This window comes from Phocoena phocoena, chromosome 20 (genome assembly GCF_963924675.1).
Source record: "Phocoena phocoena chromosome 20, mPhoPho1.1, whole genome shotgun sequence".
NCBI lineage: Eukaryota > Metazoa > Chordata > Mammalia > Artiodactyla > Phocoenidae > Phocoena > Phocoena phocoena.
In genome coordinates this window covers 14,143,792-14,215,880 of record NC_089238.1, presented here as the reverse complement: position 1 = coordinate 14,215,880, position 72,089 = coordinate 14,143,792, and the positions used below count along the sequence as shown (strand labels likewise).

The following is a 72,089-nucleotide window of genomic DNA, read 5'->3' as shown; positions in this document are numbered from 1 at the left end:
CCTTATATATTCAGCTTTGCACAGATGTGCATGTGCATCTTTCGATTTCTTCTAAGTGCTGGGTCAGAGGTTATGTATAAGTATTTGCAGTCCACAAAAGATGAATCACTTTCCATTTCCACCAAAAAATTTATGAAAGTGCCTATTTCCTGTTGCTGTCAAAATGTATTTCTTCATTCAGCAGATATTTATGGAGCCCTTTATCTGTGCCAGGTGCTGTTCTAAGCCCTAGGAAAGCATCAGTGAACAAAACGGTCCAAATTTTCTGTCCTCAAGGAGTTTACATTCTAGTCTGGGAAAGTGACCAGTGAACGTGTAAATGAAGTATATAGTGTTCCAGATAAAGGTAAGATCTGTAGAGAAAAATGAAGGTTGAAAATAAGATAGTGAGTGACAAGGGAGTTGTGATTTTAAATAGAATGGTTAGGAAAAGCCTTCCTAAGAAGAAAATATTTGATCAAAAACAAAAGGAAGAAGCAGTGACATTTGAAGATATTTGGATAAAGAGCATTATAAGCAGAGAAAACAGCTAAACATAAATGCCATAAGTTAGATACAAGCCTGGTGTATCCAAGGAGCAGTAAATAGGCCAGCATGACAAAGTAGAGAGTAGTAGATGAGGTGAAAGAGCTAATGAGAGGACAAATTATGTAAGGCCTTGGAGAATATTTTAAGAAGTTTGGTTAGTCTTAGCAAGATGTAAAAGCAATAGTGGGTTTTGAACAGAAGAGTGACATGATCTTATATTTAAAAGACATCATTTGGGGTGCTGAGTAGAGAGTAGGGTGTAGGGGGACAAAAAAGGAAGCAGGGAAACTAGCCAATGGGCTGTTGGAATAATCCAGGTAAGAGATAATGGTGACTCGGTCTAGGGTGACAGCAGTGGTAGTTAGGAGAAATAGTTGGATTCTAGATATATTTTGAAGATAGAGCTAAATGGATCTGGTAATAGATTTGATGTGGGATATGAGAGAAAGAGAGGAACCTAGGCCAACCCAAATATTGCAGCCCAAGAAACTAGAAGACCAGAATTGTCATTTACTAAGATAAAACTATAGAATGAGCAAGTTTTGGTGCGTAGATCAAGAGTTTGGTCTTTGCTCTGCTAAACCACTGAGATCAGTGACATAAGAGGAGAATTCTAAGGAAATCTATTAGGATAAAACTAAATATAGTAACAGGTTGTTTTGGGTTTAATGGTGACACCCCAGAGATATGTCCACATCCTAACCCCCAGGACCTGTGAATGTGACCTTATTTGGAAAAAAGGGTCTTTACAGATGTAATTAAGTTAAGGATCGCTAGCTGAGATTATCCCAATTATCTGGTTGTGACCTAAATCCACTTACAATAGACAGAAGATAGAAGAAGGCTGTGTGAGGGCAGAGGCAGAGACTGAAGTTATGCAGCAACAAGCTAAGAACACCTGAGTCTAGTTCTGATTGTTGCTTTGTGTTTTGGGAGTGTCTTGATTTTTCTTGCCTTTTCATATGCCTTGAAATTTGTTGTTGTTGTTGAAAGCCAGACATTTTGTTTAGGACAGTAGTGTGCAGAAAAGGATTAACGTAGCAGACCTGAGACTTCTTATCCTTAGAAAGACCTGCTTGAAGTTTGGCCCTTGGCTTGCAACTAGAACTTGGATTTTGAGAAGATTCCCATTATCCTCACTGATAAGAATGGCTTACTGTGCCTAAAGTGTTTGTGCAAACAATGTAATTTATGCTAAATACCTGCTTTCCTTCTGAGAGTCTGAAATTCTGGTATGTGCCAGGCAGACTGCCTATGTGACCAGGCTCCAATAAAAACCCTAGGTACTGAATTTCTAATGAGCTTCCCTGGTTGGTGCTATTTCACATGTATTAATGGCCTGGGTAACTCTACTGGGAAAGGATCCTTGGAAGCATGTGGCTGGTTTTTCCTGGACTTTGCCCAATGCACCTTTTCTTTTATGCTGATTTTGCTTTGTATGTTTTGCTATGAGTTCTCCCAGTGAATCACTGAACCTCGGAGGGAGGGTTGATCTTGGGGTCCTGCAACACCATAGTAACTGAGGAAAATAGTTTTTATCCCTGAATGGGGGCATACATTTACTTCTGCAAAGCCTTTAGTGTGGAGTTTTGAGTTAATCCAGTTAGGAGTTTTAACAACTCAGCAAGGTAAGAGAGTCATACAATTTGATTGCATTTATGTAAATTTCAAAGATAGATAAGTGACAAACAAGATATTATTACATTAACAATCAGGATAGTGGTCAGCTGGGGTCTGAGGGGTCAGAAATGATCATATAGGGTGGGCGTTTCTTCTTGAGGTACCCACAGTTGTCATGGTACGAACGTGGGTTGGAAAAGAATTTCCAGACACAAGGCAGAATGAAAAGAAGATAGAATTTATTAGAGGGAAGGATCGCTGCCAGAACAGCGGGCCGACTTCCTGATAGCCAGGGAGACCCTGAGCAAGGGTTACTGGTCTGTTTTTATAGCCAGGGAACAAAGGAACCTGCGAGTCATCTGCTGATTGGGCAAGGTATGTATACTTTCAGTGTGCAGAGCGTGAGAAGAACGGGACAAATATCTTTCCTTATATGGGACGGGAAAGGGACAGGGCATGCTTGGGATGGCTGCTTGGGAGGGCTCTGGGACATTGTAATGGTCGCAATGTGACAGTGATAAGAGTCCTGTAACTCTTTGTTACGGCAACGTTGGCCCTTTGAGTTTATATTGTTCTTTGTCCTTGGAGCACCACAACAATGTACTGTTTCTTCAGTTGTATGGCGTTACACTGAACTTACACATTCTATGCAGTATTCTTCAGGTGTTTTCTATTTCACAATAAAAAAAATTAAAGAAAAAATATTTAAAGGTTACCTGATAATTTTGAAAATACTGAAAAACTTACTCCTCCATCAGAAAGTTTAGATATACATCTAAATGACAAGCACATGGGAAAGGACGCAAATGAGAAAAGCTGGCAAGTATTAACTTCAGCAAAAAGAATGGCTCAGACATGAATACCATTTACACAATACGAATGTAACCATGAACATTAATTTAAACCACTTTAAGGGGAATTGGAATAAGGTATTTGTCCGCTGATGTGAAGGATATTATACCTGGGTTCAAGGAGGAGCTCCAGTGGCTTCACAGACAGGGGACACCCCTCTCCCTCTCCCGAGGGGTGCCCCATAGATCCTCCCCTTTATCCTACCCTCAAGCCGGGGCTTGTGGGATAAGAGGTTTCCACCCGGCCAGGCCGAGGCGCAAGACCTTTCTGCCACATCATATGTGTCACATGCCCAGGCGGCGAGCTTGCAAAGAAAAGAATTACACGCTCCTTCCAGAGGTAGTTTCCACGGCTCTGGACTACATTTCCCAGGGGCCATCGCGTTCACGGCTACTTCCCGTCGAAAGACCGAGTTGGCTTATGGTCCAAGTTCTCAGAGAGGGCCATTTGTTTGCGGAGGAACAGCAGCGTGAACTCAGCAGTTGAGACTCGCGTTCTAAACGCGGCCTGGAATTCGTTGACGCTTGCCAAAGATAGAGAGGTGTGAGGACAATGGTCTTTGCCGAGCGAAGTGATAGGGTCCAATACCGAGGCCTGTGAATGGAGACCACTAGGCTCTGGGCTCTTAAAGGTTGTCCCGGCTCCAGTCATTTCCCAGTGTCCGCTGTATCCGAGGCAAAGTTCTGTCCGCACACCGGCCCTTTCAGGACCATAGCAGGGGTCGTGCGCGAGTCCCTGAGGAACATCCACAGCTTGAGGGAACCGCAAAGTCGAGTGAGTCTAAGACCCGGAAGCGGAATGACCCCTGAGAGGCCGAGGCCGCCGCTGTGGGGGAGGGCAGTGAGGGGCTAACATTTTCGGAGACTGAGGCTTTACCAGCCAGCGGGTGTGAGAAGGAAGACGGTGGGGAGTTGAGTATGTGTGTCCGCGCGCGCTAGCGATCGCGACAGGGAACCTTGGATGCTTGTGTGAAATTGATACAGAAGCAAGGTGTGGGAGTGATCGCACGGGAACCGTAGAGGTGTGTGTGTGTGTGTGTGTGTGTGTGTGTGTGTGTGGACGGTGCGCTGGTGACCGTAGGTGATTGTAATTTAGGTGTGACTGTGCATGTATATGATTGTGACTGCGTCACCCTGTGCGTGACCGTATGTAAATATGGTAGCTTCAACTATGGGGCCAGAGACAAAGAATTGAGCGTTGCGTTTAGTAACATTCACAGTCATTCGTGAATGTGTGGAGAGCAGTTTCTGTGGGGCTATTAGTTGGATTGGAGTAGGGTAACGTAGAATGAGGGGAGAGGAATGGGAGACAGTGTAGACCACATATTCGAAGAGTTTTTCTGTAAATATGAAAATGGAACAGCAGCTGGTGTGGGAGAAGTAACCTATCGGTATGCTGGTGGGAATGAGCCATGAGAGAAGGAAAAGAAGTACAGGTAAGTGTGAGTAAGCCAGACTCATCTGTGTGGTGTGTACTGAAATTGCAAGAATAAAAGAAGGGTAGTAGCGTTGCAGCGAGTGAGCCAGGAGCTCAAGTTTTGAAAAAACAAGGGGAAGGAAATATACAGTGTTTGGTAGATGTCAGCAACAGTGAGGTGGTGGTGAGTTATATATGATCTCTTGGCATGAAATTCAAAGGTAGAGCTTTTGTGGAGGACAAAGGGAGAAGGGTCTGAGAGTAATAAGAGCAAGGGGGACACCTGCCCCACTTCCAGACCCAGTGGCAAGAGGCTGTAGGGAGGAAAAACAAAAACGTAGAGAGGGCTGCGAGAGTCCTCTGGAGAAAGCCAGGTTTCTGTTAGATCCAAAGGTGAAGGGAGTGTTCAGGGAGGTGGTTGAGGATAAAAGAGGGGTCTATGACTGAATTCCAGAGGGCATATTGGAAAGTGTCAGGAGTTGAGGAGGGGTGAGAAAATGGGACATCCAACAGATGGGGAGTAGAGTGTCTGAAAAGAGAGATGATCAAGGAGCCTAGGGCTTTTTATGATGCACATAAACATGGATGCAGGGGATACTGATGCTTATTCTGGTTGGATTCACGGCAGTGTTGGAGAGGTAGTGCTGGGCTAGAAAGGGGGACTTTTTTTACATCTTTACTGGAGTATAATTGCTTTACAATGGTGTCTTAGTTTCTGCTTTATAACAAAGTGAATCAGTTATACATATGTTGCCATATCGCCTCCCTCTTGCATTTCCCTCCCTGCCACCCTCCCTATCCCACCCATCAAGGTGGTCACAAAGCACCGAGCTGATCTCCCTTTGTTATGCGGCTGCTTCCCACTAGCTATCTACCTTACATTTGGTAGTGTATATATGTCCATGCCACTCTCTCGCTCTGTCACAGCTTACCCTTCCCCGTCTGCATATCCTCAAGTCCATTCTCTAGTAGGTCTGTGTCTTTATTCCCGTCTTACCCCTAGGTTCTTCATGACATTTTTTTTTCTTAGATTCCATATATACGTGTTAGCATACGGTATTTGTCTTTCTCTTTCTGACTTACTTCACTCTGTATGACAGACTGTAGGTCCATCCACCTCACTACAAATAACTCATTTTCGTTTCTTTTTATGGCTGAGTAATATTCCATTGTATATATGTGCTACATCTTCTTTATCCATTCATCCGATGATGGACACTTAGGTTGTTTCCATCTCCTGGCTATTGTAAATAGAGCTGCAATGAACATTTTGGTACATGACTCTTTTTTTTTAATAGATCTTTATTGGAGTATAATTGCTTTACAATACTGTGTTGGTTTCTGTTGTACACGAAAGTGAATCAGCCATATGCTTACATATGTCCCCATATCCCCTCTCTCTTGAGCCTCCCTCCCATGCTCCCTAACCCACCCCTCTAGGTCATCGCAAAGCACCGAGCTGATCTCCCTGTGCTATGCGGCTGCTTCCCACTAGCTATTTATTTTACATTTGGTAGTGTATATATGTCCATGCCACTCCCTCACTTCGTCCCAGCTTACCCTTCCCCCACCCCGTGTCCTCAAATCCATTCTCTATGTCTATGTCTTTATTCCTGCCCTGCAACTAGGTTCATCAGTACCATTTTTTTTAGGTTCCATATATATGTGTCAACATACAGTATTCGTTTTCTCTTTCTGACTTACTTTACTCTGTATGACAGACTCTAGGTCCATCCACCTCACTACAAATAACTCAATTTCATTTCTTTTTATGGCTGAGTAATATTGCATTGTATATATGTGCCACATCTTCTTTATCCATTCATCTGTTGATGGACATTTATGTTGGTTCCATGTCCTGGCTATTGTAAATAGTGCTGCAAGGAACATTGTGGTACGTGACTCTTTTTGAATTATGGTTTTCTCAGGGTATATGCCCAGTAGTGAGATTGCTGGGTCGTATGGTAGTTCTATTTTTAGTTTCTTAAGGAACCTCCATACTGTTTTCCATAGTTGCTGTGTCAGTTTACATTCCTACCAACAGTACAGGAGGGTTCCCTTTTCACCACACCCTTTCCAGCATTTATTGTTTCTAGATTTTTTCATAATGGCCGTGCCAACCAGCATGAGGTGATACCTCATTGTAGTTTTGATTTGCATTTCTCTAATAATTAGTGATGTTGGGCATCTTTCATGTGCCTCTTAGCCATCTGTATGTCTTCCTTGGTGAAATGTCTATTTAGGTCTTCCGCCCTTTTTTTTTTTGCGGTACGCAGGCCTCTCACTGTTGTGGCCTCTCCCATTGCGGAGCACAGGCTCAGGACGCGCATCCACGGCATGTGGGATCTTCCCAGACCAGGGCACGAACCTGTGTCCCCTGTATCCGCAGGGGAACTCAACCGCTACGCCACCAGGGAAGCCCCTGCCCATTTTTTAATTGGACTGTTTGTCTTTTGATGTTGAGCTCCGTGAGCTGTTTTTATATTTTGGAGATTAATCCTTTGTCCTTTGTTTCATTTGCAAATATTTCCTCCCATTCTGAGGGTTGTCTTAAGTCTTGTTTATGGTTTCCTTTGTGGTGCAAAAGCTTTTAAGTTTAATTAACTGCCATTTGTTTGCTTTTATTTCCATTACTCTAGGAGGTGGGTTAAAAAAGATCTTGCTGTGGTCTATGTCAGAGTGTTTTTCCTTTGTTTTCCTCTAAGAGTTTTATACTGTGTGGTCTTAACCAGATTCTTAACCACTGTGCCACCAGGGAAGTCCTATGTGATCTTTATCATGCAATGATAGTGATACCATGTGGTAAAATAAATTAGACTGTAGCAATAATCAATACATTGGCACCTCCTCGGTGGAAAGTACAAATAGAAGGAAATGAAAATTTGCTTAATAATTTACTTGCTTTCAATTTCTATTTTAAATGACTGTCTCCATATCATTATTCCTAATACCGGGAGCTCTTTCTTTTCTTTCAGCATTGCACCTAATTCCTATTAAAATATGTTTTTCTTTGCCCTTTAAGAAGGCAGTTGTTAACAATAAATATTCTATTAGCTACGTGCTGCACATTCTTCTAAGAGTAATTAATCACTTCAATAATCCATGAGGTACAAAGTGTTAGTATCCCCATTTTTTTTCAAGAGTTTTGCTTGTTGCATTATTTGTCTTTTTTTTAATCTTTATTGGAGTATAATTGCTTTACAATGGTGTGTTGGTTTCTGCTTTATAACAAAGTGAATCAGTTATACATATACATATGTTCCTATATCTCTTCCCTCTTGCGTCTCCCTCCCTCCCACCCTCCCTATCCCACCCCTCCAGGCGGTCACAAAGCACCTAGCTGATCTCCCTGTGCTATGCGGCTGCTTCCCACTAGCTATCTACCTTACGTTTGGTAGTGTATATATGTCCATGCCTCTCCCTCGCTTTGTCACAGCTTACCCTTCCCCCTTCCCATATCCTCAAGTCCATTCTCTAGTAGGTCTGTGTCTTTATTCCTGTCTTACCCCAAGGTTCTTCATGACATTTTTTTATTCTTAGATTCCATATATATGTGTTAGCATACGGTATTTGTCTTTCTCTTTCTGACTTACTTCACTCTGTGTGACAGACTCTAGGTCTATCCACCTCATTACAAATAGCTCAATTTCGTTTCTTTTTATGGCTGAGTAATATTCCACTGTATATATGTGCCACATCTTCTTTATCCATTCATCCGATCATGGGCACTTAGGTTGTCTCCATCTCCGGGCTATTGTAAATAGAGCTGCAATGAACATTTTGGTACATGACTCTTTTTGAATTATGGTTTTCTCAGGGTATATGCCCAGTAGTGGGATTGCTGGGTCATATGGTAGTTCTATTTGTAGTTTTTTAAGGAACCTCCATACTGTTCTCCATAGTGGCTATACCAATTCACATTCCCACCAGCAGTGCAGGAGTGTTCCCTTTTCTCCACACCCTCTCCAGCATTTCTTGTTTCTAGATTTTTTGATGATGGCCATTCTGACTGGTGTGAGATGATATCTCATTGTAGTTTTGATTTGCATTTCTGTAATGATTAATGATTTTGAGCATTCTTTCATGTATTGGCAGTCTATTTCTTCTTTGGTGTAATGTCTATTTAGGTCTTCTGTCCATTTTTGGATTGGGTTGTTTGTTTTTTTGTTATTGAGCTGCATGAGCTGCTTGTAAGTTTTAGAGATTAATCCTTTGTCAGTTGTTTCATTTGCAAATATTTTCTCCGATTCTGAGGGTTGTCTTTTGGTCTTGTTTATGGTTTCCTTTGCTGTGCAAAAGCTTTGAAGTTTCATTAGGTCTCATTTGTTTATTTGTTTTTATTTCCATTTCTCTAGGAGGTGGGTCAAAAAGGATCTTGCTGTGATTTATGTCATACAGTGTTCTGCCTATGTTTTCCTCTGAGAGTTTGACAGTGTCTGGCCTTACATTTAGGTCTTTAATCCATTTTGAGCTTATTTTTGTGTATGGTGTTAGGGAGTGTTCTAATCTCATACTTTTACATGTACCTGTCCAGTTTTCCCAGCACCACTTATTGAAGAGGCTGTCCTTTCTCCACTGTACATTCCTGGCTCCTTTATCAAAGATAAGGTGACCATATGTGCGTGGATTTATCTCTGGGCTTTCTATCCTGTTCCAGTGATCTATCTTTCTGTTTTTATGCCAGTACCATACTATCTCGATTACTGTAGCTTTGTAATATAGTCTGAAGTCAGGGAGCCTGATTCCTCCAGCTCCATTTTTCATTCTCAAGATTGCTTTGGCTATTGAGGGTCTTTTGTGTTTCCATACAAATTGTGAAATTTTTTGTTCTAGTTCTGTGAAAAATGCCAGTGGTAGTTTGATAGGGATTGCATTGAATCTGTAGATTGCTTTGGGTAGTAGAGTCATTTTCACAATGTTGATTCTTCCAATCCAACAACATGGTATATCTCTCCATCTATTTGTATCATCTTTAATTTTTTTCATCAGTGTCTTATAATTTTCTGCATACAGGTCTTTTGTCTCCTTAGGTAGGTTTATTCCTAGATATTTTATTCTTTTTGTTGCAATGGTAAATGGGAGTGTTTTCTTGATTTCACTTTCAGATTTTTCATCATTAGTATATAGGAATGCCAGAGATTTCTGTGCATTAATTTTGCATCCTGCTACTTTACCAAATTCATTGATTAGCTCTAGTAGTTTTCTGGTAGCATCTTTAGGATTCTCTATGTATAGTATCATGTCATCTGCAAACAGTGACAGCTTTATTTCTTCTTTTCCGATTTGGATTCCTTTTATTTCCTTTTCTTCTCTGATTGCCATGGCTAAAACTTCCAAAACTATGTTTAATAAGAGTGGTGAGAGTGGGCAACCTTGTTTTGTTCCTGATCTTCGTGGAAATGCTTTCAGTTTTTCACCATTGAGGACAATGTTGGCTGTGGGTTTGTCATATATGGCCTTTATTATGTTGAGGAAAGTTCCCTCTATGCCTACTCTCTGCAGGGTTTTTATCATAAATGGGTGTTGATTTTGTTGAAAGCTTTCTCTGCATCTGTTGAGATGATCATATGGTTTTTCTCCTTCAATTTGTTAATATGGTTTATCACATTGATTGATTTGCGTATATTGAAGAATCCTTGCATTTCTGGAATAAACCCCACTTAATCATGGCGTATGATCCTTTTAATGTGCTGTTGGATTCTGTTTGCTAGTATTTTGTTGAGGATTTTTGCATCTATGTTCATCAGTGATATTGGCGTGTACTTTTCTTTCTTTGTGACATCCTTGTCTGGTTTTGGTACCAAGGTGATGGTGGTCTTGTAGAATGAGTTTAGCAGTGTTCCTCCCTCTGCTATATTTTGGAGGAGTGTGAGAAGGATAAGTGTTAGCTCTTCTCTAAATGTTTGATAGAATTCACCTGTGAAGCCATCTGGTCCTGGGCTTTTGTTTGTTGGAAGATTTTTAATCACAGTTTCAATTTCAGTGCTTGTGATTGGTCTGTTCATATTTTCTATTTCTTCGTGATTCAGTCTTGGCAGGTTTGCATTTCTAAGAATTTGTTCATTTCTGCCAGGTTGTCCATTTTATTGGCATAAAGTTGCTTGTAGTAATCTCTCATGATCTTTTGTATTTTTGAAATGTCAGTTGTTACTTCTCCTTTTTCATTTCTAATTCTGTTGATTTGAGTCTTCTCCCTCTTTTTCTTGATGAGTCTGGCTAATGGTTTTTCAATTTTGTTCATCTTCTCAAAGAACCGGCTTTTAGTTTTATTGATCTTTGTTATCGTTCCCTTCATTTCTTTTTCATTTATTTCTGATCTGATCTTTATGATTTCTTTCCTTCTGCTAACTTTGGGGGTTTTTTTTGTTCTTCTTTCTCTAGTTGCTTTAGGTGCAAGGTTAGGTTGTTTATTCGAGATGTTTCCTGTTTCTTAAGGTAGGATTGTATTGATGTAAACTTCCCTCTTAGAACTGCTTTTGCTGCATCCCATAGGTTTTGGGTCATCGTGTCTCCATTGTCATTTGTTTCTGGGTATTTTTTGATTTCCTCTTTGATTTCTTCAGTTTTCACTTCGTTATTAAGTAGTGTATTGTTTAGCCTCCATGTGTTTGTATTTTTTACAGATCTTTTCCTGTAATTGATATCTAGTCTCATAGCATTGTGGTCAGAAAAGATACTTAATACAATTTCAATTTTCTTAAATTTACCAAGGACTGATTTGTGACCCAAGATATGATCTATCCTGGAGAATGTTCCATGAGCACTTGAGAAAAATGTGTATTCTATTGTTTTTGGATGGAATGTCCTATAAATATCAATTAAGTCCATCTTGTTTAATGTATCATTTAAAGCTTGTGTTTCCTTATTTATTTTCATTTTGGATGACGTGTCCATTGGTGAAAGTGGGGTGTTAAAGTCCCCTACTGGGCTTCCCTGGTGGCGCAGTGGTTGAGAGTCCGCCTGCCAATGCAGGGGACGCGGGTTCGTGCCCCGGTCCGGGAAGATCCCACATGCCGCGGAGCGGCTGGGCCCGTGAGCCATGGCCGCTGGGCCTGCGCGTCCGGAGCCTGTGCTCCGCGGCGGGAGAGGCCACAGCATTGAGAGGCCCGCGTAACGCAAAAAAAAAAAAAAAGTCCCCTACTATGAATGTGTTACTGTCGATTTCCCCTTTTATGGCTGGTAGTATTTGCCTTATGTAGTGAGGTGCTCCTATGTTGGATGCATAAATATTTACAATTGTTATATCTTCTTCTTGGGTTGATCCCTTGATCATTATGTAGTGTCCTTCTTTGTCTCTTCTAATAGTCTTTATTTTAAAGTCTATTTTGTCTGATATGAGAATTGCTACTCCAGCTTTCTTGTGTTTTCCATTTGCATGGAATATCTTTTTCCATCCCCTTACTTTCAGTCTGTATGTGTCTCTAGGTCTCAAGTGGGTCTCTTGTAGACAGCGTATATATGTGTCTTGTTTTTGTATCCATTCAACCAATCTGTGTCTTTTGGTGGGAGCATTTAGTCCATTTACATTAAAGGTAATTATCGATATGTATATTTCTACTCCCATTTTCTTAATTGTCTTGGGTTCATTATTATAGGTCTTTTCCCTCTCTTGTGTTTCTTGCCTAGAGAAGTTCCTTTAGCATTTGTTGTAAAAGCTGGTTTGGTGGTGCTGAACTCTCTCAGCTTTTGCTTGTCTGTAAAGGTTTTAATTTCTCCATCAAATCTGAATGAGATCCTTGTTGGGTAGAGTAATCTTGGTTGCAGGTTTTTCTCCTTCATCACTTTAAATATGTCCTGCCACTCCCTTCTGGCTTGCAGAGTTTCTGCTGAAAGATCAGCTGTTAAGCTTATGGGGATTCCTTTGTGTGTTATTTGTTGTTTTTCTCTTGCTGCTTTTAATATGTTTTCTTTGTATTTAATTTTTGACAGTTTGATTAATATGTGTCTTGGCATATTTATCCTGGGATTTATCCTGTATGGGACTCTCTATGCTTCCTGGACTTAACTATTTCCTTTCCTATATTAGGGAAGTTTTCAACTATAATCTCTTCAAATATTTTCTCAGTCCCTTTCTTTTTCTCTTCTTCTTCTGGATCCCCTATAATTTGAATGTTGGTGCATTTAATGTTGTCCCAGAGGTCTCTGAGACTTTCCTCAGTTCTTTTCATTCTTTTTTCTTTATTCCGCTCTGCAGTCGTTATTTCCACTATTTTATCTTCCAGGTCACTTATCCGTTCTTCTGCCTCAGTTATTCTGCTACTGATCCCATCTAGAGTATTTTTCATTTCATTTATTGTGTTGTTCATCATTGTTTGTTTCATCTTTAGTTCTTCTAGGTCCTTGTTAAATGTGTCTTGCATTTTGTCTATTCTATTTCCAAGCTTTTGGATCATCTTTACTATCATTATTCTGAATTCTTTTTCAGGTAGATTGCCTATTTCCTTTTCATTTATTAGGTCTGGTGGGTTTTTATCTTGCTCCTTCATCTGCTGTATGTTTTTCTGTCTTCTCATTTTGCTTCTTACTATGTTTGGGGTCTCCTTTTTGCAGGCTGCAGGTTCGTAGTTCCCGTTGTTTTTGGTGTCTGTCCCCAGTGGCTAAAGCTGGTTCAGTGGGTTGTGTAGGCTTCCTGGTGGAGGGGACTAGTGCCTGTGTTCTGGTGGGTGAGGCTGGATCTTGTCTTTCTGGTGGGCAAGTCCACGTTTGGTGGTGTGTTTTGGGGTGTCTGTGGACTTACTATGATTTTAGGCAGCCTCTCTGCTAATGGGTGTGGTTGTGTTCCTGTCTTGCTAGTTGTTTGGCATAGGGTGTCCAGCACTGTAGCTTGCTGGTCATTGAGTGAAGCTGGGTGCTAGTGTTGAGATGGAGATCTCTGGGAGATTTTCGCCATTTGATATTATGTGGAGCTAGGTGTTCTCTTGTGGACCAGTGTCCTGAAGTTCGCTCTCCCACCTCAGAGGCTCAGAACTGACTCCTGGCTGCAGCACCAAGAACCTTTCATTCACATGGCTCAGAATAAAAGGGAGAAAAAGTAGAAAGAAAGAAAAAAAGAAAGAAGGTAAAATAAAATAAGATAAAGTTATTAAAATAAAAAATAATTATTTAGAAAAAAAAATTTTTTAAGTAAAAAAAAAAAAGGACAGATAGAACCTTAGGACAAATGGTGAAAGCAAAGCTATAGAGACAAAATCTCACACAGAAGCATACACATACACACTCACAAAAAGAGGAAAAGGGGAAAAAATCATAAATCTTTCTCTCAAAGTCCACCTCCTCAATTTGGGATGATTCGTTGTCTATTCATGTATTGCACAGATGCAGGGTACATCAAGTTGATTGTGGAGATTTAATCCGCTGCTTCTGAGGCTGCTGGGAGAGATTTCCCTTTCTCTTCTTTGTTCTCACAGCTCCCGGGGCTCAGCTTTGGATTTGGCCCCGCCTCTGCGTGTAGGTCGCCTGAGGGCGTCTGTTCTTTGCTCAGACAGGACGGGGTTAAAGGAGCAGCTGATTCGGGGGCTCTGGCACACTCAGGCCTGGGGGAGGGAGGGGTACAGATGTGGGGTGAGCCTGTGGCGTCAGAGGCCGGCGTTATGTTGCACCAGCCTGAGAAACGCCATGCGTTCTCCCGGGGAAGTTGTCCCTGGATCCCGGGACCTTGCAGTGGCGGGCTGCACAGGCTCCCCGGAAGCGGGGTGTGGATAGTGACCTGTGCTCACACACAGGCTTCTTGGTGGCGGCAGCAGCAGCAGCCTTAGCGTCTTATGCCCATCTCTGGGGTCGGCGCTTTTAGCCGCGGCTCATGTCCGTCTCTGGAGCTCCTTTAAGCAGCACTCTTAATCCCCTCTCCACGCGCACCAGGAAACAAAGAGGGAAGAAAAAGTCTCTTGCCTCATCGGCACGTCCAGACTTTTCCCCGGACTCCCTCCCGGCTAGCCGTGGTGCACTAACCCCCTGCAGGCTGTGTTCACACCGCCAACCCCAGTCCTCTCCCTGCACTCCAACCAAAGCCCGAGCCTCAGCTCTCAGCCCCGCCCACCTCGGCGGGTGAGCAGACAAGCCTCTCGGGCTGGTGAGTGCCGGTCGGCACCGATCCTCTGTGCGGGAATCTCTCCGCTTTGCCCTCCGCACCCCTGTTTCTGCGCTCTCCTCCGCGGCTCCGAAGCTCCCCCCTCCGCCCCCCGCAGTCTCCGCCAGCGATGGGGCTTCCTAGTGTGTGGAAACCTTTCCTCCTTCATGGCTCCCTCCCACTCGTGCAGGTCCTGTCCCTATTCTTTTGTCTCTGTTTATTCTTTTTTCTTTTGCCCTACCCAGGTACGTGGGGGAGTTTCTTGCCTTTGGGGAGGTCTGAGGTCTTCTGCCAGCGTTCAGTAGGTGTTCTGTAGGAGTTGTTACATGTGTATATGTATTTCTGGTGTATATGTGGGGAGGAAGGTGATCTCCGCGTCTTACTCTTCCACCATCTTCCCAGGAGTCTCGAAAGGTGGACTTTTGAGAATTCCCTCTGAAAGAAGGAAGCTGAGGATGGAACATTTAAGAGTGGTTGGGGTAGGCAGAATAATGCCCCTGCAAGGATGTCTGGACACCTGTGAATGTGTTACCTTACAAGGCAAAAGGAACTTTGCAAATGGGATTAAGTTAAGGACCTCGAAGTGAGATTATCCTAGATTATCCAGTTGGGCCCAAACTAATCACCTGGGTCCTTAAAGTCAGTAAATCTTTTCCAGCTGAGTTTAGAGTCAGAGAGAGATGTGATCACAGAACAGTGGTCAGAGAGATGCAAATTTGCTGGTTAGATAAAGGAAGGTAGCTTTGAGCCAAGGAGTGTTGGTGGCCTCTAGGAACTGGATAATGTAAGGAAATTAATTCTCCCCTAGAGCAGAAAGGAACACAGCCTTGCCGACACCTTGCTCTTAGCCCAGTGAGAACCATGTCAGAATTTTACCTAACAGTAAGATAATAAAGTTGTATTGTTTTAAGCCACTGCATTTATAACTTGTTACTCAGTAGTAGGAAACTAATATAGTGGTATAGTTTTTTAGCCTCAGTTCTGTGGAAGGGTTTTGAACCGTGTGACATGAGGGGAACTCAATCCCTATTGATAAAATTTAGAACTTTAGGTAAAGCTCGTAGGCTCCCTCTTGTAATTTACAGTTTTACTGCATTGTGATATTTTTTTAACATTGGAATTTAATGAATTTTTCTTCATGATCTAACATATGGTCAGCCTATAGTTATTTGTTTTGCACTTAGTTTATCTTGGATTGAGAGAAATGTGTTAAAATTCTCTATTATTAATGAAATTTTATCTTGTACAACCTGTAACTTCTGCTTCATGAAACTTCTTGCTGTTAGTTGATATATAGATATTCATAATTGTTATATGTTTACTGAGAATAGTAGACTTTAGTATTTTAGCATTCTCAAGATCACGGCCCTTGCTTATTTGTTTGTTTGCATTTTGTCTTGTATATATTTCTCCATAATTTGTAAAATAACCCTTTTTTGAAGTTTATCATATATACAGACAAGTGTATACATGATGATACAAACAACCAATACAATCAAAATTGTACACCTTGAGTTACCACAAAGGGAACACCCATGTAATAAGCACCCAGATCAAGAAATAAACCATTGTCTGCATTCCAGAAGTCCCTCTTGTGCTCCTGTTCAGTCAGTAGCTTCCCCAAAGTAACCACCATACATCAGTTTCATCTGTTTTTGAACTTATGTGTAAGTGGAGTCATATAGTATATAACCTTTTGGCTTCTTTTGTGCAACATTGTGTTTATGAGATTCATCCGTATTGTATGTAAATATAGCTTACTGTTTGCATTGTTAAATGCACTAGTATTCCAGTGCATGAATATACCAACTATATTTGTCCATTCAACAGTTGTCATACAGTTGATAGACATTTAGAACTCTTTATGTCCCTTGTACCAGAAGGACAGCTTGGCTGCATGTCAGATCTTTGACTCTCTCATTTGTTTTTCCACAAGTATATTGTAGGAGCTACCTCACTATTTGGGGCCACTGAATTTAGCAGTCTAATGACAACTGAATTTCCTTTTTCTTATAGGTGACTTGATATTTTTATCTTGATTCCCCATGGATTTTAGTCTAATAATTTTATTAGGAAATGTTTTGCTACAGACAATTTGAGTCATTTTCTCCAGCAGTATAGTGTGTATTTTCATTATGCATATTCATGCATTATTTCAGAAAATTATTCTTGAATGTTAAAAATGTAGTTTTTAATATTCTCTTCTTGATCTGGATTTCATCTCTAGAGGCTCTGCTTAGTTGCAAGTTGGATCACTTTTTTTAAAATTAATTTTATTGAAGTATAGTTGATTTACAATGTGTTAATTTCTGCTGTACAGCAAAATGACTCAGTTATAATATATATATATACTTTTTCATATTCTTTTCCATTATGGTTTATCACAAGATATTTTTTAACACCTTTATTGGAGTATAATTGCTTTACAATGTTGTGTTAGTTTCTGCTGTATAACAAAGTGAATCCACTATATGTATACATATATCCACATATCCCCTCCCTCTTGCGTCTCCCTCCCACCCTCCCTATCCCACCCCTCTAGGTGGTCACAAAGCACTGAGCTGATCTCCCTGTGCGATGCAGCTGCTTCCCACTAGCTATCTATTTTACATTTGGTAGTATCATGGGATATTGAATGTAGTTCCCTGTGCAATGCAGTAGGTCCTTGTTTATCCACCCGATATATAGTAGTTTGCATCTGCTAATCTCAAACTCCCAATTCTATCTTCTCTCACCCCCGCCCCATTGGCAACCACAAGTCTGTTCTCTATGTCTGTGAGTCTGTTTCTGTTTTGTAGATATGTTCATTTGTGTCATATTTTAGATCCCACATATAAGTGATATCATGTGGTATTTGTCTTTCTCTTTCTGACTTACTTCACTTGGTGTGATAATCTCTAGGTCCATCCATGTTGCTGCAAATGGCATTATTTCATTTTTTTTAATGGCTGAGTAGTATTCCATTGTATATATTTACCACATCTTCTTTATCCATTCATCTGTTGATGGACATTTAGGTTGTTTTCATGTCTTGGCTATTGTAAATAGTGTTGCTGTGAACATAGGGGTGCATGTATCTTTTCAAATTATAGTTTTGTCTGGGCATATGCCCAGGAGTGGGGGTTGCAGGATCATATGGCAACTCTATTTTTAGTTTTTTGAGGAACCTCCATTCTACTTTCCATAGTGCCTGCACCAAGTTACGTTCCTACCAACAGTGTAAGAGGGTTCCTTTTTCTCCACACCCTCTCCAGCATTTATGATTTGTGGATTTTAATGATGGCCATTCTGACTGGTGTGAGGTGATACCTCATTGTAGTTTTGATTTGCATTTCTATAATAATTAGCGATGATGAGCATCTTTTCATGTGCCTATTAGCCATCTGTATGTCTTCTCTGGAGAAATGTCTATTTAGGTCTTCTGCCCATTTTTTGATTGGGTTGGTTTGTTGTTGTTATTGAATTGTATGAGCAGTTTGTATATTTTGGAAATTAAGCCCTTGTTGGTCGCGTCATTTGCAAATATTTTCTCCCAATCTGTAGGTTGTCTTTTCGTTTTGAGTATGGTTTCCTTTGCTGTGCAAAAGCTGATACGTTTGATTGGGTCCCGTATGTTTATTTTTGCTTTTATTTCTACTGACTTGGGAGACTGACCTAAGAAAACATTGATATGATTTATGTCAGAGAATGTTTTTCCTATGTTCTCTTCTAGGAGTTTTATGGTGTCTTGTCTTATATTTAAGTCTTTAAGCCATTTTGGATTTACTTTTGTGTATGATGTGAAGGTGTGTTTTAACTTCATTGATTTACATGTGGCTGTCCAGCAAGTTGGACCACTTCTGACTTTCATTTTTTTCTTATAATAATTATCATCTCTTTGTTTCATTTTGTTCCATTTGCTAACTTTTAAATTTTTTAAAATTTATTTTATTTATTTATTTTTGGCTGCATTGGGTCTTCGTTGCTGTGCGCAGGCTTTCCCTAGTTGCGGAGAGCAGGGCTACTCTTTGTTGCAGTGCATGGGCTTCTCATTGCGGTGGCTTCTCTTGTTGCAGAGCACGGGCTCTAGAGTGCAGACTTAGTAATTGTGGCACATGGACTCAGTAGTCGTGGTTTACGGGCTCTAGAGCACAGGCTCAGTAGTTGTGGCACAGGGGCTTAGTTGCTCCACGGCACGTGGGCTCTTCCCGGACCAGGGCTCGAATCCGTGTCCCCTGCATTAGAAGGTGGATTCTTAACCACTGAGCCACCAGGGAAGCCCCATTTTCTAACTTTTGTATTTTTTGTTCCATGCTGTACTTTCTGTAGTATTTGTCATATGTTGTGCTCTTTGTAATTATTCTTCATTTCTAAAGTGGTTTTGCCTATGAAGTGGTTCTCTTTCATTCTTGAATTGGACTAACTTTCATATGTGGTCTGCCTATCACTTCCTCCCCTTTCCTGAGATCATTGTATGATTTGTGCATGTAGTCTTGCTTCTGAGCTATGATTGTATCATAACTTTTAAAAATCATAACTTTTAAAAATTCATATTGGAATGTTGGGTAATAATTTTAATCTTCTCTTAAATTTTTAGTGAGTTTTCTTTATACATGGGGAATTTGGACACTCTTTTCAAACTTTTATCTAACATTATCTTTGGACATGTTGTTTCTAATTGTGTTTTTGGAGGGTGATTTTTTTTTTTTTTCGGTATACCTGTCACTGGCACTTTCCTATGAAAAGGTGAACAGGGCAAAGGTAGTTTTTTAGGTTCTTATGCTCAAGAGTTCCTTCCTCTGTTACTACAATAGAAGACAGTTTCTTTTAAAGATAACCTCTCTGAATATCCAGGCCTTCTTTGTTGTTCAGAACCTAACCTGGTTCAGGAAGACCCCTACTATCAGCTCTGAGAGCCACAGTATCTTCTTTTCTGCAATTAAAGAATACAGTCAAGCTCCCAATTCATTCAATGAGGCTAGTATTACCCTGATACCAAAACCAAACAAAGCTTATCTCATAAAAATATGATACAAAAATCAACAGGGCTTCCCTGATGGCGCAGTGGTTGAGAGTCTGCCTGCCGATGCAGGGGACACTGGTTCGTGCCCTGGTCCGGGAAGATCCCACATGCCATGGAGCGGCTGGGCCCATGAGCCATGGCCGCTGAGCCTGCACGTCCGGAGGCTGTGCTCCGCAATGGGAGAGGCCGCAACAGTGAGAAGACCGCGTACCGCAAAAAAAAAAAAAAAAAAAAAAAAAACCTCAACAAAATCCAGCAACATATGAAATGAATTATGCAACCTGTCCGAGTGGAGTGTGTCCCAGGAATGCAAGGTTATCTGAACGTCCAAAAATCAATTAATGTAATGCATTATATCAATAGAATAAAAAACATAAATTACATGATCATTTTAATAGACACCAAAAAAGCATTTGACAAAAGCCAGTACCCTTTCATTATAAAAACACTATAAACTAGGAATAAAAGGGAATTTCCTCAATCTCATATAGGTTATCTATAAAAATCCTACAACTATTAATGGTGAATGTCTGAATGCTTTTGCCCTAAGATCAGTAATAAGACAAGAATGTCTGCCTTTGCCACTTTTATTCAATATTGTACTGGAAGTTTTAGCCAGGGCAATTAGACAAGAAAAAGAAAAAGCATCTGGGTTGGAAAACAAGTAAAACCATCTCTATCTGCAGGTAACATGCTCTTTTATATAGAAAATCCTAAGGAATACATACCCCAAAACACTGTTAGAACTAATAAATAAGTTTAACAAAGTTTCAGGATAAAAGATCAATAAATAAAATCAATTGTATATTATACACTTGGAGTGAACAATCCAAAAATGAAATTAAGAAAGCAGTTCCATTCACAGTAGCACCAAAACAAATAAAATGTTTAGGAATAAATTTAACAACTGAAGGTGAAACTCATACTCTGAAAATGACAAAACAGGTATTAAGCAAACACTTGTACATAAATAATCATAGCAGCGTTATTTATAATAGCCAAAAGGTGGAAACAATCCAAATGTCCATTAACAGATAAAAGGGTAAACAAAATGTTGTCTGTCCATACAGTGGAATATTATTCAGCCAGTATTTCAGGAGTGAAATACTGATACATGCTACAATTTGGATGAACCTTGAAAACTTTATACTAAATGTTTTCACAATTTTGACAACCAGTCACAATAAGTTCACATACTATATTATTCCATTCCTATGAAAATCCAGAACAGGAAATCTGTAGAGACAGAAAGTAGATTAGTGGTTACTTAGGGTTGAGAGAGAGGTGGAGGGAGAGTGTAGGGGGTTGAGGGGACAAGGAGTAATAGCTAAAGGATACAGGATTTCCTTTTGAGGTGATGAAAATATTCTAAAATTAAGTTGTGGTGGTTGCACATGTTAATTTGCTAAAAAAAATTGCTCACTTTAAATGCATTAATGTAGAGTATATGAACTATGTATCAGTAAAACTGCTTAAAAAATAAAAGAATACGGCCTATGTGTTTTGCCACCTTAAATCTCCCTGACATCTCTATGCCTCCTTTTACCACCTCCACCATCAATCACCTTTTCATAGCATTCCTGCTCACATACGCTCATTGAGGGTGTAGTCTACTCCTCATAGGAATGAATGTTTCTTATGTCTTCTTTGGAGAAGTGTCTATTTAGAGCTGCTGCCCATTTTTTGATTGGGTTGTTTGTTCTTTTGATATTGAGCTGTATGAGTTGTTCGTGTATTTTGGGGATTAATCTCTTTTTGGTTGCATTGTTTGCAAATATTTTTCCCATTCTGTAGGTTATCTTTTCATTTTGTTTATGGTTGCCCTTAGTTTTGTGGTATGAGTGCTTTAGATAAAAATGAGTCAGTAAGTATTATACACTTTGTGGGACATAGAGGAGATAGATGAAAGGCCACTGTCATACAGGGAAGTACACAGGAGGGCCCTGGGCAAATGCACTGGGCTCCCAGATTGGAGAGTTTCCCTGGGGATGTCTAACTTTGGGTCCTTATTGTTAAAGGGGTTATTCAGAGCAAGTCAGAATGGCCTTATCTCATATCCCGAATATCCTGATCCGTGTCATGATTTAGCATTACTGATTGGACTGAAACTTCATCCTGCTGTTTGAGTCTCTTGGGTTTTGGATAGGGCCAGAATTTCTGCAGATTCCCTCTAACCTTCCTTCAAGGAATAAAATGGTATTCTTACTCCATTTGAAAGATCTGAGGAAAGCCTGACTTCTCATTATTCCTTCCCTCTAGCTCTGCTTTCTCAAGACTGCTTCACCGGGAGAGGAATCTAGAAGACTGAACGACTCTTGGAATTTTAAGATATGGCCCATGTGAGTTGGAATTTCTTCTCTCCAAAAATATAACCATTTATATCACATCATGTCAATATTTTTATTCCTTATCCTTAAACTGCTTACCTGAGTCACTATTCAACGTGGTAAGTGATAGTTGTGAAACAGTCCAGTGCCTTCCCTAGATGTCCCTCTTCTCTCCAACATGGCATTCAATACTTCCTGTGACCTAATACTTTGACAGAGTACTGAAGGAAAAGATATTGTTTAAAGGAAATAGTAGAGACTTTTAAAAATCAAAACTGTGGCTCAACAAGGTGGAATTGTGTGACTAAAAGGGACCCACTACGTGAAAGCTTTTATTTACTCTATATAATGGGGTGTTTCAATTAAGAAAGATGGGAGTTGGTGTTAGCTGGTATTCATTTTAGTAGTGGCACTTTGTCATGCTTTTAGATAGAGAATATAAGAGGAGGTTGAGTTCAGAGAGATCTGGGATTTTGCCAGGAAATCAATGAGAGAATAATATCATTAACAAGACATGTGCTGATAATCAGCTGACAGCCTAGAGATTTTATACATTCTCCACAGAAAATGGTATTCAGTTAGAGAGTGTATCTCTTAAGAATCCTTTCAACTTCAACTAATAGAAAATTCAAGTAAAAGAAGCTGAAAGAAAACTATTCTCACATAGTAAATCTGGAGTTGATTATTCCAGGCTGTTATAGCCTCTTGGTGGTATCAAGAAAGAACTCATATGATATCTGTTATTCTGGGCTGCCATCCTGTTGTTTTGATGTTTGTTACAGGAAGGCCATAACAATGTTGTGACTGAGCAACAGGAGATTTTTTTTTTTTTTTTTTCGGTATGCCGGCCTCTCACTGTTGTGGCCTCTCCCGTTGCGGAGCACAGGCTCCGGACACGCAGGCTCAGCAGCCATGGCTCACGGGCGCAGCTGCTCCGCAGCATGTGGGATCTTCCCGGACCAGGGCATGAACCTGTGTCCCCTGCATCGGCAGGCGGACTCTCAACCACTGCGCCACCAGGGAAGCCCAACAGGAGATTTTAAGAGCATATAGGCACTTGGCTTCAGGGACACTAAATTCCATATCATTTCCCCCCACGCTACAGGCAGCCAACTCCAGTTTTTTGCTGAATGTATGGACCTCTTCCTGCAGTTCCCTTTTCCATCTTTTCCCATCCATCTAAAAGATTTCTTTTAACTTCACTGTTGATGTTTGGGTTTGTCATTTCAGCAGTTGATGATGTTCAGGGATGTAGCTGTAGACTTCTCTCAGGAGGAGTGGGAGTGCCTGAACTTGGAACAGAGAGCTTTGTACAGAGACGTGATGTTGGAGAACTACAGCAACATGGTCTCACTGGGTAAGATTCAGAATTTGACCCGAGAAATTCCTGATTCCTACATTGTGAACTTTTGGATTGCCTTTCAAGTGTCTAGGGGGATTTCTGACCTACTTCTGGGAAAATGGTTTGTGTTTTATAAATTTGGCAATAGTCATCATCATTGGGAAACTCCATCTTCCCCATCCTTTATGCATTTTTCTTGCCCTTTCTAATAACTAAGGGACTTACGGAACCCTTACCATGTGGTAATTTCCTATTTCTTATTTTCTGATCAGGACTTTGCCTTTATCAGCCAGATGTGTTCTCTTTACTGGAGAAGGGGAAAGAGCCCTGGATGGTTTTGAAGGATGAGACAGGAGGACCTTGCCCAGGTGAGTGAGGGCTGAGCAGGCGCAAGGAGGCCATCATTGCAGATAACACCCAGCTGTTTAGTAAGTCAGTAACATCTCTATAGTACTGGTCTAGAATTTCCTCCTCAGAGGCCAAAAGCCTGTGGATAAAGGCCTGAGACCTAGAAATAAAAGTAACGTTTTCAACATGAATTTCCAACTGAACCTTCTCTTCAACTCCAAATACCACTCCATTTCAGTGCTCTCATTTTTCCTTCATGTTACAAAAATGTAAATGCCATTCTTTTTCTCCAGTGGTCAGTTTATCTATGGTTTGGATTAAGTTTCTTCCCATTTCTTTTTTTCCATTTCTATATTTGTAAATTTCATCACTCTAAAAAAACATTTTTGACCCTGTTTTTCATTTTACCTGCTATCTCTTGAATTTTTCTTATTTTGCCTAGTTTCTCCTTGCTTCTGCATTTATTTCATTAATTAACTCTTTCTTTTAAGGAACATTTATTGATTTTATAATTTCATTTTAGGTTAAGAAGGGTTAACAAAGAGTCTGTAATCAATTAAGAAACTTGGTATTCTTTCCTATGACTGGAACATTTTCATAAATTTCTGCAGAGTAGGCTTTACATTAAGAGAAGGCCTAATAGGCTACTTTTTTATGGTTTCTTGCTACAGTGAAGAGGAAATGGCAGGAGAGAGGTTAGGGCTATTGGAAGACAATGAGGAGAGAGTACAGTGTCATAAAAGACAAGTCCTGGCTGTCAAAAGGAAGCGAGGGGTATATTTGGCAACTAGATGGTAATTGATGGATTTTCTGTTATGGGCAGGAGTCAGTTTGAAATAACTTACTCTTGGAGCTTCTTTTTTATTGGAAATATCAAGGAAAGAAAATAAATTTTATTTCCTTATTGGAATCATGTTTCTAAATTCCAGAACCTATATTGATGTTTTAAAATTGTTCTTTTTCCAAGCTATCGATACATGGAAAAACTTGAATGAATCTCAAGGATGTTATGCTGAATGAAAAATGCCAATCTCAAAAGTGTAATTGACCTATAACATTCACATACTATATGAATTCATTTATACAAAATTCTGGAAATCACAGAGTTAGAGATTGAGAACATGTTAGTGGTTGCCAGGGGTTAGGAATGGGCAGGGAGCAGTGGTGGTGGTGGTTATGACTATAAAGAGATAGCATGAGAGGGAACATCTCTGTGGTGATGGACTATTTCTGTATCTTGATTCTTGTGGTGATTACAGGAATCCACATATGTGATGAAATGACATAAAACTGTACACATATATTGTGCCAATATTTATTTCATGATTTTTATATTGTAGTATAATTATGTAAGATGTATTCATTGGGCAAAACTGGGCAGAGGGTACACAAGACTCTGGAGTATCTTTGCAAATTCTTGTGAATAATTATTTCAAAATAAATGCTTTTAAAACTTACTTTGTTCTATAAGGTATATACAGTTTTCTCTTATATTTTTATTCCCTAAACACTACCACATATGTTTTTAATTTTAGTTTATTTTCACATATTATAATTATACTATTATATATTAAGGTTGTTCTGCATTTCTTGTTACTGAAGTTACCACTCTTGGTACACGTCAGTTATTCCTGGGATTTTTCTGCATTAGATGATACTTATATTTCAGGTATGAGATTCCTTAGCCAAAGGGTTCAAAGTTAGAAAATCATGTGCCCAACTAATTTAAGATACTTCATTGAAAAAAGTTATTTTAAATCATACAAAATTAAATGAATACTGTAAATAACCTGTGCTATTTATTTATAACCCATAACTGTTTCATCCATGTTTCAGTAGAGGACCATGACATGTTCTCCCTAATTGCAGTTCTGCCTATTCTTTCTTATATCAACCATTCCAATAATTCATTCTCCTATTTCTTGGTTCTGTTTTGTTAAAAGGGAGTGGGAATTTAGGCAGTCTAACTGTAGATGCTTTATTTTTCCCAATCTTTAAAAAAATTTTTTTATTGAGCTGTAATTGACATATAACGTTATATTGGTTTCAGGTATACAACATAACGATTTGATATTTGTATACACTGTGAAATGACCACTACAATAAGTCTAGAGATCCTCTATCCCCATACAAAGTTACAAAATATGCCATATAATATTATTGACTATAACCACCATGCTTTGCATTGTATCCTCATGACTACTTTATGTTATGACTGCTGGTTTGTACTTCTTGACCCTCTTCACCCATTTCGCCCAACCCCTCACCCCTTTGGCAACCACCATTCTGTTCTCTGTGTCTATGAGATTTATTTTGCTGGTAGGTTTTTGATTACTGATTCAATTTCCTTACTACTAGTAATCAGTCTATTCTGATTTGTATTTCTTCATGGTTCAGTCTTGGAAGATTGTATGTTTCTAAGAATTTATCCATTTCTTCTTGGTTGTCCAATTTGTTGGTGAATATTTGTTCATAATAGTCCCTTATGGTCATCTGTATTTCTTTGTCATCAGTTTTAACTTCTCTTTCATTTGATTTATTTGAGCCCTATCTCCTTTTTTCTTAGTGAATCTAGCTAAAGGTTTGTCAATTTTATTTTTTTAAAGAACCAACTCTCAATTTCATTGATCTTTTCTAGTATCTTTTTTTTTTTTTGGCTGCACTACATGGCTTGCAGGATCTCAGTTCCCCAACCAGGATTTGAACCTGGACCACAGCAGTGAAAGCCCAGAATCCTAACCACTAGGCCACCAAGGAACTCCCTCTAATATCTCTTTAGTCTCTATTAGTGAGTCTAGTCTCACTATTAGTCTCTTAGTCTTTATTAGTAATTAGTCTCTATTAGTCTCTTTACTGATCTTTTATTTCCTTCTACTACCTTTGGGCTTAGTTTGTTGTTCTTCTTTTTCTAGTTCCTTTAGGTGTAAGGTCAGATTGTTCATTTGAGATATTTTTGTTTCTTGAGGTAGGCCTGTATCACTATGAACTTCCTTCTTAGAACTGCTTTTGCTGTAAGACATCGATTTTGGTATGTTTTCATTTGTCTCAAGGTATCTTTTGTTTTCTTCTTTGATTTCTTCATTGACCTATTGGTTGTTCAGGAGCATGTTATTTAATCTCCAAATATTTGTGATTTTTCCAGTTTTCTTTTTGGGATTTGTTTCCCATTTTATACTGTTGTGGTCGGAAAAGATGGCTGATACGATTTCAGTCTTCTTAAATTTATTGAGACTTGTGGCATACTATATGATCTATCCTGGAGAATGTTCCATGTACACTTGAAAAAAATGGATACTCTGCTGCTTTTGGAAGGAATGTTCTATATATATCTATTAAGTTAATATGGTCTAATGTGTCATTTAAGGTGCATGTTTCCATATTGATTTTCTGTCTGGATGATTTATCCATTGATGTGAGTGGGAGATTACAGTCCCCTACTATTATTGTATTGCTGTCAATTTCTCCCTTTAGGTCTGATAATATTTGATTTATATATTTTGGTGCTCCAGTGTTTGTTGCATAGATATCTACAAGTGTTAAATCTTCTTGTTGTATTGACCTCTTTATCATTATGCAATGCCCATGTTTGTGTTATATTATAGTCTTTGTTTTAAAATCTTTTATGTCTGAAATAAGTATAGCTCCCCCAGCTTTTTTGTTGTTGTTTCCATTTGCATGAACACTCTTTCCATCTCCTCACTTTTAGTGTGTGTGTATCCTTACACCTGAAGTGAGTCTCTCGTAGGCAGCAGATAGATGGGTCTTCTTTTTTATCCATTCAGCCACTATATGTCTTTTGAATGAAGAATTTAATTCATTTATATTTAAAATAATTATAGATAGGATATACTTACTGCCATTTTGTTAATTATTTTCTGGCTGTTTTGTGGTTCCTCTTCTCTTGCTCTCTTCCCTTGTGATTTGATGAATTTCTTTAGTGTTTTTTTTTTCCAGATTCCATTCTCATCTTTTCTGTATTATAGAATTTTGCTTTGTAGTTGCCATGAGGCTCACAAATATCAGCATATATGTGTGTGCGTGTGTGTGTGTGTGTGTATGTATATGTACACTCTACTTTAAGTTGATAGCAAGTTAACTTGAATGCATCCTAAGACTCTACATTTTTACTCCTCTCCTCCCACATTTTGTTTCTGATTTCATATTTTACATCTTTTCATTTTGTGTATCCCTTTACTAATTATTGTAGTTATAGTTATTTTTATTACTTTTGTCTTTTAACTTTTATGTTAGCTTTATAAGTGATTAGTCCACTACCTTTACTAGATATTACCTTCACCACTGAGGTTTTTTTTCATATGTTATAGTGTCCTAACTAGTGCCCTTTTCCCAGCTTAAAAAAGTCCTTTTAATATTTCTCGTAAGGCTGGTGTAGTTGTAGTGATCTCCTTTAGCCTTTGCTTGTCTGGTAAACTCTTTATCTCTCCTTCAATTCTGAATAATAACATTGCCAGGTAGAGTATTCTTGACTGTAAGTTTTTTGCTTTTAGCACTTTGAATATCTCATGCCACTCCCTTCTGGCCTGCAAAGTTTCTGCTGAAAAATCTGCTCATTGTCTTATGGGGTTCCCTCGTGTGTAACAAGTTGTTTTCTCTTGCTGCTTTTAAAGTTCTCTCATTATCTTTAATTTTTGACATTTCAATTATATTGCATCTTGGTGTGGATGTCTTTTGGTTTATCTTGTTTGGAACTCTCTGGGGTTCCTGGATCTAGATGTCTGCTTCCTTCCCCAGGTTATGGAAGTTTTCAACCTTATTTTTCAGAATAAGTTTTCTTTCTCTCTTCTCCTGGGACTCCTATAATGTGAATGTTGTTCTGCTTGATGTTGTCCCATAGGCCTGTCAAGCTATCTTCAGTTTTAAAAACTTTTTTTTTTTGCTCTCTGTTTTGGTGAGTTTCACTACCCTGTCTTCTAATCACCAGTCCTTTCTTCTGTTTTATTGAGTCTGCTGTTGAACACCTCTAGTGTATTTTTCAGTTCAGTATTCTTCAACTCTGTTACTTCTGTTTGGTACTTTTTTATATTTCCATCTTTGTTAAAGTTCTCTCAGTGTTCATTCTTCTCCCAAGGTCAGATGCTCCTCAGCATTTTTATGACCATTACTTTGAACTCTTTATCAGATAAATTACTTATCTTCATTTGATTAAGATATTTTTCCTGGGATTTTATTTTGCTTTTTCATTTGGAACATATTTCTTTTTCCCTCATTTTGCTTGACTCTTTATTTTTGCTTCTATGTATTAAGTGAAACAGCTACCTCTCCCAGTCTTGAAGAGTGGTTATAGGAAGACTGGGACTGTGTTTCAGTCTGCTGTCTTTGCAGTACCCTGGGGGTAATAGCCTGCCAAGAGCTCTCTGATTTTTTTCAGTCCCATGATTTTTTCACCCCGGCCCTCAGAGCCAGGTATTCAAGGGATGTTCCCTTGGATGTGGACTTGGGTATGTGGACGTCCCCCATGTTGACTCGACTTGTGTTGGATTGGGCTGCAGAGAGCACCAGGCTGGGGCAAGACTGCCCAATGGGTTGGGTATGGCTGTGGGGACACACAAGTCTGGGACAATCCCAGTCACCAGCTTGGGTGGGACTGTGGGGAGCACATCCCACTGGTGCTTGCAAAGTAGAGGGAGAGTGTAAAGTGGCACCCGCCAGCACCTCCATCCCTGGAGACAGTTACAGCAGGTCCCAGCAGATACTTTAATATTAGCAAAAGGATCTCCATATATGGTCTAGGCACTTTGCAACTTCTGCTTTTTCCCTGGGTCTTGGGGTGAGTAAATCTGTGCACAAGCCCTTTAAGAGCAGAATCCCCATTTCCTATAACCCTTTGGTTTTCTTGGACATAAGCCCCTTTGGTTTTCAAAGCCAAGCATTTTGAAGGTTCATCTCTCTAGTGTAGGTCCCAAGGTTTGGGGTGTCTAATGTGGGGCTTGAACCCTTTGCTCCTCCTAGGGAACTCTGTATTTGTGAGATCCCCCCAACTGTGAGTTGCCACACCAGGGGTGGGGTTTTTGGAAAGACTACTTCTCTACCTCTCCTGCCTGTCTCAGTGTGGCCCTTTGATCTTTTGCTCTGCAAGAGCTTTTCAGTTAAGTGTCAGGTCTTTTTCAAAAGGTATCTGTATTTAACTAGATTTGATGTGTCTGTGGGAGGAGGTTGAGTTCAGGATCTTCCCATGTTTTCATTTTGAGCTGCCCTCCTATTTTTTTCCAGTCTTTATGATTGAGTCTCTAAACTACTAACATAAAATTTGTAGCCTTCTTGAATGAGTTTTTGTAGAGCATTCAGCTTAGTTTTCATAAAAACAGACAACCTTTCTCTCATATTTCTTTACATATGTTATTTAAAATATATAAATAAAATATCAGGAACAGTTGGTATAAACAGGTTTGGAAGCAAACAGCTGATTCATGGTAAGCACATGGGCATCCTAGAGGTAGCTACTACTTGAATGCTTTTGTATATTGTGGACATTAATCCTTGTGTTTTCTTAAGGATTGGAGGGCGTTGGTTCATATGGAGGTCAGGAACAAAATAAGTTTCAGTGTAGCCTCACTAAAAATGGGTCATTTTTAATTAAAACCTTCTAATAATTTAATAGGATAAAGGCTATTGATTTCTAGTGAGGACAAATATTTCCCCTGAGTTGTTTACTGATTTGCTACTCATATTTATTCAATAACTTTCTGCTCTGTGCTTGATTTATCCGTATCACTTGTTGGCTTAATACTTTTAATTTTTAGTGTGATTGGGCATTAACATAAAGAAAACACTAATACACTAGTGCCTAGTTAGAGTGACTAAAATTATATTTGTTTTCTTTAGGATTTTAGTTTTCTTTTGGTCCTAAAATTTTTCTTTTACAACTTAATCGAAGTATAATTGGGGAATAATAAACTCCACATATTTGAAGTTACAATTTGATCTGTTTTGACATGTGTGTGTATCCATGAAATTATCACTATAATCAAGACAACAAACACTTCAGTCATTGCCAAATTTCCTTGTGTCCCTTTGTTATCCATCCCTTCTTCCACCTCCATCCCAAAGAAATCACTAACTTGCTCTCTGCAACTCTAGATTAGTTTATATGTTCTAGAATTTTATATAAATTGACTTATACAGTGTATACTTTTTTGGCCTTGTTTCTTTTGCTAGCATAATTTTCAGATTCATCTATGTTGTTGTGTTTATCAATAGTTTATTTTTTGTTTCTCTGTAGTATTCCATTCATGGGTATGCTGTAATTTATTTATTCATACACCTGTTCATGGACATTGTTTTTAAGATTCTCAGCCATTATCTTTTCAAATATTGCTGCTTCTTCCATTCTTCTCTGTGTAAGTTTCCATTTACACTTGTGTTTAATCTCCTAACTGAATCTTCTATGTCATAATGCTTCTCTTATGACTTTTCCAGTCTTTTTCTCATAGAATTTTTCTTTTGACCTATATTGGTTTCTTGTTCTCTGATAAAATGATTAATTTTATGTTTTAGCTACTTGAGCATAGTTATTTTTAAACTCTGTCTCATAACTCCAATATCTAGAATCCTTATAGATGTATTTCTGCTTATCTATTGTTTCTATAGTTTCTATATTCATGTTGTCTGGTTATTTCTTTAATTTTGTGCCAGACACTGTTTGCAAAATGTGAAACTAATCACTAGGATATCTTCCTTTATAGAGAATTTCTGTTCGCTTTTACCAAGTTCTGAAGCATTTTTGTTGTTATCTCAATCCGTTGCCCTCCTTGGTCACTGGGATAAATTGAAACTGAGCTGTAGTTCCTGTGTAGGTCTACCTCTGTTTTACCCACATTCCTAGGTTATGGTCCTTCAGTTATAACTCAACATGAGAGATGTTTAGGACACCCCCTGTAGACAGACCCTAGATACCAATCTCCGTTACTTTAGTCTTGAGAACATGTCATATGTTCTGTCAGTCTCTAAGCCAAATGCTAATACCAGTACAAATTCTTTTTTTCTTTTATTGGCGTATAATTGCTTTACAATGTTCTGTTTCTGCTGTAGAACAAAATGAATCAGCTATGTGTATATGTATATCCCCTCCCTCTTGAGCCTCCCTCCCAACCCCCCCAGTACAATTTCAATAGTAGAAATTGGATAAGCCCTTCAGCATATTCAAGTAGTAGCAGTTGTAGTATTTTCTTTTTTGTTCTTCTAAAATATTTTACCAATAAATGTGATATCCCATGGAGATTTGGTAAAGGTCACTTGAGAAAGGGCTTGAAAGCATAAAATCGAATGGATGAGCAATACTATAAACTCAAGAAATAAAACAAAAACACCTTGGTTGGGATCATCTGACAAAATATGACTTGACTAATAGGCACAGTGGAGAAAATGAGCAGGGCAAAGTATTTAAATGTGCATAGGCAAATGGAAGAATGAGTAAGTACGTATGATTCCATTTCTCTGAGCTAGCATGGATATGCTTTTGTTTCCTCTTATCTGTACAGAAAGTAATGTAGAATTATGTGTACTCATTTCAGTAGAGATGAAAGGGATTAGACAATGAGGTGTATTACATTGCTATCACATGATGCCAATTGTGCTTCCTGATCCCTGATTTTTTTAATATTATCCTTTACTCCCTCCTATAACTGCCCCCCCTTTGCTTTTTTTTTTTGACAAGTAGTGTATTGTTTTTTTTTACAGAATTTTTTTTAATACCTAACATGTGCTAAGTGTTGATTTACCATACTGGGTAAAACAGTCTTAAGTCTTTAAATTGATATCCCATGATTAGGGTAGTACCTGCACTTATTTTTTTGTTGTTGTTGAACTCCTCAGATGAAATTGACCTGAACAAAACTTTATATATATATATATATTTTTTATTTATTTATTATTTATTTTTGGCTGTGTTGGGTCTTCGTTGCTGCACGTGGGCTTTCTCTAGTTGTGGCGAGCAGGGGCTACCCTTTGTTGTGGTGCGTGGGCTTCTCATTGCAGTGGTTTCTCTTGTGCAGCACGGGCTCTAGCCTCATGAGCTTCAGTAGTTGTGGCATGTGGGCTTAGTAGTTGTGGCACATGGGCTTAATTGCACCACAGCATGTGGGATCTTTCCGGAACAGGGCTCAAACCCATGTCCCCTGCATTGGCAGGTGGATTCTTAACCACTGCACCACCAGGGAAGTCCCTGAGCAAAACTTTATATATTTAATCACCTGCCTCAGCTTTTTTAGTTCGTTAAAATTTCTGTTTATTTCTTGCCCTTTTTTCATATTGCCCAGAATTTGTTAAGCCATTCACATTTCATATGCTCTATTTATTTTATTTTATTTTATTTTATTTATGTTTTGTGGCTGCATTGGGGCTTTGTTGCCGCGCATGGGCTTTCTGTAGTTGTGGCGAGTGGGGGCTGCTCTTTGTTGTGGTGCACGGCTTCTTATTGTGGTGGCTTCTCTTGTTGCAGAGCATGGGCTTTAGGCTCATGGGCTTCAGTAGTTGCAGCACTTGGGCTCAGTAGTTGCAGCATGCGGGCCCTAGAGCACATGGGCTTCAGTAGTTATGGCACGTGGGCTCAGTAGTTTTGGCTCGTGGGCTCTAGAGCACAGGCTGAGTAGTTGTGGTACATGGGCTTAGTTGCTCCTCAGCATGTGGGATCTTCCCCAACCAGGGATCAAACTCATGTCCCCTGCATTGGCAGGTGTATTCTTAACCACTGTGCCACCAGGGAAGTCCCTGGTCTATTTATTTTAGGATTTATTTCTTATATCTACCTTGGAAATTTTAGTTCTTTTTGAACAGTAAAACAGTATGAATTTGTTTTCTTATTTTTCAGACATGCAATCCAGGTGTAAGACCAAGACATCACCAAAAAATGACATTTTTGACAGAGGATTGCCTCAGTGGGAAATAATGGAAATTTGTAAAAAACATAGCCTTGAATGTTTATGTTTTAAAGGTGATTGGGAAAGCAAAGGTCAGTTTGAAACACAACAGGAAAACCAGGAAGAATGTTTTAAGCAGATTATACTCACCTGTGAAAAAATGCCCACATTTAACCAGCACACAACTTTTAATCTACTTCAGAGACTTAATACAGTAAAGAAACTGAATGAATTTAAAGGGTGTAGGAAGGCATTTTGTTCTGACGCAGACTATATTCAACATCAGTTAATTCACACTGGTGGAAAATTTTGTGACGATAAGGAATGTGAGAAGACCTTTTTTCCTGATTCAGAACTTACTCAATATCAGACAGTTTACACTGCTAAGAAAACATATGAATGTAAAGAATGTGGGAAGGCTTTTAGTTTGCGTTCAAGTCTTACTGGTCATAGGAGAATTCATACTGGTGAAAAACCTTTTAAATGTAAGGAATGTGGGAAGGCCTTTAGATTTCATTCACAACTTAGTGTCCATAAGCGTATTCATACTGGTGAGAAATCTTACGAATGTAAGGAATGTGGCAAGGCTTTTAGTTGTGGCTCAGACCTTACTCGACATCAGAGAATTCATACTGGTGAAAAACCCTATGAATGTAATGACTGTAGGAAGGCCTTTAGTCAGCGATCACATCTTACTAAACATCAGAGAATTCACACTGGTGAAAAGCCTTATGAATGTAAGGAGTGTGGGAAAACTTTTACTCGTGGCTCACACCTAACTCAGCATCAGAGAATTCATACTGGTGAGAAATCTCATGAATGTAAAGAATGTGGAAAAGCCTTTATTCGTGGTTCAAATCTTGCTCGACATCAGAACGTTCATGTTGGTAAGAAACCCTATGAATGTGAGAAATGTGGGAAAGCCTATGTCTGGAGTTCACACCTTGCTCGACATCAGCGAATTCATACTGGTAAGAAACCTTTTGAATGTAAGCAATGTGGGAAGACTTTTATATGGGCCTCATACCTTGCTCAACATGAGAAAATTCATAATGAGAGAAAACCGTATGAATGTAAGGAATGTGGAAAGACTTTTATTCATGGTTCAGAGTTTAATCGACATCAGAAAATTCATACTGGTGAGAGAAACTATGAATGTAAGGAATGTGGAAAGACCTTTTTTCGTGGTTCAGAACTTAATCGACATCAGAAAATCCATACTGGAAAGAGATCATATGAATGTGAAGAGTGTGGAAAAGCCTTTCTCTGGGGTTCACAACTTACACGACATCAGAGAATACACACTGGTGAGGAACCTTACGTATGTAAAGAATGTGGGAAATCTTTTATCTGGGGTTCACAACTAACACGACATAGGAAAATTCATACTGATGCAGAACCCTATAAATGTAAGGAAAGTGGCCAGATCTTTAGTCACCATTCTTATTTTGCTGAACAGAAAATTCACAGTGGTGAGAATCTTTATCAATGGAAATATTATGGGAACACCATTAGTCATGACTCATACTTTGCTCAACACCAGAGTATTTACACTTTTGAGAAATCCTATGGACGTAAAGATTTTGAGAGGGCATTTTCTCCAGGCTCTCACTTTATTTCACTCTTGTGAAATCTTGTGATATAAAAATGTAGGAAAAGTCTTTATTCATGACTTATTAATTGATCTCAGTTAATTCCTTCTTTTGAGAAAGCCCGTAGTGTAAATAATATTGGAAGACCTTTTGACAGAGCACGAAACACACTCAACAGCAAAGAACTCCTAATGCAATCTATATTAATGGAGGAAAGCTTTACTGATTGGTTATCAATTATAGAATATCGGGTAAAGTCCTACAAGTAAGATGATAGTGTGAATCCCTTCTGAATCATTCTGAAAAGATTCTCCACGTCATTAATATTGTGCTGCATAGAAGTGAAGTCTAACTCATCTAGGGAAACTTTCCATTATTACTTAAGTCTTGTTGCACTTCCACAAAATCACACCAAAGGTGAATTTGTGTTTTGTAATTAATCTGGAAAAGCCTTAAGCTGTGTCATACAATTTATTTGGTATGTCTTAGTTTCAGTACCTCTTACCTCCTAATTTTTTGGAAAGTAACTTAATTCTGTGTTTGCTTACTTATCAGATTGTAAGGGTTAAATGAGTTTGAGGATTTAAATGATTTAATGACCATCATTAATAATAGTATTAGACCATTTCTATGAGAGGAAGACCTTAAGAGATTATAGACAAATATGCCATCTGTATGTATGTCTTACTGAACAGCAGAATGTTAATTCTGAAGGAAAACTGGTAAAATCGAATGAAGCAAAGAAAGCTTTGATTCAGTATTAATTTCATTTGCTACATAAAAAACTCATACTATAAAGAAAGCCTTATGGTTTTCATGAAAGTGGGGTTGTTGAGTGCTCAGCATTTTTTAAGGCATTTGGAAGGGATTTGTTTCTAACAAATTTCTAAAGCCAAATGGCATAATCCATTTTATCACCACAATTAAATTTTGGAAATTAGAAAATAGCCAAATGAATTCTGATCTCTTGGAAGCTTAGTGCTACATATATAAACAATTCTCAGATTAATGAGTAAATCAAAAGTGAAATTACAGGCAATTTGGATGTGAATGATAATGAGACTCCTATAAATCAGATCCTATGAATGTGGCCATAGCACTTCTCAATGGAAATTGCTCTGTGTATAAAACCAAGAAGATTGAAGGCAGTTTGTTTCTTGTCACCACTGTATCTCCAGCTTTTAGAACACTGCCTGTCATATTATGGGGTCCACATATTTATCAAGTTAGATAATGATTACTCAAACAAGCTAGAATAAGAGCAAATGCCTCCAAGTGAACTGATGGAAAGGTTTAATGAAAATAATGCAAAAATCATGGAATAAAGAACAATACTGAAGGATTTTTATTTTAAATCAAAATGTTTCTTTGAAGAAAACTATTATTTACTAGACTTTGACAATGCCTCCACATTATAAGAAAGGAGAAATGTGATACAACCATATGTTTAGATGAATTTTTAAAGGTCGTGTAAATATATATAAACTATTAGATACAAATTTTTAAATATAGAAAGTAAAGTTCATTTTCTAGGAGAACATTATCTTAAATGATTAAAATTTGAGAGTAAATAAAAAGGGCTAATTGGAAGAAAACTTTTTTTAAAAAAAACAGAGGATCAGATAATTGTATAGGGTACCCCCTGAAGGAACAGAAAATCCTATGGAAAAATTGTTCACTCATGCTAAAAGACTAAATAACATAATTCTGATAATAAAATTAAATGTAGCCCTTGAACAACATATTCCAGAATAATTTCATTCATGAACATACATGAAAAAAAAATATGAGAGTCAAATGATACTTACTCAGAGTGTTTAACCTCTGATCTGGATGGGTGGTAATTCTACAGTTTAAACAACAGCAAAATATGATGAAAATGTAATCTTCTCAGTTGAGTACTTAATAAGTTTATTCTATGTGCATTTTCTTCATACCTTTTAGTATTACATGAATTAAGGAATAGTGAATATATGTACGTATATTTAGCGTGTTTATAATTCAGTTATTTAACAGTAGTTAAACAGTATTAGGGGGGCTTCCCTGGTGGTGCAGTGGTTAAGAATCCGCCTGCCAATGCAGGGGGCACAGGTTCGAGCCCTGGTCCAGGAAGATCCCACATGCCGCAAAGCACCTAAGCCCATGCACTGCAACTACTGAGCCTGCGCTCTAGAGCCCGCGAGCCACAACTACTGAAGCCTGCAAGCCTCGAGCCCATGCTCTGCAACAAGAGAAGCCACCGCAGTGAGAAGTCCACACACTGGAATGAAGAGCAGCCCCTGCTCGACGCAACTAGAGGAAGCCCGTGCACAGCAACGAAGACCCAGCACAGCCAAAAATAAATAAATAAATTTATTTTAGAAAAGAAACAGTATTAGGGAACAGTACTTCCATCCGAATTATTGTCTTCTATGGAATTTCACAACTCATGGGGAAAATGAAAATTTTTTTATATTGCTTTATTATTAATAAACAAGCTATTTCATTCATGCTGACTAAACTTTTTTTAAGGTGACCAGTACACTGAGAAAAATAACATTTAGAACTTTCTGGACATCCATATAAAGATAAGTATGAGACATTCTGTTTTCCTTTGGCCCAGACTGCCTTGTTGAGTGTATTATCTACTGCTCCTGTCTCCTTCATGGTGAATTTCTCGATCTCCTTGAATGCCTGAGGTACATGCTACTTGAGCTCCACTCCACTAATATGTTTGTGAATATTGATAATGTCTTCTCTAGCCTATCTTATAGATGAAAGAAAGCCCTTAGTTTTTCGCTAACCACCTTTCTTCTCAGGACCCATTTTACTACAACCATGTTGGAAAAGAACTTGTTATAATTAATCTTAGTGCATCTGGATAAAATGTAGGGGATAGAAGTAGATTAATTCCTGGCAGTATAAAGCAGGGTAAATTCCCAGCAAATCAAGAGATCTAAATATCAAAAAGGGGGGAGAAAAGAGAAACTTACAAGTACTATGAGAAAACATGAGTGGATTCCTTTATAACCTTGGAATTGAGATATCAATAACTATGAATCAAAAATCCAGTAGAAATAAGGAGGAAGAAGTCAGTTTTCTGTAGGACTAAAGCAGTATTCACAAAGATACAGGAAAATTACAAACTGGAGATATTTGCAACTATATCACAAACTAATAACCATAAAGAGCCTAAAAGTTGAGATGAGAATATAAGTAACACTACATTGAGATACCACTTCATACCAATCAGATGGACAGAAATCCAACAAGGTATTAAAATATTCTATTGGCAAGACTGGAAAAACAAGGACTCTCACATTGCTGCTGAAAATGTAAAACAGTACAACTCTTATATGAGGGAATTGAGCATTGCCCATGTGTAATCTCTGCATATCCCATAAGACCCAGACCCTTGCTTCTATCCTAAAGATACATTGGTAAAATTATAAAGTGTGGTATGCACAAAAATTTTTTAAATACTATATATAAGTGCAGCAGACTGGAAACAATCCAGATGCCCAGCATAAACTGGTTTAATTAGTGTATTTATGTAACAGTGGAATATCGTGCAGCTGTATACTTCTATAGAGTGATCTTCATGATAGGTTAAATGAAAAAATAGGTAAGTGGAAAATAATATGTATATTATGCTAACATTTGTGAAAGGAATAGAGGAATACTATATATACCTATACTTTCAAAAAGAAATAAAGTGAAACAACAGTTGGGAGAGAGCAAGGATGGAAGGTAGTTATCTTTGGTTGAACCTTGTTTTATATTTTTACTTTGGATCCATGGAGATACTTTACGTATTGACTTTTATTTTTAAAAAGAAGGCAAAGGGGAAATAGCAATCCTAATATCAAAACCAGTGAATTTGATTCACCATCAGCTTATTACATAACAATGTAAAGAAGAATAATTTCAAATGATGTTAAAATATTTTGACACAGTAGTAGGAGAGCTATATCTCAAGGACAAAGAAATACAATGAAATCTGTGCTTGCTTTACTAGCCTTTTGTTAAAGGTAATATTGATATTATTGTAGGTGAGTCCAAAATTAAGTACATAACTTAATTTCATGAGGATTCAATTTTTGCAAAATAAAAAATAAAGAAGTAAAATGCCTATAGTCTTTCATGTGAATTTGAAGTGTGCATTTCCTACCTCTCCAATGAAGGAGTCTAAAAACATTAGTGACATGGAAGCAGTGAGCACCATGTTTTCATGTATACAATCTGTGGTTCCTAAATTCTGTTTTCTATAAAAGGAAGCAAGGGGGGCTTCCCTGGTGGCGCAGTGGTTGAGAGTCCGCCTGCCGATGCAGGGGACGCTGGTTCGTGTCCCGGTCCGGGAAGATCCCACATGCCGCGGAGCGGCTGGGACCGTGAGCCGTGGCCGCTGGGCCTGCGCGTCCGGAGCCCGTGCTCCGCAACGGGAGAGGCCACAACAGTGAGAGGCCCGCGTACCACAAAAAAAAAAAAAAAAAAGGAAGCAAGGGCTCCTTGGAGAAATGGCATATGAACAGGTCAAGGGTAGGAGATGTATATATGATTATTCTGACATATCTTTTATGCCTAAAAGCAAGAAAGCTGTCAAAGACTGTAGAATCTTGTCAACCTGAAGGAACTGACCAAAGGTAGGATAATCTGAACACGTAAAAGCTATTGCAGTGGACTGAAACAGTGATTGTAGGTAAAGCTTCAAAATTCAAAATGAAAAAATTTTTGATAGAACCTTTTATGGAGCTTGCCAGAGTACCAGCTTATTCTGAAAATTTGATAAGTAAAGGAATAAAAGTAAGCATTTATCATTTTTACACACGCACACACGTACACACTACAAATCAGTGAAGAAAATATAGAGCTACTATAGTTCTCCTTTTTCAAGTCTTGAGACTATAATCGATATTTAATATTTCCTTCAGATACTTATTTCATGTTCCCTTTGCTAACAGCATCGCAGATTATGTCCCCTCCATCCCTTTTTTTGTCCATGATTTTATTATAAAATTTTCAAACATACAGAAAAGCTGAAAGAATATTACAGTAGACAGCATATGCCCACTGCCTGGACTCTACCATTAACATTGTACTTTCAGCTGGGAGTTATTGTTGGGTTGACAACTTTGTTCCTGAAGGTCTGAGCTATTCATCCTCTCTCTTTGGAGTTGCTATTGTAATCCATTAATTTTTACCAGTGAACATGGAAGTACTAGAAACACCACAGAGTTTTTCTCTGGGTTCCAAACATACTTTTTCCTGCCTCCTTTTTGATAATCAGGATGATTTTCTGTGGATGTCATTCTTTGACATCTTTCCCTTGCTTTTTTGTCACTGTTATAAGAGCCTCAAATGGCAAAATGGCAGATTCAGTTATAAGGTCATTGGAGTCATTCTGCCCCCTAGCAGAAGGTTCCTTTGGAACTAAGAATTCAGAAATAGCAAAGCCCAAAATAGGAATGGAAAGCAAAAATATTAGTGGTTGGGTATGAACACTAGTTACTGGGCCTGCTGAGATGTAATAATGAAAGGACCTGCTCCATTCTTTGTTTCCTAGACCTATCTATTCTGTTTTTTTGAGAAACAGCAACATCCTGAACAGTACTCCAACCTAAACAAGGGTTTTTTCCTGCCAGATGGCACAATAATTACGTTTACAATTATTCTGCCATTCTATTACGACAGACTACTTTGGGTTGATGGGATCCATGGTAAGACAGGTAAATCTCATTGTTATGTCACCACTACCTTATTTATTTTGCTTTAAAATTATGTATTCATCTAGAACCACTGTTACATGGGATTATGATGGTGAATAATACATTCAGTAAGTCCCTCAATGGTGGATAGTAATAGAAAATCCTTAATTAATCACCTGTTTCTCCCCCATCCCCTATGGCTATCATGTCCCCCTCCATTATGAAAGTGTTCCAGTGTAGTCAGTATATCACCAAAAGGGTGACTGCCCTTTTCTAGAGAAACAGTGACATGTGTTTAAACTTTTGCAGGTTGGGCACTCAGCAGTGGCAATATCCAGATTAGTCTTGTTGAAAGGAAGTCAATGTTCCTATGTATAACCTCCATCCCTGCCATTCATTACAACTGAGAGAATGGTAGTGGAGCTGGGTAAAGAGGTTGACTGACATTCTGTCTACTTCTCTGGAGTCTTCTCTAAAATGGATGCACTTTGGTGAGCATTCACATAGCACACAGATATCTTCATACTCTGCTCATGAAGAAATAATAAAGCTGCAGAAGTCTATGGCTCGGCCAACGTAACATGCTTAAGTTTTCTTCCTTAGTCAACGGATCATGTTGCCCATGGGGCTATAGATGTTATCTGTGGGAGAAGTAGCAATGAGAATAGATGCCATATGGGAGTCTGGGCCAATTACTTGTGAAACTGTATCTTCAAAAATTAATGATGGACCTCTGCACGCATCCCAGATGTCTTGAAAGAACAAATAATACCAACCTCATGGTGAAAAGTTTGACACGTATGGTCATGTATTGTCCTCTGGTTAGCCAGGCAGTATCTCTTAGGGTAAAATTAGGCATCTGGAAGAGGTCTTGTGTTTGCTTCAAAATTCTAGGGTTCTTTTCTTGGTTCTCCTATTAAGGAAAGAAAGAAAATTAAAATTTTAAAGTACACATTTACAATAGCATTAAAAATAATTGGGGCTTCCCTGGTGGCGCAGTGGTTGAGAGTCCACCTGCCGATGCAAGGGACACGGGTTCGTGCTCCGGTCTGGGAAGATCCCACATGCCGCGGAGCGGCTGGGGCCATGAGCCATGACCGCTGAGCCTGCGCATCTGGAGCCACAACAGTGAGAGGCCTGCATACCGCAAAACAAACAAACAAACAAACAATAACTGATAGGAATAAGTATAACAAAAGACCTCTACAGAAAACAATGAAAGCATATTAAGAGAACATTTCAAAGACTTGGATAAAATGAGCTCTTTACCCCAGTAATATGTTAAAGAATCAATGTTGTAAAGTTGCCTGTTCTCAAAATTGACCTAGAGATTTAAGCAAATCCAACTTAAAAACTGACAACAGGAATTTTTCAAAACTTAACCAGTTGATTTTAAAATTTATATGGGAATGCAAAGGGTCATGAATAAGAAAGACACTATTAAAGAATAAGAACAACAGGGAAGGACATTCTATCACATATTAAGAAATAAATGTATAGATAGTAATACAGTATGGTATCATGCATATGGATATATAGACCAATGGAACCAAACAAGGATGTCAGAAATAGATCCATTCTTATAGGACCACTTAATTAGTTATAAAGGTGGCAATACAGAGCTCTGGGGAATGAACACCTCTTCAATAACTTGTTCTAGAACAATTGAGTATCCATATAAGAATGCAATCAAGCAGTCATGGAATAATATATGGAAATGAATTCCAGATGGACTGATGATTTAAAAGCAAAAGACAAAACTTTTAGAACACAACATCTGAGAATGTTTCATAACAACAGAGTACAGTATATTTCCTAAACAAAACATTTTAAATTTAACCAAAAAGGAAAAGTCTGATGTGTTCACATTAATTTTATTAATCCTGTTAATCAACAGTCACCATTAAAAGACTGAACAGTTGACTGCTTCTGACCAAGATGGAAAAATTGGCCAGATTTACTTGAACAGCTGAAATAACTAAAAGGGTGCACAAGGTAGGTGAAACAATAGTTTTCAAGACATTGAACATTTTTAAATATTCAATTCCAATGAAGGATGATGATCCCTGAGAGAAGAAATGAGATGACCCCTATGATTGCACAGTTTATTGCTGAGAGGGGTAACCAAGGTGGAGCCCAGTGATCTCTCAGTGTTGAAATGGGATGAGGAGTCCAAAGAAGCCAATGTCGTTGGAATTTACAGGGCAGAACATCAAAAAGGTGAGAATTACACAAAGATTTCCAGAGATCTGCAGAGAATTTCCCTTAAGTACTCATCAATACACTTATGTGAAAAAACTACCTTAAGCCAGGGAAAAATCACCACCTGAAAGAATTGGAGGGAACTTACACAGAGCTCATAGAGGTGTAGGAATAATTCCTGCTCTCAAAAGCCAAAGTGGAAAATCTGAGACTTCACATAGCATCAAGTAGAGTACTCAGAGGATTTTACTTCAGTTTTGGGGAAATTTTGCCATAGACTAAGCCCTACTCTGAGACCACCTGAGAAAGCTTAAAAGTATACCTCAAAAGGATCAAACTTTCCAAATAATGGCATCTCAAACAAAGATAAAAAGTATTTATACGTATACAAAAATATGCAGCACCTAACAGGGCAAAATTTTTGTCTGGTATCCAGTAAAAAAGTATTAGGCATCCAACATCCATTAATGAGAAGAACTCAGCTAAGAGGAAAAGAAGGAATTTCCTTGAGCAATAAAGAGTATCTGAAAAGCCAACAGCTAACATCATACTTAATGGTGAAAGACCTACTACCAGGAACAACAGAAAGATGTCTGGTCTCAACACTTATACTAAGCATTGTATTAGAGGCTCTGGCCAGTGCAGGGGGAGGGGGGAAGTATCCAGATTGAAAGGGAAGAAATAAAACTACATTAACATGTGAATGTCTATATGAAAAAAATCTGATGGCATCTACAAAAAAGCTACTAGAACTAATAAGTGAGTTTAGTGAGGTTGCAGGATAAGGATTAGTATACATAAATTATTTTCTATGTACTAGCAGTGAACACTCTGAAGCTTGAATTTTTAAAATGGCACTTAGAACACCTTCAAGAGACTTAGATACTTAGTGACAACTCTAGAAAAAGTGCAAGGTATATACCATGAAAATTAAAGAACACTGCTGAGAGAACTTAAAGAAGACCTAAATAAGCGGGGGGAGAGAGAATATGTTCAGAAATTGGAAGACTTCATACTATTAAGTTGTCAGTTCTTTCCAAATTGACTTGTAGATGAAATGGAATTCCAACCAGAATATCAGGAAGCTTTCAGCTTTGTGTGTGTGTGTGTGTGTGTGTGTGTGGAAACTGATTCTAAAATACACGTGAACATGCAAAGGACATGAAACAGGCAAAACAACTTTGAAAAATAATAACAAAGTTGAAGGACATGGGCTACCTGACTTTGAGACTTATTATAAAGCTAAACTAATTCAACATTGTGTGTTATTGTAATCAAGATAGACAAATAGGTCAATGGAACAGAAAAGAGTTCAGAAATAAACTCAAACATGTATATGGACAACTGATTTGTGGCAAAGGTGCAAAGGTGGCTTAATGGATAAAGGTCTTTTCAACAAATAGTGCTAGAAGAAATGAATATGCATAGGCAAAAAAAGAGCTTTGGTTTATACCTCACACCATATTAAACATAACTAAAATTTATCATAGATATAAAATGTAAAACCTAAAACCATAAAACTTATAGAACTTTGGGTTAGGCAAAAATTTCTTGGGCATTATACTGAAATTTAAAGAACAATATGATAATAATTCATGAAGATTGAAAATTTATGTTCTTCAACAGACACTGTTAAGAAAATGAAAAGGTTAGCCACCAACTGGGAAAAATATTTTCCAGTCATACTTGATAAAGGATTTTAATATGAAAAGAATTTTCAAAACCCAATAATATACTCCAATTTAAAAATGAGCAAAAGATTTGAACAAATATATAACCAAAGAACATATACGGATGTCAAATAAATGCATCTAAAGATATTCAACGTCATTAGTCATTAGAGAAATGCAAATTAAAACAGATAAGTAAATATTATGCCACCTATTAGAATAGTTAGCATTTAAAAAGCTGAATATACCACATGTTGCAAAGGATGAGGAAAAACTGAATCTCATACATTGCTAATGGGAATTTAAACAATACAAACACTTTGGAAAACATTTTGACAGTTTTAATTAAAAAGTCAAACACAAAAAAATAGGAACCAGAGTCTCATAACTTAACACTTCAAATGTCAAGGAAACAATTTTTTAAAATCTTATACTGAGAACCAGAAAAATCTAAATGTGAATGGGAACAAACAACAGATGTAGTTGTCTGATCATGAGTTAAAGCTGCTGTCGTAAAAATGCAACAAGCATTTGAAAACACTCTTGAATCAAATGAGAGAGAAAGATTGAGAGGGAATATCAGGAAAGAAAGAAAAGATACAAGAAAGAACCAAATATAAATATTAGAACTGAAAAATACAATAACTAAATTTTTAAAATCACTGGGATGGGCACAGTAGCAGAATGGAGATGACAAAGAAAGTAATCAATTAACTTGAAGATACATCAAAAGAAATTATCCATTCTGAACAACAGAGAGAAAATAGATTGAAAAAAAAAAAGTGGAAGCTCTTAGACCTTAGGGACAACAATGAAAGATCTAACATTTGTATCAGAATCCCAGAAGGAGAGGAGAAAAAGAGGAGCTGAAAATATATTTGAAGAAAGAGGGTTTAAAAACTTCTCAAGTTTGGGACTTCCCTGGTGGCACAGTGGTTAAGAATCAACCTGCCAATGCAGGGACACGGGTTCGAGCCCTGGTCTGGGAAGATCCCACATGCTGCGGAGCAACAAAGCCTGTGCACCACAATTACTGAGCCTGTGCTTTAGAGCCCATGAGCCACAACTACTGAGCCCATGTGCCACAACTTCTGAAGCCCGTGCACCTAGAGCCTGTGCTTTACAACAGGAGAAGCCACCGCAATGAGAAGCCTGTGCACCACAACGAAGAGTATCCCCTGCTCACCACAACTAGAGAAAGCCCGTGTGCAGCAACAAAGATGCAACATAGCCAAAAATAAAATAAATAAATTTAAAATACTTAAAAAAAAACTTCTCAAATTTGACAAAAGACATAAACCTACAGATTCAAGAAGATGAGTAAATATTATATAGGCTAAATCCAATGAAATTCACATCTAGATACACCATATTCAAATTTCTGAAAGCTAAAGACAAAAAAAAAAAAATCTTGAAAGCACCCAGAGAGAAATGAAACCTATATAACAAGGTTTCTCAACTCTGTCAAATAATTATTATTGTGGGGGGCTACAATATTATTATTGTAGGCTATTTTGCAACATCCCTAGCCTCCATCCACTAGAAACCAGTAGCAACTCTTAGTTGTGACAGCCCAAAATGTCTCCAGGCATTGCCAAATATTCCCTTGGGTGCGAAACTGTTCTCAGTTGAGAACCATTGCTGTAGAACAACAATCATTCAAATGCCAGTGCGTTTCTCATCAGAAATCATGAAGGCCAGGGAAGTAGCCCATATTTTTTTATCTAAAAGAAAGATGATAAAAGAAAGGAAATTTCAACCCAATATTCTACAACCAGTAAAAATATCCTTCAGGAAGGAAAGTAATATATCTGACATACTCAGATGAAGGAAAATCAGACTATATCACCAGGAGATCTGCTCTAAAAAATGCATAAATAAATTTATTTATCCAAAAAGAAAATTATAACAAGAAAACTTGGAACATTAACAATGAAGAAAGAGCAAGAAAATCGTAAATATATGTGCACACATAATAGACTATCCTCTTTTAACATTTTTAAATCATGTTTTTCTGAAAATATTGTCTCATATGGTTCTTGAAATATGTAAAGGTGATTTTTAAGACAACTGTATTATAAAGGGGAGAGTATAAAGTAACCTAACAGTAATGTTTCTACAGTCCACTTGAACTGGTAAAAGTTGATATTAGTAGTACAATATTACTAATAATATAATATCCTATATATATATATAATTAGAAATCACATGAAGGGATATACTCAAAAGATACAAGTCTAAAGAAAATGTTTGAGTAATCCATAGGCAAACAACACAAGGAAACCAAGGCACAAAAAAAAAGGGTACAAACAGAAAACAAATGATAAAATGTCAGACTTTAAATCCTAACATGTAATTAGTTACATTAAATATAAATGACCTGGGCTACCCTGGTGGTGCTGTGGTTAAGAACCCGCCTGCCAATGCAGGGGACACTGGTTCGAGCCCTGGTCTGGGAAGATCCCACATGCCACAGAACAACTAAGCCTGTGCGCCACAACTACTGAGCCTGTGCTCTAGAGCCTGTTGTGCTCTACAACAAGAGAAACCACCACAATGAGAAGCCCACACACCACGACAAAGAGTAGGCCCTGCTAGCCGCAACTAGAGGAGGCCTGTGCACAGCAACAAAGATGCAGCACAGCCCAAAAAATAATAATAAAATATATTTTTAAAAAGTGTTCTTCGTTGAAAACATTTCCTAAATTAATTAATTAACTAATTAATTTAAAAATGGCCTAACCATCACTTATAATTTCACTCAGAAGTGAAATTGCTGGCTCTTTTCGTGCCTAGTGTAGCCGTGGCTCATGGTCCCAAGAAGCACCTGAAGCGCATATCAGCTCCAAAGCATTGGATGCTGGGTAAACTGGTGTGTTTGCTCCTCATCCATCTACCAGTCCCCACAAGCTGAGGGAATGTCTCCCCCTAATCATTTTCCTAAGGAACAGACTTAAGTATGCCCTAACGGGAGATGAAGTAAAGAAGATATGCACACATCGTTTTATTAAGATTGATGGCAAGGTCCGCACTGATATAACCTACCCCACTGATTTTATGGATGTCATCAGCATTGACAAGACTGGAGAGAATTTTCATCTGATCTATGACACCAAGGGTCGCTTTGCTATTCATCATATTACACCGAAGGAGGCCAAGTATAAGTTGTGCAAAGTAAGAAAGATCTTTGTGGGGACAAAAGGAATCCTCATCTGGTTCCCCATGATACTCACACCATCTGCTACACTGATCCCCTCATCAAGGTGAATGACACCATTCAAATTGATTTGGAGACTGGCAAGATTACTGACTTTATCAAATTTGACACTGGTAACCTGTGCATGGTGACTGGAGGTGCTAACCTGGGAAGAATTGGTGTGATCACTAACCAAGAGAGACATCCTGGTTCTTTTTTTTTTTTTTTTTTTTTTTGGTTTTTTGGGGGGTTTTTTGCGGTACATGGGCCTCTCACTCTTGTGGCCTCTCCCGTTGTGGAGCACAGGCTCCGGACACGCAGGCTCAGCGGCCATGGCTCATGGGCCTAGCCGCTCCGCGGCATGCGGGATCTTCCCGGACCGGGGCACGAACCTGTGTCCCCTGCATCGGCAGGCGGACTCTCAACCACTGCGCCACCAGGGAAGCCCTCCTGGTTCTTTTGATGTAATTCATAAGAAAGACGCCAATGGCAACACCTTTGCCACCCGGCTCTGCAAAGCTTTCGTTATTGGCAAAGGCAACAAACCATGGATCTCTCTTCCCCATGGAAAGGGTATCCACTTTATCACTGCTGAGGAGAGCGACAAGAGACTGGCGGCCAAACAGAGCAGTGGATAAAATGATCTGTAGGTGACATGATTGGAAAAGTCTTTGTACTTAATTAAAGATAATACTACATTTTTTTAAAAAGTGAAATTGCTGGATCATATGGTTTTTATTCTTTTTTTACATGAGCATTTACCAGCTGTAAGTTTCCTTCTTTATGGTGGTTTAGCTGCTTCCCAGTTTTGTTGTGTTGGATTTACATTTTCATTTATTTCAAAGTATTTTCTCATTTTTCTTGTGATTTCTTCTTTGACCCATTGGTTTAAGACTATTGTTTAATTTCCACATATTTGTCAATTCCCCACATTTCCTTCTATTATTCATTTCTAATTATGACTGGAGAACATTCTTTGTATGATTTAGATCCTTTTAAATTTATTGAGACTTGTTTTCTAGCCTAAAATATGGTTTATCCTAGCAAAAATTGCATATATACTTGAGGAAAATGTGTATTTTGCTCTTGTTGGTTGGAGTTTTCTATACATGTCTGTTATGTCTAGGTGGGTATGTTGTTTAAATCCTCTGTTTCCTTGATGGTCTTCTGCCCAGTTGTTTTATCCCTTATTGAAAGTGAACTGTTGATATCCCCAAGTATTATTGTTGAATTATCTATTTCTCCCTTTAATTTTGCTTCATATATTTTGACATTTTGTCTTTAAGTTTATCCATATTGTTGCAGGTGTCAGAATTTCCTTCTTTTTAAAGTCAGAATAATATTACATTCTATGTATCTGCCACATTTTGTTTATTCGTTCATCTAGTGCTGGACACTTGGGTTGCTGGGTTATGTGCATATATGTTTTTTTTGTTTTGTTTTGTTTTGTTTTTGGCTATGTCAGGTCTTAGTTGCAGCATGCAGGATCTTCGTTGAGGCATGGGGGCTCTTTGTTGTGGCACGTGGGCTTCTTTCTAGTTGTGGAGCACAGGCTCCAAGGCACGTGGGCTCTGTAGCTATGGCACGTGGGTTCCAGAGCCCATGGGCTCTGTAGTTTGCGGCACGCAGCCTCTCTAGTTGAGGTGCGCGAGCTTAGTAGTTGTGGCGCGTGGGCTTAGTTGCCCCGTTGCCCTGTGACGTGTGGGATCTTAGTTTCCTGACCAGGGATCGAACGCACGTCCCCTGCATTGGAAGGTGGATTCTTTACCATTGGACTACCAGGGAAGTCCCTGCATATATGCTTCTAATTGTATGTTTTCTTGATTGGATTGACGCTTTTTAATTATAGAATGTACCTCTTTGTCTCTGATCATTTTGTTTTAACGTATGTTTTATCTGGTAGTAGTATAGCCCCTCCAGTTTTGTTTTTCTGCTGTTTGCATGGTATATCTTTTTTTCTGTCCTTCAGTTCTGAAATTTTTTCTTTGAATCTTAAATGTCTCTTGTATTCAGCATATAGTTGAATCATATTTTTAAATTCTCTGCTAACCTCTACCTTTAATTGGAGTGCTTAATCTATTTACTTTTACTATACTCATGAGAAAGAACTTCCATTTTGTTACTTGTTTTCTATGTCTTACATCTTTTTTTCCCTCTATTCCTCCATTACAGCCTTCCTTTGTGTTAGACATTTTTCTATCTTGTCATTATAATTCCATTGTCATTTTTTAGTACTTTTTATTCAGCTATTTTTTGTGGGGATTGCAATAAATATCTTTATTTATAATGGTCTGTTTCAAATTAATGGCAATTTAATTAAAATTGTATCTAAAAACTTGCTTCTCTACAGTTCCATTTTCTTCTTTCTCTCGTGCTGTTATTGTCAAATTACATCTTTATACATAGCACGCTGATCAAAAATGTATTTGTAACTCTTGCCTTATGCAGTTGTCTTCTACATGAAATGGGACAAAAAAAGAGTTACAAACAAAATGTACATTTATATTGTCTTTTATATTTGCCTATGTAGTTACCTTTCACTGGATATAGAATTCTTGGTTGGCACTATTTTTCCTTCAGTGCTTTTAATATATCATCACACTGCCTTCTGGTAGTTATTGTTTGTGATAAGAAAACAGCTGTTAGTCTTGCTGAGGATCCCTCGTACATGTTGAATTTCTTCTTCCTTGCTGCTTTCATGATTCTCTTTTTATGTCTTAGCTTTTGACAGTTTATGGTGTCTCTGAATCTGGATCTCTTTAATGAATGTGTAGATTTGTTTTTCACTGAATTTGGGAATTTTCAAACATTATTTCTTGAAATACTCTTTCTGCCCTGTTCTCTCTCCTCATCTTCTTTTTAAAAATTATTATATGTTTCAGGTATACATTATAATTCAACATCTCCATACACTAAAAAGTGGTCACTTCCAAAAATGTAGCTGCAATCCATCACCGTACAATTGACTGCCTTCACCCGTCGGCCCACCCTCCAGCGCACTTCTCCTCTGGTAATCACCAATCTATTCTCTGTATCTGTGACTTTGTTTTTATTTTGTTTTGTTCATTTTTTGTTTTGCTTTTTGTTTTTGAGTTTCCACATATGAGTAACAATTATATGGCATTTGTCTTTTTCCTTCTGACTTATTTCACTTAGCACAATAGCCTCCGAGGTCTATCCATGTTGTCAGAAATGGCAAAATTTCATTCTTTTTTATGACTGAGTAGTATTCCTATAAATATATATACCCCATATCTTCTTTATTCATTCATCCATCAACGGAGACAGGTAATTTCTATATCTTGACTTGTATATAATGCTGCAGTAAACATAGCATGCACATATATTTTCAAGTTAATGCTTTTGTATCCTTCAGATAAATACGCAGAAGTGGAATAGCTGTATCATACGACAGTTCTATTCTTAATATTTTGAGGAACCTCTATACTGTTTCCCATAGCAGCTGCACCAATTTACAATCCCACCAGCAGTGTGCAAGAGTTCCGTTTTCTTCACATCCTTTCCAACACGTTACTTTTTGTGTTTTTGATAATAACCATTATAACAGGTGCAAGGTAAACTTTCATTATGGTTTTGATTTGCATTTCCCTAATAATTAATGATGTTGAACCTCTTTTCATGTGCCTGTGGCCATTTTTATGTCTCCTTTGGAAAAGAAGACCCCTAACAATCAGTCTGTCCAGATATTCTGGGGGAGGCTCTCCACACTCTTTCCCTCCCAAGGAAGAAGTAGACAACTGTGATTTTTGCCCACTCACTCTTCTTGAGCTGAGGATGGGGAGTTATGGTGTCTACCAAAACAAACCATCGTCTGTTTTCCCCCAGTTGGATAGATTGTGTCATACCTGTCAGACTTCTAAGACTGTTATGTAAGATGCCAGCTCTTTGGGTAGCCCCAGCAAAATTGGAGTATTGAACACATGGATCAACTCTTTCCTTCCCCACGTGAAGTTGAGGGCTGGGATTTCTCATCTGCTCACTTTGCTGAACAGAGGCAAGGATCTATGGTGTCTACCAGCCAAAGCCACCATCTCCATTTTCCACTGGGTGACTAGACTTTGCTGGATCTGTCGGAGCTCCATGACTGGCGAGACAGTAGCCAGTATTTTGGGGAGCTCCCTAGAGTGCAGGATGTATGAACTATCTGCTTTCTTCCCCTGTGTGAGGCTGGTAGCTAGGGGGTTTCTCACTGATCATTTGGTATTGCACCAGGGACTGAGGCTTTGGCGGGAGGGTGTCCCATACCTCCCTACAAGTTTTGGTCAGTCGGGTTTTGCATTTTCTTGGTGTGCAGAAGCCTGTCAATTAGTTTCTAGATTTCTCACAAAGAGAATTTTCCCATGAATTGCAGAATCAGTGGGTTTGTTGAGGAAAAGAGGGTCCAGGACATCCTGTTGCACCATATTCCTGACATTCCATTTATATGTATCTTTTTTTCTTTTTCTTTTTTTTTTTTTTTTTTTGTGGTATGCAGGCCTCTCATTGTTGTGGCCTCTCCCGTTGCGGAGCACAGGCTCCGGACGCACAGGCTCAGCAGCCATGGCTCACGGGCCCAGCCGCTACACGGCATGTGGGATCTTCCCGGACCGGGGCACGAACCCATGTCCCCTGCATCAGCAGGCAGACTCTCAGCCACTGCGCCACTAGGGAAGCCCCATTTATATGTATCTTAAACTTCTTTATATTTTCCCAAAGGTCACTGGGGATCTCTTCTTTCAGTCTTTTTCTCTCTGTGCTTCATTTTTCCTGGAATGTTTTTAAGTTCACTGATTAAGTTCACTGATTATTATCTATTGTGTTTAATCTCGCAATAAAATTTTCTTCTTGGATAGTTTTCTTTTCTAGAAGTTCCCTCTTGTTCTCTTATATATCTTCCATTTCTGTTCTCATTATGTTTATGGTTTAAAAGGTCTTCAGTATATCGAGTATAACAGCGTCTTTAATAATGTTATACTAATACCATTTTCCCTGCCATTTCAGTATGGGCCAACTGGCTGATTTTTCCTGGTCTTCTGTCACATTTTTCTACTTCATTGTATAGATACTGGACATTGTGGAATTTACATTGTTAAATGGTGGTTATTGTTATTCTTTTAAAGTGTTGAGCTTTGCTCTGCAGGCAGTTACATTACTTGCAAGTTGGCTTGATTCTTTTGAAGCTTTTAAAAAGCAGTTTAGGATAGGTCTGAAGTGTTTGCTTTACAGATAGTTTAGCTCTACTCCTAATACAAAACTCTTCTGGGCTACCTAATAAATAGTATGGGTGACCATCCCATCAGGGTCAGAATTAGAACATATCTTTGCTCTGTATCAGCTCTGGGCATTTTCCAACTAGCAGCTCCTTAATTACTCTTTGCCTGGTCTTGTAGGATCACACCTTACTTCTTTTAGGAAAGATTAAAATGTACTCTTTTGTACATTTCTGAAACTCTTCTCTGTATCGCTCCCTCCTCAACATAACTACCCTGCAGCTTGCAGGCACGTCAGTCTCATGATCCTCATCTTCTCAACACAGTAACAGCAGGATGCTCTGTCTATTTGGGGCCACCTTTCTCATTATCCAGAATGTGTCTCTAGGTGGAAAGTTGGTGTGATCATGTTGCTCACTTCATTTGTTTCTCTCTGTCAGGGATCAGGTCCTGTCCAAACCTGTTATTCCATCATGACTCCAAAGGAATCCCATATTTTTTGCCCCTGCTGATGTTATGGGGAATGAATACTCTCATACATTAATGATGAGAATGTAAATTTACTTTTTCAAAATTTGGCATAATCTGTTAATATAAAAAAGTACACATAATTTGATTTAGCAGTCTAATCTGTAGGAATATAGTCTATGGAAATAAAAAAACAACATGCAAAAATAAGCATATAAGGATATTTATTGCACTGGTTTGTAGCAACAAAGAAATTACCTGAAAGGAATGGATAAAGAAGATGTGGTACATATATACAGTGGAATATTACTCAGCCATAAAAAACAAAATTGTGTCATTTGCAGAGATGGGAACGGACCTAGAGACTGTAATACTGAGTGAAGTTAAGTCAGAAAAACAAATATGGTATATTAATGCATATAAGTGGAATCTAGAAAGATGGTAAAGATGATCTTATTTGCAAAGCAGAAATAGAGACACAGACGTAGAGAACAAATGTATGGATACCAAGGGGGAAGTGCAGGTGGGATGAATTATGAGATTGGGATTGATATATATACACTACTATGTATAAAATAGATAACTAATGAGAACCTATTGTATAGCACAGGGAATACTACTCGGTGCTCCGTGGTAAACTAGAAATGGGAAGGAAATCCAAAAAAGAGGGCATGTATGTATATGCATGGCTGATTCACTTTGCTGTATAGCAGAAACTGACACAGCAGTGTAAAGCAACTATACTCCAATAAACACACACACACACACACACATACCATAAAACAAAAAACAAACAAAAAACCCCACAAATGACCATGAATTTAAAAATCTCCTGGTTTTACACTGCAAACAAACAAAAAAGAAAAAGAAAGAAATTACCCGAATACCCAGCTTGGGGGGAATGGGTAGGATATATCATGGCATTGCTGTTACAATGTTCCTGTTTTACTGTAGGCATTTTTAATAAGAAAAGCAAGGTGCACAAGAGACATACCAACCAAATGCAATGCGCAGACCTCAGTTAAATCCTACTCAGATAAACCAACTATAATTAATAAAATTTGTAAAATAAGTCAGCTGTTCAAGATACACACTGAAATATGTAGAGGGCAAATGACATAATATACTGGCTTGACTTTAAAATATCTTAGCCAAAAATATTTGGAAGATGAAACAAGAAAGGCAAAAAATGAGTGATTATTAAAAATATGTGGTAAGTTCACGGCTGTTCATTTTACTATTCTATTTTTGTATACATTTGAAATTTTCTACAATAAAAAGTTAAAAGAGGGACTTCCCTGGTGGTGCAGTGGATAAGACTCTGCGCTCCTAATGCAGGGGTCCGGGTTCAATCTCTGGTCTGGGAACTAGATCCCCCATGCATGCTACAACTAAGAGTTTGCATGCCGCAACTAAGGAGCCCATGTGCCACAACTAAGGAGCCAGTGAGCCGCAACTAAGGAGCCCGCCTGCTGCAACTAAGGCCTGGTGCAACTAACTATATATATATATTTTTTAAAGTTTACACAAAATAAAGCAAGTTACAGATAAATGGTACTTATTCCGTTAAAACATACTCTTATTACATTCAGATGTGGGCCATATTTGAGAAAAGAAGGAAACAACCAAAAATAAAAACCAAAGTTTTAACAGTAGATGGTTGGGAGATAGTGAAGGTGATTTATTATTTTTTAATTTTTTGCACTATTTCTCTGGTATGGCATAAACTTTAATATGGAATGTTGTAAGAGGAATGTGATGACTTTTGAAATAATTATATGCATGTAAGGGAAATAAAGCTTAATTTTGAACAGTTATGATGGTATCAATATATCTTAAAGTAGCAACTAAACCAGTATTGCAGCCATGGCTTCCATTTGTCTTTAATAATCCTTTGATTAGTGTACATTCCTATCCCCTCCCACTACCTTAAAAGGTAAACCCTAAGTTTTAAAATTTGATTTATGAAATAAACATAACAGTGCTGAGATAATTAGCATTCATTCAAGTTTCTCCTGTTAAACAATCTTGTAACAACAGCATCAAGAATAAAAACCTTACTAAATTGATCTAGATGACAGAGTAGGGAAACGATTGTGAAAATTTAAGCTAGAAGGATTGTCCCTGTATAGTTTAGTGACTGATTGTAGAACAGAAAAGCATTATGCCACCCACTAAATTTAAATAACTGCAATTATGCCTTAAATTTCCTCTTATAAGTATTCCTTTTGGTCAAGAATAGATTTCTTGAAGTGTGTTCACAACACAAAATATCAAGTATTATGGAATAGAAGGGATTCATGGTCAGGACTGGGAAACAATGGGTTAAACAAAGGTAATATTTTTTTTATTGTGGGACTTCTTACAATTTTTTAATTTGGCTTGTTCAAAGTGGAATTCATTAAGCCAATAAGAAAATTTGGTCATGCATGGCCTTATATGCAATGAGGCAGAACACTTCTTCTCCAAAGGTATTTTGGAGATTTCTTTTTTTTTTTTTTTGCGGTACGTGGGCCTCTCACTGTTGTGGCCTCTCCCGTTGCAGAGCACAGGCTCCAGATGCGCAGGCTCAGCGGCTATGGCTCACGGGCCCAGCCGCTCCACGGCATGTGGGATCTTCCCGGACCAGGGCATGAACCCGTGTCCCCTGCATCAGCAGGCGGATGCTCAACCACTGCACCCCCAGGGAAGCCCCGATTATTATTTCTTGAATATATCTTAGGAAAATCTGGTTCTGGGTATTTTCTGCAAAAGGCTGCTAACATGCATATATATTACTTGTCAGAGGTATTATCAATAACCTATTATCATTGTAGTACATAACATTCTACTTACATTCCATTATTTACATTTTCTTTAAATTTAGTTGGGCAATGATGGTAGTCCCTGAATTGTAAACAACTGACCAATGATGGCATAGTTTGTCTAATCTGAGTGGAGAATGCATGACTGCACTGGCATCACCGTGGTTACCCTAATGATTCAGAGTGTTCTAATGGTTCTCAATCACACTTATCTTTTCTGTTGTTGTTGTTGTCTAAAAAATGGTGGATTAACATTTAGATTATAATTTTGTAATATATATGTAAAACCAGTGTTTTTTAGAGTGGGGATATGAATATTAAGTTGTGAAGACAACTAAGTGGGCTGCAGTGTTCATTACAGACTATGTAATAGAAAACAGTAGAGTGCCTCGCATATGGAAAAGTATTGTCTTGGGAAATTTTGTATCAATTCTTCTTTTATTTTACTTTTATTATTATTTTCTTTTATTTTACTAATTATTTATTTCCATTATGTACTAATACATTTCATTATATATCGTCATAGTATCTGTTCCTTGAAGTGTAGAAGAAAAACATAATTCATACTTTATAATGTTCAAAATAATTGCATGCACAAACATGTCTGCTAACTAGTTACTTGTTAACTGGGTTTTAAATGTTTTATATTATTCAGAAATCCCTGAGAGAATTCATGTAAGTAGTTTAACTTGAATTTAAATTATGTTTGGGAAAATTGGGTAGGGTACTTGAATGCATTGGAAACATTATTTTTCCCATTTGAAGTATTGGGATGTAGGTAGGCTCTGAAGTTTGGGCATCTGAAAATTTACTGTTCAACCAGTTATCAAGAATAGATTAGGTTCAGATAATGAGGAAAAAGTGTAGTTGGTAAATTTTGCTCTGATTTCTCATTTAAGACAATATTTTATAGGTTTTTTTTTTAATGGCGTTAACTTGGCTGTCATTTTGTTGGTAAATTCTTTTATCCTTAAAGTAGTGATTAGAAAATGTGGAATAATGACTTCTGCTTTTGTAATTTGTTGTAGAAAAATCACCTCTCCTTGATTTTATAAAAAAGCTCTACAACCGTAAAGAAATTTCTTCCATAGAGTTTCTTTCCAGTATGAATTTTCTGGTGTAGCAAAATTTATGAGCTCTAAAATAGAGGCCTTCATACTCTTTTTATGTTCTAAAGCTCTTGTCATAGAATAAATTATTTGGGTTCAAAAGGGGATAGATGGTAATAGAATGTTTACATCTTTCTACGGTACTTATAAAATATTCCTACCATTTGACTTCTCTAATAGCATTAATAATGATGATAATAATAATGAAGATGATAATAATAATGATAATAACACTGAGTATCAGATACTGTCCAAAGGGAGTTACATGTATTTAATCACTTACAATTTGATCATTATTATACCATTATAGTATTTTACACATAAAGAAATGGAGGCACAGAGAAGTTAAGTAACCTATCCAATTTCACAGTTAGGAAATATTAAAATAGAGATGGTGCTCAATAAAGGATATAATTCAGCATTACATTCCAGGGTTATAGAGATTTTTTTAAATGTTTAATGGGTTCCAGAAGTCATTTATTTCTGCATTCATGAAGTTAATATAAGCTTTCTAAAAATGAGTTGATTTTGAACACAATCAAAAGGATGTCCTATTTCATTACAAACATGAGTTCTCTAATATTCCAGCGCTGCTGAAGATGGGTGAAGACTTTCTTATATTAAATCATATATAAAGCTTTCTCAATTATGAAGCCTCATATGTTGAATAAGTTGTGAATGACGTCTAAAGTCTTTACCACACTGTATGCATGCATAGGGTTGCTCACCAGTATGGATCCTTTGATGTAGAGTAAGTTCTGAGCCACGACTGAAGGCCTTCCCACATTCCCTACATTCATAGGGTTTCTCACCATTATGAGTTCTTAGATGTTCGGTAAGGTGTGAGCCACGAATAAAGGCCTTCCCACATTGCTTACATTCATAGGGTTTTTCACCTCTATGAATTCTCTGGTGTTCACTAAGTTGTGAGCCATAAATAAAAGCTCTGTCACATTCCTTACATTTGTAGGGTTTTTCACCTGTATGAATTCTCTGATGATATGTAAGTTGTGTGGTACGAAAAAAGGTCTTCCCACATTCCTTACATTCATAATGCTTCTCACCATGAATTTTCTCATGTTGAGTAAGATATGCACAACGAATAAAGGTCTTTCCACATTCCTTACATTCAAAGGGTTTCTCACCTGTATGAATTCTATGATGTTCACTAAGTTGTTTGCCACAAATAAAGGCCTTTCCACATTCCTTACATTTGTAAGGTTTCTCACCTGTATGAATTCTCTGATGTTGAGTAAGATTAGAATTAGAAATAAAGGCTTTCCCACATTCTTTGCATTTATAGGGTCTCTCACCTGTATGAACTCTCAGATGATAAGTAAGTTGTGAGCCACGAGAAAAGGCCTTTCCACATTCTTTACATTCATAGGGTTTCTCACCTGTGTGAATTCTCTGATGTTCATTAAGTTGAGAGGCACATAAAAAGGCCTTCCCACATTCTTTACATCTGTAAGGCTTTTCACCAGTATGAACTCTTTGATGATAAGTAAGGTGTGAACCAAGAATAAAAGCCTTTCCACATTCCTTACACTCATAGGGTTTCTCACCACTATGAATTCTTTGATGGTAAGTAAGCTGAGAGCCAAGAATAAAGGCCTTCCCACATTCCTTACATTCATAAGGTTTTTCACCACTATGAATTCTCTGATGGAGTGTATATTGTGAACAATAACTAAAGGCTTTTCCACATTTCTTACATTCATATGGTTTCTCTCCTGTATGAACTCTCTGATGTTCAGTGAGTTGTGAACCACGAATAAAGGCCTTCCCACATGCTTTACATTGATAAGGTTTTTCATTAGTATGAATTTTCTGATGTTGAATCAGATCAGAACTACGGCCAAAGGCCTTTCCACAGTCCATACACTCATAAGGTTTCTCACCATTCTGAATCCTCTGATGTTGAATATAGGTTGGCTTTTTGCTGAAGATCCTCCTACATTTCTTAACGTCAGAGTGTTTTTCTTTATTATGACTTTTCTCATGTTGAATAAGGCATGACAAGTAGCTGAAAGCTTGTTTACATTCCTTACATTTGTACAATTTTTCCTTGGTAGGATTTGTCTGATGAAGAATAGGGGACATGGAATGGCTTTGAGTGGCCTCTTCTTTACAGGTAATTTTCATGCACATGTATGGTCTTTCCTGACTTCTCTGTTGATCCTCAAACTTGCCTTTGCACTCTGTATTTTCTCCAAGATCATTGCACTCAAGGTTATGGCTTATAGGTTTCCTCATATTCTCCCATTGCAGGGATTCCATTTCATAAGTTCCCTTTTCTGGACATGACCTTTTGGTCTCACAGCTGTATTCCAAGTCTGTAAAATAACAAGAAAACAAATTCTTGCTGTTTCTGTTTGTAAGAAGAAATGAACTGTCTAAGGTAAAAATGGTAGATAAGGGCTTCCCTGGTGGCGCAGTTGTTGAGAGTCCGCCTGCCGATGCAGGGGACACGGGTTTGTGCCCTGGTCCGGGAAGATCCCACATGCCACAGAGCGGCTGGGCCGTGAGCCATGGCCGCTGAGCCTGCGCGTCCGGAGCCTGTGCTCCGCAACGGGAGAGGCCACAACAGTGAGAGGCCCGCGTACCGCAAAAAAAAAAAAGGTAGATAAAATGATAATTCTCATAAGAACAGAATGGCTTAAACATTGCTAAAAATTTTGTGCAATTTAAAAAAAGGCACAAGGAGAGAACATAGAATGAGGGGAATTTATAGGGGGGAAAATAATTAAGAAAACAGATTAAGTCAGTGGTTCTCAAACTTTGGAGTGGATTAGAATCACCAAGGAAGCTTATAAAATTACAACAAAAACACCCCTGGAAATAAACAAACAAATGCCTGGGTGGATAGCCAACCTATCAACAAATCCTATTAGCTCTCCTGTCAAAATTTATCAAATATCTGACCACATCCACTACAACCACATTAGGCCAAGCCACCCATCTCTCACTGTAATAGGCTCTTATCAAATTCTTATGCATTTTAGACTCCCTCACATGCTGTTCCGTCTGCCAGGAATGCTCTCTACAAGGCCAGTTCCTTTTCGTCTAAAACGTACTAACTTAAATGCCAGCTGCTCAGAAAGACTATCACTGAAAACTCTAATTGGGTCCATGCCATGTCTTTATTCTCTATATCTGCACCTTCTTCTTCATTCTTGTTTCAATCTTTGCAATTCTAGAATTACATTTTCTTTATTTATGTTGATCCTTCTATTCCTCAAGCTTCACAAGCGTAGGAAAAATATTCCTCTTTATAGCTATTCCCCAGAACACAGAAAGCAAACAAACACAGTGTTTTCTTCTTCCCTTCATGTATTTTTTCAGGTCTTTCTTTCCAGTACCTTCTACTCAAGGCCAAATGTTCTCATATTTTCCAGAAAAGCATAAGGTTCTATAATGTTCTAGAAATAGTGACAACTTTATACACTAAAGAAAATTTTATGTTATTCTGAACAAAGTTGGGAGATGGGTGTAATTTTAAAAAGTAGAAGAACACAATCCACTGTGACTGGAGCCCCAGGCACACTCTGGAAACACTGCATATAGGCTGTAGAGTGTAATAGAGGATGGTAGTGGGTAAGAAAATAAACATATATTAGTAAATTCAAGTTCAAATGGTCTTTTAGAAATAAAAGTCAGAAATCTGAGGAAAACGTGCTTTTGCTAAAAAGTACAATGAAACTGTAATCTGTAAAGTACAATGAAACTGTAAAATACAATGAAACTGTAAACTGTAAAGTACAATGAAACTATAAACTGTAAAGTACAATGAAACTGTAAACAAAGACCCCCACACGGCTCAATTTAACACCAACTCGTCAGCAAAATGTACTGGGATGAGAGTATCTGGCTTTTACTTTCTGTCAGAGAAGCACAATATGGTTTACAAGACAGTAGGAAAGAAACCAACTGGAATATGGTGATTAACGGAACAGCGTAAGGGACCAGATAAATCCAGTTTAGATTCCAAACTGCTCTCCATGTTATAGTAACACGATAATAAAAATGGGAAGAAATATAAATCTAATGATTCTGGGGTGGGAAGCACTGTGAGACCACACAGGGTAAGGTGCTAAATGGCGACCTAGTGTGATAAAGAAAGTAAAGATAAGAATACCCAAGTCTTAAAACCATGCTGAGGTTGAGGAATGTGTATGAAATGTATTCAAATAAGTAGTTCTTTTTATTGTCATTAAATCAATGCAAGAATAACTGGGAAAACTGCAAAAGGGGTGATGACTAAAGACAACAAAATGGAGTCTGAAAAGCAGAAGGCATATTGAAAGGCCCCTTTGACTCTTAGCCCCTCGAGTCCTACTGAGTCTATCTCCTAAATAGCTCTTGAATCTGTTTCCTTATCCCCAACACCACTGCCAACACTCTGAGGATGCCCGAAGCAACTCTCATTTGAGCCACGACAATAACCTACTCAGTAACGTCATGAGAACCTTCCTTCTAATCTCCATCTGGCAGTCAGAGTAATATATTAAATGTGTAAATCACATTATGTCACTGTCCTATATAAGATTCTTCATAAGCTTGCAAATGCTTTTGGGATAAAATTCAAACTTGTTAGTAGCATCTTTCAAACTGCTTTTGACTGCAACCTCACAATAAGAAATGCATGTTATATTATTATGCATGTTATATTGTGAGTACACATGCACAAACATAAACAAGACAAATAGGTCATGAAATTTTCTTTTTTACATGTGATGCATTCTGATATTTTATTTTATTTTCTCTTCTGTGTTATTTTATTTATGAAACAAAACCAAACCAAAAAATAAAAACAAATGCTGCTCACATTCAATAAAGATGTTAAAAAACAAACCAACCAAAAACAAATGCTGCTCACAGCCTACCAGGTCATTTCATAACCCCTAGAAGGTACTGCCTGGCCTGGCTTCTGCCAGCTTCTCCAAACTCACACCTGGTACCTCTCCCTTACTAGGCTCCAACTACAAGGGTCTTCTTTGAATATCTCATATACACCAGGCTCTATCCTCTTATAGCCTTCAGTACATTGTTCCCTCTGCTAGGAATGCTCTTCCCTCTACCCTCAGCTTCCCTACTGGCTTTCCATCTTTTCAGGGCTCATCTGAAATTTCACAGACCTTTGCAATTCCTGAAAAGCCTTCCCCAAACCCAGACTTCTAGCAACACTGCACCTACAATTCTTTCTTCTATTAAGACAACCACTCCACTCACTGCAGCCTAAAAGAAAGGCCCCCATAGCTTTTGGTGCTGGTAAGACCTCCACATCCTGCTATTAAGGCTGGATTCTCCTGGAAGGTCTTGATTTCCATAAACTCTTAGTGTGACAGTCCCATCACTCTTAGTTTGTAACAGAAATAAGCACCCACCTTCCCCAAAGAGACCACTCAGGACCAATCCTGTAATGCTTGACATCTCTGGGTATCCAATTACCTCTGAAAAGCTCTGGCTTCCTGGGTCCTTGGTCATCACTAGGACTCTCGTCCCAATCCAGGTCTGGACATCCTCTTTTATGACCCAATGTTCTACTGCATGCTAACAAACAGACCTTCTGGAACTCATAGTGTACTTTCCAGAAGTACTCTAACTTCAGCCTCCCTTCTGATTATTCTCTTCACCTTCTTGCTCTGATTGAAACCTTGAGCACACTGCTTCCCCTGAAACACTGTTTTCCTTCACTTCTTTCCACCTACCCTCTCCCACAGTAGATATAATAGACCTTGTTGTTACCAATAATCACAACACCTCTAAAAGTTCAGTTTCGAGCAATCATCATTTTGACCACTACCACACATATTTCATTTACTCTTATACCATCTCTCTATTATTTATCTCCATCTTAAAGACTCTCCTTTGAAATCAAAACAAAACCACCTCTCCTTTGATTCTTTGGTTCACTTTGCAGCTCTTATCCATTTACTGTACTCCTTCCTGGCAAAACTTCTCAAAAGAGTTGTCTGTACTTCCTGTCTATACTTTTTATTTCCCTTTACTCCCACCCTCATAACTAACATTTTGCTGTATTTACTTCCAGGTTTTTTTCCTGCACTTTTATGTAGTTACATATACAAACTTGAATCAAACTTCTTTTTCCTCATTATTATATCATACTTCTTTTTCCTCACTATTATATCATACTTCTTTTTCCTCACTATTACAATACTGTTATTTAAAACTTCTAAAGCATTTAAAAACTCTGTTTGTACCTTTGAGAGCTCCTCAAATGGGCCTTCCACACTGCCTGGTGAGTTAACTCACTATCCCACTGTAGTTTTTACTGTTGACTTATTTCTTCTTCATTCTGTTTTTAATCCTCTACAGTCAGGTTTTTGCTCCTCTCATTTCCAAACCTACTTTGTCAGTGTCACCAATATCCTTCATCTTGCCAAATCCAATAGTCAGTTTTTAGCCTTCATCTTACTTGAGCTCTTAGCAGTATCTTTCACAGTTAACCACTCTCTCCTTGTGTTTGTCATGGCTTCCAGTACACTGAATTCCCAGTTACTTCCTAGATCACAGGTTAATCAGGAAGCTCCTCAATTTCCTTTGCTGGATCATTTTCCTCTTCCCAGCTAAATGTTGGAATGCCCCATGGTTTAGCCCTTGGACTTTATTTACCTTGCTTTCCATCTAAACCAATCCCTCCATAATCTCATCTCATCCCATCATAAGAGATTAATCCTATATTTGTCTCTTCAGTCCTGACTACCCTCCTGCAGGCTTTCAAATGTGTGTCTAACTTCTCTATGGAGATATCTAATGGGCATCTCAAATGCCCATCTCAAAACTCTTAACTTCCATCTGCAGGCTTCCAAACTCTGATGCCTCTTTCTATTTCCAATCCTTCAGCAAGTCCTATTAATCCTACCATCAAAATACAACCAGAATATAACCCATTCTCATCACCTCCACATATTAAACCCCATTCCAAGCCACTATTATCTGTAATACAGACTCTTGAACCAGTCCTCTAACTGGTCTTTTGCTTCCATTCTTACCGTCTTCCTACACATAACACCTAGAGTGATCTTTAAACAATAATCCCCTACTCATCTGCACAAAATCTCCAAGGGCTCCCTATCATACCTAGGATAAAACCTCACTCCTTGAAATGGCCTACAAGGCCTCATATGATCTGATCTCTGCCTATTTCTCTGACCTCATCTCTAATTTCCACTTTCACTCACTCTGTTCTAGCCACATTGACCTTCTTGCTGATCCTCAAATAAAGGAAGCTCAGCCTCTCCTCAGGGCCTTTGCACTTCTGTTCTCTCTGCCTGAACACACACTTGCCTTATTTTTACACTGCTAATTTCTTTTCGGTCTCAGTTCAAACGTTACCTCCTCTGAGAGATCATCCCTGTCCATCCTAATCTAAGAACACAATAAGCTCTCAACAAACGTTTGCTGGTTGGAGATACCTAGCTAAATAAAAAAAAAACTGGAAAAAAACTTAATCAAGAAATAGAAAAAACGATTGTCTTGGAAGAAGCCAAAGTTTCCTCATTAAAGCAAAAGGGGGGGACATCCCTGGTGGCACATCCCTGGTGGCACAGTGGTTAAGAATCTGCCTGCCAATGCACGGGACACGGGTTTGAGCCCTGGTCCAGGAAGATCCCACATGCCGCAGAGTAACTAAGCCAGGGCGCCACAACTACAGAAGCCTGGGCGCCTAGAGCACGTGCTCTGCAACAAGAGAAGCCACTGCAATGAGAAGCCTGCACACCACAATGAAGAGTAGCCCCCATTCACCGCAACTAGAGAAAGCCCGCGTGCAGCAACGAACACCCAATGCAGCCAAACGTGATAAATAAATAAATAACTTAATTTTTTTAAAAGGGTGGGGTGAATGTAGGAGGAAGAGCAGTAAATGGGAGTTGGAAAGGAAGTTCCTTTGGGAGCTCATGTCGATATCACCTTCCTGCTCTCCCTAGGTCTCAGGTCTTCTTTCCACAGGCCTTTGAAGGGAGCTTCACACAAACATCGCAAAGTGTTGTCACTTCATAAAGCAGCTGTATTATTATCAGCAATAGCTGATCCTGTGTGGCCAGCTCTTATTCACCTGAGCTCCATCTTGTCATGGCTCTCACCACCATCCAGGGCTCCTTCCCTCGCTCCAATAAGGAAAACACGTCTGGCTTAGGGATCGAACATCCAGCTTAAAAGAAAAGAAACGGGACATGGTCATGGGATGAAGAGTCCCAGATTCAAATCCAGTCCATTGGTCATCAAAGAAGAGAAACTAACAGGAAGTGATGGAGGAAGATGTGAAAGTCCGAAGGGTGAGAAATAAAAAGGTACACAGTGGGGCTGTCTACTTCTACTTTTAAAAAACTCAAACGTTTCCTTAGGGAATAGAAATCAGAAATTCACAATGAAGGAGGCAGAAAGTATGGGAGACAAATTCTGAAAACTGTGTAAAATGATCTTACCCAGTGAGATCAGGTGGCTGTAGTTCTCCACCATGACCTCCCTGTACAAATCCCGCTGAATGGGGTCAAGGCATTCCCATTCCTCCTGAGAGAAGTTGACGGCCACATCCCTGAAAGTTACCAACCACTGAAACAACAAATCCATTTATTATTTGTGAAAATACGATGATGATTTTGAGGTGAAATGAGATAAGAAGGAGGAGGGCACTGAAGGAAGGGGGTGATATAATAAACAATATGCCATGGCCGAACACCTGTAACATTGAAGGAAATTGGGTGCCTGAACTGTAGTGTCAACATGATCCTTGATCACTGCTACTGCCACAGACAAAACTTCCTATGTATACTAGGACAATTCCATTATCCAGAAAGGTCTGAGAATATAAAAGGCCAGATGATTGCAGTTTCCCAATTGAATGAAATATTGTATGCAATCACACAGCACTTTAAGCTTTCTAATTCTCAATAAATAATAAATAAATTCTCAACTAATGGGTTCTTTCTGAAATTAACTTCTCTCTTTAAAGAAAAGGATAAACAAGATTGATGAAATCTTTCCAAACCATTTTTTAACAACTCTCTGGACTGGAACATAGAATTTGGATGTAACTTAGAATCTTTTTGAAGATTCAAGTTCATTAAGTCACTATATTATGTCACCAAATATAATGGACATACAGTATTTTCACTTTATGGATGTAATGATCTGCTTATTTGGGAGTATTTAAAACAAATTCTTTAATGTCTTTAGCTCTAGGAATCTAAAATTCTCAAAAGATTATACATCTGGCAGATTTTATTTGCTCCTACTTTCTGTGTTCCTAGGCTACAGCAGGCTGATGGATGCCAGTCTAGGTGCACACAGGCATCACTCTGACACATTCTGGCCAACTCCAAGGTAAGCCTTGCCTCTCATTGGTTTCTTGGCAAGAGGGATGTGGTAGGTAGACTAATGACCCCGCAAAGATGTCCATATCTTAACCCCCGGAACCTGTGAGTATGTTACCTTACATGGCAAATGGGACTTTGTAGATGTGATTAAATTAAGAATCTTGGGGAGATTATCCTGGATTTTCTGGTTGGGCCCAATGGGATCACAAGGGTATTTTAAGTGATAGAGGGAGGCAGAAGAGTCAAAGGAGATGTGATAATGAAAGCAGAGATCAGAATGATGTGATTGCTGGCTCTGAAAAAGGAGGGGACCCTTGAGCCAAGGAATGTGAGCAGCCTCTAGCAGCTGGAAATGCAAGAAAATAGATTTTCCTCTGGAGCCTCCAGAAGGAACACAGACCTACCAACACCTTGATTTTAGCCCTATAAGACTGATTTCAGATTCCAACCTCCAGAAGTATGACAGTAGGTTTGTGTTTCAGTCACTAAGTTTGTAGTAATTTGTTACAGCAGCAACATGAAACTGTACAAGAGGCAAGATCTCTTTCTTCTCAGGACTCAGTTCCCCAACCAATTTCAAAGGCCTCACAAAAAAATCTCACCACACACTGAGATTGGGAACAACCAGCAGAAATGCTGTCACTTCCAAGTGGAAAACCTAGGTTTGTAGAGATCAAAGTCTGTCACGTGTCTCATTTAACTACCTCACTAAACCACTGTGCTAATACTACTCTTAAGGGGAGATATTTCTGCTTCCTCAGGGCTCCTGGCAGAATACCATCTGGTGCAGGGAAAAACACTTAGAGGAGAATGAAGCTCTTTGCTACGATCACTCACTGGAATGGGAGAAATTTGGGAGCAGTTCCTTTACAGGACTAAGCAAGGCAGAAAATATGGGAATAAATATATCTGGTGTTCATATAACCCAACAAAATGATCGCACTTCAGGGAGGAAAGAAGAAACAGCAACTCACGTGAGGCATGGTTTTGAGCACTGTCAGAACTGATCAACTTTCTGGTTCCTCTCCTGGAGATGTGCAGAGTCCTAAGAGGAGAGCAGGGCTGGAGAAGGAAAACAAAGCCATGAGAACAAGCTTGCCTCAGAGCCCACAAAATGAGCACCTTGGAACTACCTTTATTTCCCCTCTTTGAGGGAAGTTTGGGAAAATCTCAGCCCTCTTACAAATCCAGTGGAATCCAGATAGAGCAGAGGGAATTCAGGCCAGACTTTTCCTTAATCCCCATGATGCTGAACAGGACCCCAGAGGGCGCCAGTTTCCATGGGCATCTTACATCTCTAGGATAGGGGAGTACCCAGGGAGCCCTGGGGAGCAGCGCTTCCCCAGGGCCCACATGCTAAGTGAGATGCTTCGCTCCCATGCTTAAAGGCTCAGGCCCACAAGACTGCTCCTGACTTCAGAAGCCAATCGCAAATCCCAGGCCACTGTACTTCTGACCAACCAGCTATAAATTGGGGGCTCCTACAATCCCCTCCTAAGGTTCTATACTTTGCTAGGATGGCTCACAGAACTTAGGAAAACACTTCAATTATGTTTACCAATTTATCATAATGGATACAATTTAGGAGCAGATGCATGGAAAAGATGCATAGGGCAAGGTATGGTGGAGGGGGAGCTTGGAGTTTCCAATGCTCTCTTTGGGATTGCCACCGTCAAAGCACCTCAAGGTGTTCACTAACCCAGAAGCTCATCAAATCTAGTTCGAGAGTTTTTATAGGGCTTAACCTCCAGTCCCACCCTCCCCTTTCCTGGAGGTCAGGTCAGTGGGTGGGTTGGAAAGTTCCAACCCTCTAATCATTTGGTCTTTCTGGTGATCAGCTCCATCCTGAAGCTACGTAGGGGCCAGACTCCAAGCCACCTCATTAGCATAAATTCAGGTGTGATCAAAAGGGGTTCATTACGAATAACAAAAGACACTCCTATCACTCAGAAATTTGCTAAGTTAGGAAAACCAAATAGTTGATGAAAAGTTCTTATTTATAGAACTCCAGCTAAGAAATGCAGAAGGAATTGAGAGAATTTTTTTTAAAAATCACTATATGTAACCCTTAATAAAATAATAGATCTCAGCATCAATCATAAATGGATGTTATAACCTCTATGTCAGTGTTTCTTACCCTTTTTTTCATTATTCGTTCCCCCAAAGCCTTTTAAGACAACTTTTCTCCTGATACCACTTACCTATGAAATTTTAATACCACAGATATACTGTATATGTGTTTATGTACTGTGTCCACAAACCGTTATAATATTCAGTAAGAGTTTGGTCCCCCTCCCTGCCAAGAACCAAGTTTCACCCCCGTGGGGGCAATACCCCTCCTTCTGCCATTGAGAATGTATGCTTTAGGTGAAAGAGGAAGAGGGCATTTTATAAAGGAAGAATTAAGTGGACAGCACTTGAACACCAATCAACATGGCATCACCAGAAGTGGGACACCAGACTTTAAAAAACCTCAGGATGTGATGTCACAGGAAGTACACAACATAACCTATGAATTATTTTTGCCTGAAAATGTGATTTAGGCAAAATATCTGAATCTGATCAAGGCTCTAGATCTAACTACCCCTTAACAGAAATATGTAGCATAGGGGAACTAATTATATGACACCACAAGGAAGAAATTAGCCAAAAGGAGAATGCATAATATTCTGTAAACAAATAACCTAGTTTTTCTACAAATCAATGGCAACAATTAAAGTAAAAACAGAAAATAGAGAACTGTTATGGATTAAAAAAACTTAAGAGATTTGACAGGGACTTCCCTGGCGGTCCAGTGATTAACACTCCATGCTTCCAGTGCAGGGGGCCCAGGGTTCGATCCCTGGTTGGGGAACTAAGATCCCACATGCCGGTCGTCCAGAATAAAAATTTTTTAAAAATTTAATAAGAAAAGAGATTTGACAACCAAATGTAATGTGTGGACCTATCTGAATCATGATTTGAACAAACCAATTGTAAAAAATCTATCTTCCAAAGAATTGGGGAAGTTTGAATATATACTGGGTATATGATATTATGGAATGACTTAGTTTTTAAAGTTGAGATAGCATCATGGTTATTATTTAAAAATATGTCCTTTTGGTTACATATGCATAGATGTGATTAAAATAACACTTTGAAATACTAAAGGAAAAAGGGGGATGGATAGGTATAAGGATATTTGCAAATGTGTTAAATTACGGCTGAGCGTTGGGCACACTGGGGTCGTATTATTTTCTACCCTGCTTGAAAATTTCCATACAAAGTTAAAACAAAAGTCCACATTTTCTCCAGAAAGTATAGTTATCTTTCATCAAAAATCTTAGACCAGAAAGGGCTGATTTGTCATCAGGTGGAAAAGGAGAGGTAAAGATGTGGTTGGTGAGTAGAGTAGACTGGTGAGGCCATCCCTGGAGCGCCAAGATTCACAGGGATAGCAATGCCTAAGGTTTCTCCTTAGGGAGATGTTGCAGGAGGTAGCAGCATCTTGAAAAGAAGAAACTCGAGAGAAGAAAGAAAATGGCAACATACTTTAGAAGAGACTTTTAGCTGTGCAATATTTTTTTCCTTTCCTCTGTATGCTTCTGTTGGAAAGAGTAGAACAGAGAAAAAAGAATCAAAGGATATCAAGCCTTTCCCAGAGCCGACCAAACAGTTTAGGACCAATTCCCACAACAACTTCAGGCTGAGAGAGGGATCAGTTTTTCCCCGTAGGGCTCTCAAAGTAGAATGGGGCATCCTGTTAGGGTGGTCTTCTGCCTTCCTGGGGCATAAACTCTCATTGTAGGGGCATCTTCAGAATAGCCTCGTTCTCTGTAAAGTGGAGGAACTGCGGCACCTGGAACCGCGCGATTCTCAACTGGCGAGACTCTGTCCCTGTCTCACGGCGGGAGAGTACACAGTCACTAAAGGGGCACAGCAGCCAAGTGCGTTAGAAGGCGACAGGTGAGCCCGTCACGCTGCCACAAAAGCGCGCGCGCACTCACACACCCAGCACTGTGGAACGTTCATGATAACATCTCCCTGCTCCCGTTGGCCGGGAACCAAAGTCACAGCGCCGCTTTTGCCGGAGGAGAGCGACGCCAAGTGCACACTCATACCTGCGGCGCAGAGGAACACAGCTGATAGCACCACGCCTCCGCCGCTAGGAACCGAAGTGACGGGGCCGACGACCAGCGGGGAAGGGCACAGCCACTCCGCACTGGCAAGGCCGACTTCCGTAAGGAATTAACCTGAGTGCTACGAAGTTGGAGATATGTAGTCCAGAGCCAGGATCGTCTCGATTCCTGTCAGCACCGAGCCCCAGCCGGCATACCGGTATTCCCAGCACCTTACAGGAACTTCCTTCTGGACGTTCCAACCCAAAGGCAGCGTGCGGGTCCCAGCGAGGTAGTGCACTCACCTACCGCTCCAGACTGGATCCTTAAACCAAGGAGTAACGGAGTAAGTGTACGAAATGGCGCAGGGACGCGGTGGCCTCCGGGAAATGTAGTCGTAAACATGAACCCGGCCCGTTACAACGGAATCCAGAGGCAGTTGGCCACGTCCTGTGGTCCGGAATCGGGGGCGCCTCGGGGCTCCCTCGCTTGAACTCGGGAACTCACGCTGCTGCGGTGTGAGCCGAACTATTTCATTTTACTCAAGTGACTTCCCAGAGGTTCTAGAAAATCGCAAAGAGGTTACCAGAGCTTGAGTCTTGCAGTGATGCCATCAAAGAAATATAGTCCAGGGCTGAAAAACCTGCAGAAGTCTAGGAAGCAGGGTCCAGATTTCTTAGACAGAGCTCTGGCCCGGACGAGGTGAAGGTGACTACCGGGTTGCTGCTCAAAGCGGTTCAGGGGTGTGATGCTTACTTCATGGTCGTGTGTGTGTGTGTGTGTGTGTGTGTGTGTGTGTGTGTGCGCGCGCCCGCGCAAGGGCAAGTGTTCTCTACAGGAGAAGGGAAGACTGTGGGGAGTGTGATGTGTGTCAGATTGTGCTTGAGACTGTGAGGAATGTTAGTGGATAAGCATGTGACCCATTTGGGACTGTGTTAAATGTCTGGGGATGGTTGTAACTATAGCTTTCAGGATGATGTATGGGATTAATCAGACAGTCTATGACTAAGTATTTTATAACTTGTAAGAAAATGCTTTTTCTTTGCATGGTTGTGAATTTAGAATAGATTCCATGGAATTATAGAAATGTTAAGTGAAAGATACCTTGAGAGTTCACCTGTAGTAGTGAATGTGGGAAAAGAAATGTGTGAGCATAGTATTGTGAGAGTGGGTATGATTGTCTCGTGATGCAGCTCTGTGTAACAGTGGTATCTTTAAGCTTCAGTTTCCTCACCTGTAAAATGAGGTTAACATTCGTGTAACATTTGGAGCAGTGCTGTCCAATAGATATTTCTGCAGAAGTGGATTCCATGTCCAATGTCTGTGCTGTCCAATACCAT

At 38.8% G+C, this 72,089-nt stretch overlaps 2 protein-coding genes and 1 pseudogene across 2 annotated transcripts; 2 read left to right on the top strand and 1 right to left on the bottom strand.

Moving 5' to 3' along the window:
- Nucleotides 1-21,814: 21,814 nt before the first annotated feature.
- Nucleotides 21,815-35,006, top strand: ZNF790 (zinc finger protein 790). The gene is made up of 4 exons (XM_065899398.1): nucleotides 21,815-21,823; nucleotides 23,045-23,168; nucleotides 23,426-23,521; nucleotides 33,328-35,006. Exons 1-4 carry the CDS (start codon nucleotides 21,815-21,817, stop codon nucleotides 35,004-35,006), a joined length of 1,908 nt encoding a protein of 635 aa, XP_065755470.1.
- Nucleotides 35,007-46,102: 11,096 nt separating this feature from the next.
- On the top strand, nucleotides 46,103-48,358 carry LOC136140256 (small ribosomal subunit protein eS4, X isoform-like; annotated as a pseudogene).
- Nucleotides 48,359-57,953: 9,595 nt separating this feature from the next.
- ZNF571 (zinc finger protein 571) lies at nucleotides 57,954-62,798 on the bottom strand. The gene is made up of 3 exons (XM_065898334.1): nucleotides 62,699-62,798; nucleotides 58,457-59,647; nucleotides 57,954-58,291 (listed from the first exon to the last, which is right to left on the bottom strand). The coding sequence occupies exons 1-3, from the start codon at nucleotides 62,796-62,798 to the stop codon at nucleotides 57,954-57,956; spliced, it is 1,629 nt and encodes a 542-aa protein (XP_065754406.1).
- Nucleotides 62,799-72,089: the final 9,291 nt, after the last annotated feature.

Bases quoted from the DNA above. Each gene is read 5' to 3' on its own strand.
- ZNF790 (XM_065899398.1), top strand. The intron at 23,169-23,425 runs GTAAGATTCAGA...TTTTCTGATCAG, and splicing joins CAGCAACATGGTCTCACTGG to GACTTTGCCTTTATCAGCCA. The intron at 23,522-33,327 runs GTGAGTGAGGGC...CTTATTTTTCAG, and splicing joins GACAGGAGGACCTTGCCCAG to ACATGCAATCCAGGTGTAAG.
- ZNF571 (XM_065898334.1), bottom strand. From the start codon at position 62,798: ATGACCAAGGACCCAGGAAGCCAGAGCTTTTCAGAGGTAATTGGATAC. The intron at 59,648-62,698 runs GTGGGTGCTTAT...GTTATTTTACAG, and splicing joins GAGTGGTCTCTTTGGGGAAG to ACTTGGAATACAGCTGTGAG. The intron at 58,292-58,456 runs GTGAGAAACCCT...GAATTCATACAG, and splicing joins ACATCATAGAATTCATACAG to GTGAAAAACCCTACAAATGT.